We start from the raw sequence: 63,027 nt of genomic DNA, 5'->3' as shown, positions 1-63,027 counted from the left end.
TAGTGATTAGGTGCGAAGCTAGTAGACTGGAGATCATTTTTATGGACGCTTCAAACTAATAATATTATAGTGCATTTCCTTCCTGGCTTGGTAGCCCCTAAAGGTAGGTGACGTTGCACCGAATTGGGTTAACAAACAACTTGTGCCTTTTACTTCCTACCTTTATTATTTTCGTTGTTGTTTGTTATTTGTGTTGTCACGATGTCTTGACATCTCACTTGTCCTGACATCGTGTATAACATCTTTACTGCGTGCTGGAATTACAAAGTGGGTAACTTGTCCATGGCTGATGCATCGAGTAATCCATAAATGGTTGTTGAATTCCTGCAACTGGGATGCATGTGTGTCCTCCAACACAAGATATGTTGTTTGCCTGCATAGTACTGCCATAAGGCAGAACATGCGGTATGCCATTGTGTGCTACAACTCCAGTTCTCTTTCTCACCATATATATTTGTCCATCTTAAACCTTAGCCTGATTGTATGTATCATTCACCATTGTGTGCACCATAGGGTAAGCCATGACAAAAATACTAGGCTAAGAATAAGGAGTAGAAGGTATATGTCGTACATGAATAAGCTAAACTTGTTGAAGTCCTAGGGATGTAATTATTGACTATATTTGATTAACAATCTGTGCCTGATTCTGGTTTCCATGTACTTATGGAGTGTTGGTGACTTGATGTCACCGAAATTGGCTCTAACAACCTCCAAATACTTGGCTTGTTGAAACCTATTATGGACCGTGTGGGTTTCACAATGCCATCAAGTTGTTTGGATACTTGATACATGATGTCATGCATCCCCGTATCAATTTGTTTTCTAATACTACTAGAATGCTGGAAGGAGCCATGGGAGTTGGCATTACCAACGTTTGTGATGACTCACCCGGTTGAGATTTTCCTAACTATTGAGAGTTTATAGTAGAACTATTGCCTACTTGACAAACGGCGTGGCCTACAATGCTAAACCTATGTTTGGCTAATTTTATGGGTTGTGCGTGATAACTCCCTTGCTAATGGGATTGTGGCGCCCCACATTCGACTTCAGTCTCGTCCTTCACGGCATGGTTCATTGACAAAGTCCTTAGTGCGCAACTCCATGGAGATCGTGTCTCTTCCATTATTCCTCAAAGTGGTTAATGGTGCTATAAACAAGGAACATGAGTTTCTCGTGTCATTATCCAGCCCCGCTATATTTTGAATTAGTCTTGTAGCTATTACGACCCAAAGATCGAGTTACGTTAGTGGCCTTTATAAATAACAAACTTTTCACACTCGACTGCTTTAACATCGCCCAACTTTTGATCGGATTGGAGGCTTCCTTACCTAATAATCTAATTGCCTATCTGCCGAGGTTGGCCAACATGATGATTATTTTTAGGTGCAAACAAAATTATATCTAAGTTAGTTGGAAAAATAAAGGCATTATAACCCTTGCTCAAGGTTGAAGGACTCAAGAAATGATACGAGGTTCCAACCAATAGATATCTTTAACTTTTTTTTTTAACCAAAACAAAGTTAACTATTATCATTAATCAACTAATGTTCAATACAAGAAAGATAAGAATAAAAAAATACGGTGACTAACCCAAGAACAGATCGCCCTAGCTAAAGTATGAGTAACCATGTTCGCCTGTCTTCTAACAAACTTCACCTCGAAGTTGGAATGTAAAAATAGATATCTTTTAACTAGAACAAAGAATACTTAGATAACCCATCAGTTCTAGGAAAACAAATCAAGATCTACATCGCCGCTAAAGATGAGTCGGTCGTTTTCTTATTAGCATATGAGTCCTGGGATGGAGCTAAAATAGTAGTATATTACCTTAGTTGGATCTTGAAAGATGTTGGAACCAAATATACACATATTGATAAATTATGTTTATCTTTCTTGTATGCTTGTAATAATATTTCATACCTAGAGAGCTTTTGGTCTTGTGTAAGATTAACATAGTTAGGTATTTACTAAATAAACCTATACTACCAGGCCAACTAGTAGAATGGAACATGAAACTTAATTTCCTTGAATTAGAATATATTTCCCTTATAGAAATCAAGGGTAAATCTTAGGAGAATTTTCTAACGCAACATCCTTGTGTAAAAGTTCAGGATTCAAGTGTCAACTAGATCCTAAATTCTCTAATAAACAAGTTGAATAAAATGTGAAACATAAGAAAACCAATTAATCACGCATGTGAGTTTGATCAGTGTTATGCTCTTGATTGAAATTATTTTTCTTTCCTTTAAGTTCTTATTCATAGACCACGACATATAGTTAAAAAAAGGTTAGAAAATTGGGGTTTTGGTAAGGTGTCATGTCAACAAATATGAAGTTTAGATTACATGAAGTCCATCAATTTTCTTCCACCTTAAGGAGTGCCACAATTGCTGAATCTAAAAAATCCAATGATAATATTAATTTGAGTGAAGATAAGATTTCAAGAATGTATAAAATAATAAGAGGAAAAAAAATCTATAGATTAATGTTTGTGGGATAAACTATGAACAACAACTTCTAATCTTTTTGTAGATAGGTCAATTCAGTCACATCCTAATTTTTCCTACCGTTTTTTCCTACCTTAGATGACATACTTATTTGGTGTTGAATATAATATAAAAAAAAATCTTTTATAAGTATAAAAACGTTTTTCATACTTATGGTTTGAGTATAACTAAAATTTATATGACTTTAGTTTTATAGTTATATAACTATAAAACTTATATAAAATACATGTTGCTTAATCAAAAGCATGGTCTTCAACTTTATTCAGTGCTATTATGACTTTTTTTTGTCTTTGAGTGACATCTATGGGAAAAACTTAGAGACATTTTTTATCGGGGGTTAAGAAATTAAAAGGGTGAGACTAATAAATAATTAGATAACCAAAGGTTTTAAAGGGCAATTTAAATGGAGAAAAAAAGGACAGTGGCCAATCAATACAAAATAAATTTTATATTAGAAAGAATAATATTTAAAAGAAACTATATTAGTGCATACATTTAATTTATATTATAGTTAAATTAAAAGAAACTATTTGATTTAACCCGTTAAGAATATCATAGTAAACAAAAAATTGCACCAAGTGTCATTCTTTCTATCTATTAAAATTGATTGTACATCTTAATAAATGAGGGAATAAGATCCCACCAAGTATAAAAACCAGAAGTAATACTAGAAGATGCAAGTTTATCTGGACAACAATTGCCCTTTTAAAAATATGAGAAACTTAAAACATTATATATTGATTTAACATAAGACAATATTTTCATCTTGTTTTGTGATTCCAAATAACAAGTTTGACGTTGGAGAAAACATTACCCACAAGCTTAGAGTCACATTCTAACTAGAGATTTTTGCAACCATTTGAGTAGGTGTTACCTTAGTTTCACCTATGGCTTTGAACAAGTTAACCGAATGTCACTCTGGTTTGTTTGCGTGGGGAGCAAGTAATATTGTTTTTGGAGTCAGGACAAGGAATTCGTCTCTTGTCATACTACAATCACTTCTTTGGTCACTCACATGGATACAAGTGGTTACCTCCATGATTGCAGAAGTAATAACCATTCTGCTGATGGTACTCCCGCTCAGGTTGCTTGTAATGGAATCTTCAGGAACATGGAAGCTGAGTGTTTGGGATGTTTTGCTTAGAATTGGGAATTGGAACATCTTAATTTGCTTAATTTTCAGGTGTTATGAAAGCAATTGAGATAGCACAAAACAAAGGTTGGTCAAATTTGTGGTTGGAAACTGATTCTAGCATGTTCTGCTTGCCTTCAAGTCTTCATCTTTGGTTCCTTTTAACCTAAGGAACAGATGGGACAAATGTTTGGATATCGCAAAACATATGAACTTCATTGTCTCTTACATCTGTAAGAAGGGAATTGTTGTGTTCATAAATTAGTAAATATTGGTTTATCTATTAACTCTTTTACTTGGACAAATGACATTCCACCTCAAGTTAGAGTATATTTTGTTATAAATAGGCTAGACTTACCTTGTTTTAGATTTATAAATACTTGAAAGGTTTTGGCTTAAGTCCCCTTTCATTTTTGTTTTGTTTTGTTTAATATATAGGTGATGGTCCTTGCATCATCAGTTTATTACAAAAAACAATACCTATAAAAAAATGTATTATAACCTTGTAATCTAGAAATGTGATTTAGAAGTTTAATTTTTTTTATGATTTTTTTTCCTGAATGTTTAGGACGTTAAAATATAGATTTTCACAGAAATATAGATTAAGGGACGAATTAATTATGAGTTTGTAAAGCGTCAAAAACTCAAAAAACAAAACAACAGAAATCTTGACCTAAAAATCGAATTTTAAATTGATTGTTTGCAGAGACATCTATAAAAAAATATATAGAAAGGATATGCGAAGTTTCATAGTATTTCAAAGACTCCTCAATATATTTGGATTTTTCAACTAATATGCGCAAATTTGTAATTTTGTTTAGAGTAAGCATATACTCACATATCAAATTTGTTCACTAATTTTGTAGGCATGATTAATCTTCGAAATTGAAACTTTAGAGTTTTTAAACGACAAACGGATTAATAATGAATTGTTTAACAAATTCATAATTATGAAGAACAAAAATTCATAATTAATCTTTCTTTTGTCGGGAAATTCTAATTTTTCTTTAGAAGGCCATATTTAATGTCCTTGACATGTCTATAGAAAATCATGAAAAAATTCAACGTCTATAATACTTTTCTGGACTTCGCGTATATTATAGAGTCAAAAATATGAAGAATCTCAAATTATAATGTTAGAATATGTGTTTTTAGTTATACAATGTCATTTTTCAAACTATGTTTATTGCAAGGTCAATTTGAACAATCGACTCTATTTACAAATGAGAACAACAATGAAAATATTACAAAATCACAACTATTAAGTGATCACGCTAGCTATCGCTCGCTTTAGACCACTTTTAGTCAATCCAACTATTTAATGGACCTTAACTATGTTGTTGAATGAAACACGTCTCACCTCGTTATTTGGGACTTATGTTTAAGGTGTGAGACCCCTGTAAATTTTACTTAACAAGAAGAGTGTTAGAAAGATAACGTCCATAACACTTCTCTCAAAACAAAGAACTACTTGTCCCAGACATTTTGTCCGAAAATCAGCCAGAGCCAACGGTGAATATTCAGTCGTGGTCTTACGGTGCAGGTAGGTTGGAAAACGGGAGTACTTTCAATATTTATCTTTTCTTTTTGGTCTCCTCTTCTGAACATTCTCCTCTAACGTCTTTAATATATGACCATCTCCATTTGGATAAATAAAACACATAATAAACTAAAATATTTAGGCATTTTTTTTCACATTGGAAGAGACATAGAGATAAGTAACAACATGTAATTCCAACAGAAGAAAAGTATTCTAATCTATATTGGAAAATTACGTATAATGTAAACAACGTTTAGAAGTCCAACAAGTAAATTAACAACAATGCGACCAAGAAACTTTCAAGGTGATGTGTAAAGAAACGAAGGAAGAAGCATACGGTTATACAACTTGTTCGTTTAGTCATTGACGGCTATTTTGTTTCCAAAGGGGTATGTATGTATAGTATAATAGTCTAATTTATCATACAACTTGAACCGTTTAGTCATACGGTTATACAACATGAAATAAAGTCAGCATGTTTTCTTTTTCCCCCCTTAACTGGTAGATCATATCACGTGGAGGATTTTCACACGGGACTAACTTTGCTATGTCCAAAAAAATAACTTTGCTAGAACCGGTCATATTAATTTATTTATTTGGGTGATATTACCAAAACAGTTTTACATATTCCTTAAAAAAAAAAATAGTTTTGCATACATTAAAATAAAATAAAAATTGGTAGAAACATTAAAATAAATAAGGCTTTGTCATAAATCTTAGCTCAACTAATAAAAATATCAAAATTATTAAATTGGACGTCATGAACGGTATTTGAACCCTAACACCTTAACTTTTATTTATAATGACTTTGTAAAATAATCTCACCTAACTAATCTGCTTTCATCAAAGGTAAGCAATGATGGTGTGTTGGTAGTCAACGAAATCATAGACCTTCACTTAGAATCTCAACAACTATAACGAACATTAAAGGAGCCAAATGGTCACCTTGTTTGAGACCTCTCTAAAAATTTATCTCTTCCATTAGACTCCCATTTACTAAAACAGATAAACTTTTAGAGAAGTCACTCGCCCGAATCAATCTCCATTAATGGTTGCTGAAACCAAACTTACTAATCTTATAATCAAGAAAGCTCTAGCTGACCGAGTCAAAGATCTTCTTAAAATCCACTTTAAAAATTAGACGGGTAATTTTTTTTTTTTGAAGAAGCCAAAATGGAATTTATTAAAATCACAGTGAATCCTAACCAGCACAAGGAGTAGTAGGCTAGGAATCGTAAAGTAACAACATACAAAGAAAAAATAGGGAAAACCCATGCACTTGTGATTGGTGTTGTAGGCCATGTGTTTGGTGGTGATGTAGGTGACTCGTTAGGAGGTGGGAGGTTATGGTGGTGGTGTTGTGGTGGTGGGAGGAGGTGATGGTGGTGATTTTGTGATGGTGGAAGGAGTTGATGGTGGTTGTGATATTGTTTTGGTGGATCAGTGGTGAGTAGAAACAGGTTTCAGGTCGTGTGATGGTGGATCCGGGTGTGGTGGCGGTCTTGTGGTGTGTTGTGGCGGTGATGCAGCAGGGAGTCAGAGCATTGGAATCGTTTTCTCTGGTTTGTTTTATGTTGTTGTGTGGAGGGTTGTCTTTGATTTCGGTGTTAGCTTTGTCTTTGGTATTTCCTTTTATTGTTTTCGAAGTTAGCTCTTTGTTAGGTGGTGTTTCCGTGGGTTTTTTACATTTTGTCTTTAATGCACGAGTGCATGGGTTTTCCCTAATTTTTCTTTGTATGTTGTTACTTTACGATTCCTAGCCTAGCACTCCTTGTGCTGGTTAGGATTCACTGTGATTTTAATAAATTCCATTTTGGCTTCTTCAAAAAAAAAACCGTTTAATTTTTAAAGTGAATTTTAAGAAGGTCATTGACTCGGTCAGCTAGAGCTTTCTTGATTATAAGATTAGTAAGTTTGGTTTCAACAACCGTTAACGGAGATTGATTCGGGCGAGTGACTTCTCTAAAAGTTTATCTGTTTTAGTAAATGGGAGTCTAATGGAAGAGATAAATTTTTAGAGGTCTCAAACAAGGTGACCATTTGGCTCCTTTCATGTTCGTTCTAGTTGTTGAGATTCTAAGTGGGTCTCTAAGGAAGAAGGAGAACCGGAATTAATTCTTGGGTTTAAAATTGATAATTTGGGGATTGTGATCTCTTACCTTTAATATGTTGATGCTACCTTGTTTTTTTTATCAAGCGAAAAAATGCATATGCTACCTTGATTATATGTAATGCCGTTGTGGAAAACCTTTGGACCATAAAGACTATTCTTAGAGAGTTTGAACTAGCATATGGTCTTAATGTGAACTTTTCCAAGATAGTTTGATTGGTGTGAATGTAATTAATTCCTTCCATGAGCTTGATGAGCAGTTAATTTAGTGTAAAGCGAGTTCTCTACATTTTATGTATCTTGGCCTTCTCGTTTGGGAAAATACTAATAGAAGTAGGACTTGGAAGCCCCGGTTTATCTTTTCTCTACAAGGTTGGCTTCTTCGAGACACTGGTTTGCTAGTCTAGGAGCTAGGGTGATCATCCTTAACTCTGTTCTCATCTTGATCCTTATCTTTTACATGTTTTTCTTGAAAATGCCTGTTATGGTTTGGAAGATGATTGTTGCCCACCAGAGGAATTTTTTGTGGAGTGGTTCTAGATGTGGTAAAAAATATTTGTCTGTTAGCTGGATTATGTTCATAAACCTAAGGCCGTGGGTGGTCTTGAATAAAGGGATCTTAGGGTGATTAATATGGCTCTTCTTAATAAATGGTGTTGTCATATTATGTCAGGAGGACTGGGAAGTGGCAGTACATCCTCTTTGCCCAATATGGTTCTATAAAACCTTTGTTGGTGTTAGGGAGTCGAGGTGAAGGCTTTCAGAATGCTTTATGGTGGGAAGTTATCTCGTTGCTTGGAACCTCAGTTGAGTCAGATTCTAATTGGTTTGTAGATGAGAGTTGAAAGGTTGTTCAAAATGGGCAGGGTACTTTTTTTTGGTAAGATACTTGAGTTGGTTTGATCTGTCTTAAGACCAAGTACCCTCGTTTGTTCTCTATTTTGGAGCAAAAGGACAGTTATGTGGGGAGCATGGGTTTAAGGCTGGGTTCTTAGTGGGCTTCCAATCTTAAGTAGAGGAGAAATCTTTTTGTGTGAGAAGATTTGCTTGTTGAGATTCTAGATCTATACATCATATGTCATCATCTCTCTGGCTCTTGATTCTTGGTCTTGGAAAACTAACCTCTTTGGTTGTTTCTAGGTAGAATTTGATTACCGTCTTCTTTCATTGGGATGGCTAGAGAGGACCAACATACCTGATAGAATCTCTATTCTTTCTAAGGTTTAGTAGTCTTGGGCCCCCTTTAAGTTGATTACCTTATATCGACAACTTCTCTATGATAGGATGCCTACTTGTGAGAATCTCTTTAGAAGAAGGGTGATCCTTGACCAAAATGCATCCTACTATGACCCTCCATGTTTTGTATTGTATCTTTAGGTGGCTTAATTGGGCTTTCCGTTGCAACCGACTGATTTGACGTGTTTGGTGGGTATTTTCTTTGGGGTTAAGTTATAGCATCAATATAGGATCGGTATAACTTTAGTTTGGAATCAGTTGTTTGAACCATCTATAAAGACTTTTCTCAGAAAAAACTACATATTTTGAGCAATTAGTGGATAAGTGAATTTCTCATCCTTAAATTGGTTCATTGGTAAAAACTTTAGTAGTTCTTGTACCTTTTATGAGTGGTAAGTGGCTCTTTGTCTTCTGTTCAAGCCAATAGTTTTGCAGGTGGGAGGCGTTTCTTGATCGACTTATCTCTGTTAGTAGGGCAGTGTTCACCCTACTTTCTTTTGCATGTTATATTGTGAGGTTCTTCTAAGCTTTGGTGTTTTTGGAGGTGGAGGTTTGATTTGGGCTCAATAGGTCACGACTGATGTATTTATGTGATTGTTATTTTATCTAATGCTTATATTTGATGGCTGATTGTATTTGGGTGTTTCGCCTTTAGCTTAGATTGGGCTTGTATTTTCTTTTTTGTGGTTTTCTTTTTTCTAAGTACAATTTGTACTTTGTCCTAAGGGTGTTCAAAACCGAACCAACCCAATAGAAAAACCGCAAATCGAACCAACCCAAACCGAAATTGCAAAAAATCGCATTTTGTTTGGATGTAAACGGCTCATTTTCTTGCTCAACCGCATGGTTTGGTTTGGTTTGCAGTTTACATTTTGCCAACCGAATCAAACCAAACCACAACATAAGAAAAATGTTAATTAAACATATTTCACCTAGACCAATACTAATATTATTGAAACCCATTTCTCTTGTTAAATTCCTTTGCTTTTTATTTAAAAAAACGTATTTACGTGTTACTTGAAATTTTAGAGAATAATAAAATCTTAGTCTTTTACATTTCTTACAAAATAAGATTACATTTTGTCCATGTTGTTAACTTGGTCTATGTTGTTGGAAACATTGTAAAGTGAAAATGAAATTGTAAGATTTGATGAAATTTAAAACATTGCTGAAAATTTGTTGTGTTTTTGATTTTTAACTTGATTTTAATGTTGGAAACAAAAATTTGTGTCCTCTCGAAAAAACCGCACCAACTGATCCAACCCAAATCACATTGGTTTGGTTCGGATTTTATTTTTAAGGTCAACCGAACCAAACCAAACCGCATGTTTTTTTATCTTGCGGTTCGGATAACTTTTAGCCTCAAAACTGAACCAAACTGCACCGTGAGGCGTGAACACCCATATTTTGTCCTACTGTTTTGTTATTTTCCTCATGACTTAGGCTCGAGACTTATCTCTTTGTATCTCTTTTCCTTTCTTTGTTTTTTTATATATATTCACCTTTTCCTTTAAAAAATATTAATATATTCCTTGACTTAAAAAAAAGTCAAGTTTTTACATTGAACTTACTCTTCATAGACAAATATTCATTACATATGCCGTGACTATTTGTGCCGTGACTATTTGTCAATATATTATAGTCATCCGATCATTAGTTTTTTTTTTGGTAGTGGCCGGATTCAAACCCCAGACCGCATATTTTATGCATTGTCCCAATCAATTGAGTTAAACTCACGAGGACGATCATTAGTTTTTTTTAACTACATGATATCTAGTTTATTTTTATTTTTTATAAATGATGGTTGATGATTAATTGACAATGTACAAAATTTGACACTAACTGTAATCAAAGTTATTTTCAATAAATAATGTACTATATTACACATCCTCTTAAAAATATCTTAAAAATAAAAATAAAAATAAAAAAGCTAATATTATACATATTACAATGATGAAATATGGTTAGATTAATGTGAAAATTAATTTTACTCTAATATATGACAATATAAAAAGAGAATACATTTGTTTCAAAAATAAAATAAAAAGAGAATACATCATTTGGAACTGAACCTTTTCTTTTATTTTTTGGGGTTAAATATGTTTTTGGTCCCTATAAATATGTCAACTTTTTGTTTTAGTCCCTCTAAAAAATTTCTTCAACTTTTAGTCCCTATAAAATTTTCAATCACTACTTTTAGTCCTTATTTTTAAGTTAATTTTTGTATATTTTAATGAAATTTTGCAGAAATGTGTAGAAAATTTTTTTTTGAGGGAAAATGTGTAGAAAATTTTGAAAATGTTTCCCAAAAAAATTAATTTTTTTAACAAAATAGTATAAATTAAATATGAATTTTTAACCGTATAAAATTATATTAAATTCATGTTTTGTTAAAAAATTCTAATTTTTTTTGGAGAGATTCTTATAATATTATGAATTTTTCTGCAAAATTTTATTCAAAAATATGAATTTATATATGAGTTTACTTAAAAGGAAGGACCAAAAGTGAAGATTGAAAATTTTTTAGGGACTAAAAGTTGGAAGAAAAAATTTAGAGGGAATAAAACAAAAATTTGAAATATTTATAGGGATAAAAAACATATTTAACCCTCATTTATACTCTTCAATTAAATTATTCTATCGTATTTGTATAATCTTATTTAAATTAACAAATTAATTAAATTTCAGTAAAGAAAACAATCCGTAATAGTAAGAGAAACAACAATCCACAATGATGTGAATGATATTGAACTCGTTATTTTCTATCGTTCTTTTTTACCATATTCTTTCTTTTAATTGTATCCGTTATTTAATTATTTTTACCATCTTTATTAATAAAAACGGAAATAACTTCCCTCCCTAAAAAAAAAATCTTTGACGCAAGTGGAAATATAATAATTAAATTTGTATAAGTTAACTTTGTAATTTTTTTTGGTAGAAAAGAGTTAACTTTGTAATTAGCGAAAAATATTTTTTGAGGGAATTAGCGAAAAGTATAAAACTGTCATTTTTCTTATGAAAAAAAAAATAGAATTAGTCTTTTTCACACGACGTAGAAAGAGTCACTGAAACCATGTACGGAATGCCCATTTTTTATGTTGACTAAAGCAAAATTAAGAAATGTCATTAAAGATCAAATTAGAAACACATGTCGAAACATCCTCACAATTTTGAAGAACATAAAGATTTAATTTTTTTTATTGTATCACATTTACATATGAGCTAAAGGAAAGAACGGATAAAATTAAAACTCATATAGCCATAAAAAAGAAAATAACGAGTTCAAAATATTGTATGGTAAAAAGATTATTTTTACAATCATGCCATTCTTTCTTTTTGCATGGTTACAATGAAAAAAACTCATATAGCCATACTAGTCATCCCAACTAGTGTGTCCGCAACTATATGAGGTTTTTTCATTGCATCACATCTACATCAAACTATAATCTAAACAAAATTAATATTATTTTAAAGATTTAATTTATATATAATGACAGTATAATTTTTTACGCATGTATCCAATCAAATAACTCTATAATATAATAAATCCTCTTAGAACAAATATCTCTACGAGTAGGGTTGGGAATAGGCCAGGCCATCCTACAGGGGCCTACGGCCTGGCCTATTTAAGCCTGGTATGGCCTGTTTATGAAAAAGGCTAGGCTTAAGCTTTTGAAAAAGCGTATTTAAGTAAATAGGCCAGACTTAGGCCACCAAAAAGAGCCTACAAAGCTTGATAGACAGGCCTATTTATGCATATTATTATAATTTATTTTTTTATATTAAAATATAATTTATATTAAACATAAAAATCAAGAAAAAAACTCAAATAATGGACTTTTTAAATAGGTTTTATAGTGAAATAGGTTTTTAAGGCCTTATAGTGATAGAGAAGCCTTACAATGAAATAGGCTTTAAGATCAATTAAGCCTATTTAAAAGTAGAAAAAATTGAATATTTAATGATTTTAATATGAAATAGGCCTGTAAATAGGCTTCCAAACCAGGTCAGGCCAAAAAAATAGGCCTATGAAAGGTCATAGGCCAGACTCAAGCTTGCGAAAAAATTCGTAGGCCAGACTCAGACCTATCAAAGTCTGGCCTCACCTATTCCCAACCCTATCTACGAGTATGACATTGCATAAACCTCCAAGGGAAAGCTTTTTTTTCCTTTCTTTTGAGGGACTTTTTCCTTTTATTTATTACTCCGAAAGCGCGTATGAAAGTTCCTAGAAATAGTGGATGTTGAAAATACATGGAAATGAGGAATTCACACATTTTAAACAAGTATATAAGTCATTCCATCCCTACCCTACTATATAGAATATATGTTATATTTGATTTGATACATATCTTCTAAAATTCAGATCATATATGGTTCAGTTAATATCGTGTTGGTGATTGCTCACGTTGTCTGAAATTACAACAAATTCATCAAATAAAACAACCATGAAATATTCCATGTCTTTCCTACTCAAATATCAATTATTATCAATCATATGCACTATCATAGCCTTAACCAAAGTTAATTCCTTTGATTTCAATTTCCCAACCTTCCAACAAAGTGATATATCAACCAACTTGCTACTAAGCAAATTCGCAAATATATACAAAGATGCTATCCAAGTAACCCCAGATAATCGTGGTGAAATAGAAAATTATTCTGGACGTGCTTTTTACATAAAGCCATACACACTTTGGAACAAAAAGAAAATTGCTTCTTTCAACACAACTTTTGTTCTCAACATAAGTCCTCAAACATCGCCCGGAGGAGAAGGTATAGCGTTTATATTAGCATCTGATACAACTCTCCCTGAAAACAGTGCAGGAGAATGGCTAGGTATTGTAAATGCTTCTACCAATGGAACTTCTCGTGCCGGAATTCTTGCTGTAGAGTTCGATACACGACAAAGTTCAACAAAAGACGGTCCTCACAACCATGTTGGAATCAACATAAATAGCATCTCTTCTATAGTACAAGCGCCGTTGGATAACACTAAGGTTAATCTTTCATCTGGTATACATGTAACTGTGAGAATTCAATACTTCAATGATATAATATCTGTGTTTGCTCAAATGGGTGACTATTCACTAGATTCTATGGAGACTATTTTGGTATCTCCACCTCTTAATCTCTCTTCTTATCTTCAACAAGAGGTTTACGTTGGTTTCTCGGCTTCAACAAGCAATTACACAGAGTTAAACTGTGTAACAAGATGGGAATTCAATGGTGTTGATATTGGTAGTAAAAGAAATCACTTGTGGATTATTTGGATTATAATTCCATTGGTGATACTTATAGGTGGATTAGTCTTTTTATTCCTTTATTATCAAAGGAAAAGAAGCACTGAGGTTCAAGAAGATGCATATCCAAGGATAGAGGATCAAATTCAACACTCATCTATGGCTCCAAAGAAATATCAGTTAAAGGAATTGGTAAAAGCAACAAATGGATTCAGCCATCAGAACAAACTCGGTCAAGGCGGATTTGGAACTGTCTACAAGGGAATCCTTGGAAACAATAAAGAGATAGCTGTGAAGAGAGTCTCGAAGGATTCTCGACAAGGAAAGCAAGAGTTTATAGCAGAAGTTACAACAATTGGAAGCCTTCACCACAAAAACTTGGTGAAACTCATTGGTTGGTGCTATGAGAAAAAAGAGCTTCTTATTGTTTACGAGTTCATGCCTAATGGAAGCTTAGATAAGTACCTGTTTAACCAATCGAGTGAACTCGAATTACATTATTCGAAAGTACTTGATTGGAAAACTAGGAATGGTGTGATCCGTGATGTGGCTCAAGCATTGGATTATCTTCATGACGGTTGTGAAAAAAAGGTACTTCATAGAGACATTAAAGCAAGCAACATAATGTTGGATTTTGATTACGTTGCGAAACTGGGTGATTTTGGATTGGTGCGTACAATTCAAAAGAGAAATGAAACTCATCATTCAACAAAGGAAATTGCGGGAACACCGGGTTATATGGCACCAGAAACTTTTTTAACCGGAAGAGCAACGGTCGAAACAGATGTGTATGCATTTGGTGTACTTGTTTTAGAAGTTATGTGTGGAAAAAGACCCGGAAATGTGTATGCACAAGATGACTATAAAAATAGTATTGTGTATTGGGTTTGGGAGCTTTATGGAAATGGAAAAATTGTTAGTGTTGTGGATAAAAGGATAAGTGGTAAAGGGGATGATGAAGATGAGAGGGTAAAATTTGAGGAAGAAGTTGAAATTGTGCTTATTCTAGGGTTGGCTTGTTGTCATCCAAATCCAAATAAAAGGCCATCAATGAAAACTGTTTTGATGGTTCTTAATGGAGAAGCTTCTCCTCCAATGGTTCCTATTGAAAGACCGGCTTTTGTTTGGCCTGCCATGCCTTCATCTTTCAAAGATGGTGAAGATAGTTCTCTTATCAATGGAACTCTCACACCATTCACCGAACTTAGCGGAAGATAGAAAATTTGAAATCACTTGTATTCACCAAAAATGGGAATTAAGACAGTCATAGATCTACTTGTATGTCCGTGTCGTGTCGGTATCTGAGACCAATATGTATTGTATAGTAGACAAGTTTTCGATCTTAAATGTAGGGTTTTATATAGTTTAATTATATTATTCAGCTTGTTTTGCTCAAAATTAATGTTTTTTAGTCTATGACATTAATTTTCTTTGTCAATGTGTACGTTATGTACTATATAGCTGGAGAAGTGGAGATGATGTACATATGCAAACTACTTTTTTAATGTGTAAATTTTGCATATATAGAATGTCATGTTGATTGTATGTCTACTATGTATTTTATTTTGGATAGTTTTGTGTATAATCTCTTTTATTATGGCACAATTGCTTCAACATGGCTCAAATTAATCTGCCGGAATAGGAATATGACTTGTTCAAATCTTTGAAATGAACAGGTAAAAGGGTTGAATGAGAAACTAGAAGAAATCGATTATATAATTATTATTTCATTCTAAGGATAACATTTAAAATATATCTAACCTCTCAAAAAAATTAAATATAATTAAGAAATTAATTAATTATTTGTACCAACGTGATGCAAATTTCACGACCTTATATATTTTTTTTTTGCTTTCGCACCGGTTTTCGACCCACTTAAGGTAGACGACTAATCTGGCTCGTGCGTAGAGGCATGCGCATTGACCAAGCGTTGTTTGTAACAGCCCAATTTTTCGTTAGATTTATTTTATTATTTATTTATGTGTGTTATATGTGCTCATATGTGATTGTTTGCCTCTGTGTATTTTTGGTCGGGTATTGTAGAATTCAGTGTTAGGAGGTATTTTAGTCATTTTGGACTCAGGGGTATTTTGGTCATTTTGAGAGTAAGGGTAATTTTGTAATTTTGTTGAGGATTATTTTTAGTGCTTAGTGAGATTAATGTTATTTTACTAAGTTACTAGGGAGAGTGTAGTAATTATTTATTTACCAGTAAGTGACCGTTAATATTACATTTTTACCGTTAAGTGAAAAGTAACATTCTGGGTTAGAATAGTAATGGGTTAGGCCCATTAAGACATTGTGAGTTGAGCCCAACTAGATAGAACCTATATAAACTCTAGTTGGTAGAGAGAATAGGGTTTTACCAACATTTTTCACAATTGAGAAGAGATAGAGATAGAGAGAAGATAAGGGTTTGAAGAGGAGATCTAGAGAGGGCTAGAGGAGGCTAGAGATTTAACCTTTGGGAGCTAAAGTGAAGCCTTAGAGTTGATTTTGAAGAATTAAGGTAAGGGGGTTAGTCTTTAATCATAATCTAGTAGTCTAACTTCTACCCTAATTCTTTGCATAATTGTGATTAAGTGCTTAATTTGATTTTGGTTGTAGAATTTCGTGCTTAATTTCGTTGACATGATTATGTACATGAATTGAATGATAATTGTGTTGTTGTTGTTGCATTTGTATGTTAAAAATGGGTATATATGAACATGATGGGTTTTGGGTGAAATTGATGATGAATAATGTTGTGGTTGTTGAATTGTTGATGAAATCATGTTCAAATGTTGTTGTTGTTTTAACATGTGTTGTTGATGAATTGATGCATTGGGTATCATGATTTGATGAATTGGTGATGAGAATTGTTGTTGTTGTTGTTGAAAGTTGTAAAAGTTTGGTGCGTTGATGAATTTTGATGATTTGATGTTATAATCTCAAACCTTGTGTATGATTGAGTGTTATATAGTGTATATGACCTGTAAACACGTTTTGGGTGGAGTTTTGAGGTTTGGGGAGATCAAAATGGGGATTTGGGGTGAAAATGGGTTGGAACCCGTAACTGAGTTTTGAACTTCTGGTGTAGGACGCTTAAGCGTGCTTAGGATGCTTAAGCTACCCACCAGCGTGCCAATAGCGAGCCAAAAGCGTGCTAAGTCCAGAAGCTATTGGAAGTTGGACGCTTAAGCGTGCAAACGACGCTTAAGCGTGCAGCTCCCAGTTCAGCCATTTTTATTTCTTCGTTTCGTCCAGTTGGGGACCAATCCGGGTTTTCTAAAATGTTTCTTTTGACTTGTTTAACCTCTATTTATACAATTAAACCTACTGGAATTTTATTTGAATCAAATTGGACTTGGATTTGTGAAATTCTCTTAACTTTTGAAAAATGGTCCAAGAACGCCGATTTTTCGGAAACTCGTTTTTCTTCGGAAATTGAAGTAGGATTAAGGTTGTATAATGTTCATATGATTTCTAAAAATGGTTGTGATTGGTTTCATCAAGTCTTGACATGTTTTGCTTTGAAAATGGGATTCTTTTGTAAAAATGACAAAGTGAGACGAACTTTGTGATTTTCATGATTTCGTCGTTTTTAGCCGGTGAAACGCCAAGGTATCCTCTACTGCACTCATATGTGGCCTAGAGGTATGCTTAGTTGAGACATTCGAACTTGTTTACTTGGTTTTGGCTCAATTGCTTAAATATTTCTAATGTTGTGATTTTGAGAGACGAACTTGTTGAAAATGGTTCTTTTAAACCGATTACCTTATAAATCTTTCATGAATGGTTTTATATGATTAATTGAAGATATGTGGATGATGGTTGAAGGTTGAATATGATATTTATCATGAAATGATGTGTTGTGCCATTTTACTAAATTATGAAGTATATGGAATGTGGAGGTATATTGTGAATTGATGTAGATGTATGTTTATGATAATGTGATGATGACCCTTAGTTGAATTATGATTTGATTGATTGTGTGGACGTGAATACTTGATAATGCAATTCTTGTTGAGTTGATTAATGTAAAAGGAGATGGACTTTTACATTGTTGTTGGTGATATAATTGTTGGAGTTTTTGCATTATTGGGTCTTTACTTGTATGTCTATGCATCATAATCATATTGGGTCATATGTTGAAATGTAAAGGAGATGGACTTTACATAGGTGAATTGTAAGAGGAGATGGACTCTTACATATTATGTTTTTGTTGCATCATGGGTGACGACCTTGAGGAGATTTGGTACCACATGCGTATATGTGTCGAGTCTAGGCGCATTGCATATTGAAATGATGTCTTGATGTGGCATGTGAATGATAATTGTTGATGATAAGTGTGTTTGATGAATACATACTTGTGATATTTGGAATTGATTGGGTGATGAATTATGTCATGATTAAATATGTGACTTGTTGAATTTGTGCATTGGTGAAATTTGGTGAATGTTGTGATTGTGTAGATTGGTGTATATGTACATTGGTGAATTTTGTTGATGGTTGTGAATAATTGGACTATGCTCTAATTTCATGTTTTACTTGTTTGTGTTTATACACTTGGTGAATCAATTTGATGATAATTATTTTAATAATAATGATGAAGTGAGAATTGTATATATATATATATATATATATATATATATGATGTGGTGATTTCTTTGTTGATGATGATTGCTTGCTTATAACTTTGAAATGATGAATTGTACTTGTTGAGTTAAGTATGCTAAATGAGGAACGAGGTGAGTAATCCTTTCATTGGTTGGCGTTGATAAATGATGAGCTTATGTCGAATACTTGATTAGAGATTGAATATGCATGCTATGTTATGTTAGTAATGTGATAGCTTGAGGTGTATGGTATGGGGGATAATAATCATGTGATGCTAGTATTATAGGAGGGATGGTTATGTATATATGTTATCCATGAATCCTTGAATGCTTATGTCTGTTTTTGTTGATTATGATTAATGTAAAGCTTACCTTACCCCCAGTGGTTTTTGCCGCCTACCTGTCTGTATGAATGGGTAGACGTTGTGCAGGAGTAGTTGCTTATTGGTGAGTGCTTGATAGCGGGAGCTTTCTCCGTTATCGTCTGGAGTCGTAGTTTTAGGCTCTGATTAGGTCGTAGAGTCTTTTATGTCTTGTTGATTTCTGTTTTATCTTGTTGATGTTGTCCACGTGTCGGACTTGAAGGATTTTTAGTTGCGGTTGTATTTGACCATGGCATGTATATGTTGGAGTTATTTGATTGGTATCCGCTGCGACTGTTGAGATATTTTATATATATATATATATATATACACACACACACACATATACATGTATGTTTGGATTTTGGATTTTGTGTTAGACGTAGCGTCTATTTCTTGAATATTTGTTATATTCGCGTGTTTTATCGCTTTAATAGAAATAGGGTGTTACATTGTTCCCCCTGGGAATCGAACCCGGTATTCCCCGAGTACGTCCTTGGAAAGAGCTCCTTGCCACTGGAGCCCAAGCAACTTGGTTGTTGACCTTATATTCTATTTAAACAATTCTTGCAAGCACTAGCACTGACATTTGGATTGAGTTTATGTCAATTTTACAAAATTACAATAAATTAGCAAAAAGTTGGTTTGTAACCTAAAGAATATCTCTCACTTCCAAACAGTACTGAATTTAGTAAAAAGTTGAGTTTAAGAAATCAAATTTATCTTTAATTGATTTTGTTTTAAACACACAAGCAATATCTTTTTCAATGTAAACAATTAAGTCATTTGCAACAAAGACGTAATTAACAAAACTCTAATAGTAGTTGATGAAGAAACTAAATAAGATGACATAAACTTGTCAATCATGTGATAATCTTATGATTTTCATGTTTCTACTAATTTTTGACAAATAAATTTATTTGGAGTAACTAAATATATATCATTGAGGTAGCACAATATAAAACACACATACAAATTAAAACAAAGAGTAGTGCTAATATCACTCTCTTTTGAACACTATCTCTAACACTTCATTGAAAGCGGTTAAAATGAATGTTGACGGTGCTTATAACTTTGTTGATGGTTCAACCTCGTGTGGAAGTCATTTGCGGGATCAAAATAAAAAATTTGTCATAGATTTTTATAACAAGGTGACATCTAGTAGCTCTCTTTTTATTGAGATATGGGCTCTTCAAAGTGGGATTGTGCATGCTCGAGATAATTGCTTACTAATGTGATCTTTGAAACTGATTCCCATATGCTTTTTAGTATGGTCTAGATATGCTATACCAATTTTACTCCACTTCTTTGATCTTCTTCTCAGAAATTATGTCTCTGTTGAATCAAATGGACCAGACTAGCTCTATATGTTACTCCTATAAGATCTTGAATTCAATTAGTTAGAACCCTAGTTAGTTGTTAGATGTATAGTTAACATGATAGTTAAGTGAGCCAGTTTTCTTAAGGGTTAAGTAACCTTAGTTTGTTACAAAGATTTTGTTACAAGTCTCCATGTATATATATATATATATATGCTCTTTGATACTTTGTAAATAATAACAAGTGATTCATTACTCTCATTTTTAGAATCTATTTCAATTTTCATTCTTTTTCAATTCTCTCCCAAACCCTAATATTGACACACAAGCTTACACGCTTTCTTATGCTTTGGAGAATTTGTGAAGGATGGCAACTCACAACAATGGAAACTTCCCTGCGCACCTACCAGTCTTTGATGACAAGAATTATGATCAATGGGTTGTGAAGATGAAGGTGATCTTTAGGTATCAAGATGTGCTTGAAGTCGTTAACGATGGTGTACAAGCATTAGCAAGAAATGCAACTGATGTTCAGCAAGCTGCAAATAAAGATGCAAAGAAGGAAGATGGGGAAGTTATGTTCCTTTTTCATCAGTGTGTGAGTAGTGATGGCAAATCATCTTACGTTATTCTTAGCATATTTTTCAGTCATTTTCATTTGGTTTTAGCAGCAAAAAGGAGGAGTATTAGAACGATTGCCTATGATTTCGGGACTTTTGTAATGTTTTCTATATTTGAGTTTGTAATCCTAGTTTTCCCAAAACATACCAAGTTTAGGGGTTTTTGAAGTAATTCACGAAGAAATCATGCAAATTGGCAAATCATGAACATCCGAAGATTTGTGAAGACTTTGGGAAGACCAAGAATGAAGATTCATGAGGCCTCAAGAGACTGTACGGTGGGAGGAATTCTATTCTCAAGTTCCGATGCAAGTTATTTGAAGACGAAGACCTAAAACGACGGAAAATCAGAGAAACTGGGCCCAAGAAGGCACACCATGCGCCTAGAGCTTTGCTCATGCACCCCGAGCATCTGAAATGCGAGGGGTGCATATGTAATTTTATGCTTTTTTGTGGGTAAAGCCCGCGTTTTTAGCCCAAACCCAGTTAACTGTATACCTACGCATCTCAATCTTTCTCGTAGGAATATGTTGTCTGCGGATGTCTCGTTGAACTGTGTGCATTGTGGTTCGGAGGGGGGATCGGTAAACCACCAGTTTCTTCATTGTGGTGTGGTTTTGAGGATTTGGGCGGAGCTTTTCAAGTGTTGGAAGGGTATTTGGTGACGCCTCCGAATATGTTTTCAAAGTTCAGGCGGTGCTCTGACCAATTGCACTACAATCCCAGGGAAAAAGTTGTATAGCATACATATTCTTACTATTTCATTCAAACCCTATGTTTTTCTATTTTAGATTCGAACCCATGTACTGTAACTGAAAGAGGCAGACTTATATATTGATATTTTTATGGGTCTGCACTTTAGCGAGATCGACATGGATTATTCACAATTCGTTCCTTATTGCTAACTTGATTGAAAAATCAATGAATCAAGGAAACAAAAAAGACTCTTTTTTTACTTTAATCCTTTCCTAAGACTTTATATTTTAAAATCCCGATAGGAATTTTTCAAAATCCGAATTTGTGGAAAAAATATGTAATATGGAAAAAAGAAATAGCACTCGAGATTTTATTCTTCTGTATGGGAGCCCATTGGTGATTTTCAGAGAACACCAAATGGGTTATATCATTTCATTGTCGATCAGCAAATTTTTGGGCCGAGCTGGATTTGAACCAGCATAGACATATTGCTAACGAATTTACAGTCCGTCCCCATTAACCGTTCGGGCATCGACCCGAGAAGAATCAATTTTAGTCTTTATTGATAATCCCTGATCAATTTCCTTTTGTAGTACCTACCCCCAAGGGAAGCCGAATCCTCGTTGCCTCCTTGAAAGAGAGATGTCCTAAACCACTAGACGATGGGGGCATACTTGCCCGACCTCCATTCTACTATGTTCATACATAGTATGAACAGTTTTTTGAAATTGCCAATATAATGGAATGATATGATTCGATCAGAACGATCTTTCAGAATTCCTTAAAATATCATTTCGATTTCGAAATTGTTCATTCCAATCACCAATCTATAAAACTATAAAAAAATAATGCGAAAGAAAACAAAAGAAAGAGAGAATCCTTTGAGGGAATGATTGATTTTCTGGAACAGGCGCGGCATTAACACCTCATTTCTTTCGCTTTCATTCAGTGTTAAGAAGATTGAATTAGGGGATACATGTATCAATGAAATGAATTTTGTGTTATGATGAAGATGATTTCAATTCGAATTGGTTTTGAAAAAAACCATTCCATTGATATTTATCAAATCCAATATCAAAAAATCTTTTTTTTTAACTATACTCACTAGGTAAATCCAATTTATTGTTCGTTAAAAAGTTGCTATGTAAAAAAAATAGATCTATTCTATATATATAATTTGAGTATATGCAGTAACAAATAGATGTACTAAACTCATATCCATATTGGATGGTTCCTTATTCGGGAATTGGCTCAAATGGAGCCCCTTTAACTCAGTGGTAGAGTAACGCCATGGTAAGGCGTGAGTCATCGGTTCAAATCTGATAAGGGGCTTTTTTGTCAAAAAATGACAACAATAGTATTCCAATTTGAAGGAAGAATAGAGATATTCTTGATATTTGTAAGAAGTTTCTCTTTGTAAAAAAAACTAAGGAATAGTTGAATTTCATTAAAAAGTCGAGTTTTTATTCTATTAAATTATTGTTATCATTCGAATGAATTCGAATAGAGTAAACTCATTCTAGTTAGAAAGTGACAGAGTATTCTTTTCTATATATATATTTAGACTGTGATATTTCCTTTAATTATAAGATATTCCTATCCTATTATCTATTATTCCAATCTAAAAATGGGGAAGATTCTAAAAAAAAGTAAGTGGGCCTAACCTATTGAATCATAACTATATCCACTGTTCTGATATTCAAATTGGATAGAAATGAAATTCGAACAGTGGATGTTTTTTGTTTTTAATATCTCTTTAGTTCGGACTTCGCAAGAATCTGTCAATATTTCGGATTTAATCTTATTGTTCCTAGGAATAAATTGATACTCCTCTTCTCCACGCAGAAGGGTTTATTCTATTCTAAGTTCCAACATATAAGTCATTTTACTTTAAAAATATCTTTATTTCCGAATACAAGAAAAGATCAAATTACATTTCTATTATTTCTTTAAGATATGAGATATCTATAAATAAATAAAATAGAAAAATCCATCAAATCATGACTTCGCGAGTATCAAATATTTAATTTTCATATCTATGCATACTCGACTTTTAAAGCAATTAATGGACGAAACTTTCACTTAGAATTATTATTTTTAATAAAACTCCATATAATATTAAAAAATCTGATAGATAGATAAAATAGATAGATAAAAAAATATTCGAATTTCTTACCTAGATCTGCAAAAAAAAGGTATACTTTGTAGTTTTTTTAATCTGAATGAAAGAAAAATATAACTAAAGAGAACAATAAAAGAAATTAAAGTAAAATAGAAAGTAAAAATATGATTCTATAGTAGTTTCCTAGACATACAAATTAGAAGAATATATAAAACTTTTTTTTTGTTTCACAAACAAGATTCATGAATAATATTATTTAATATTATTTGATAAAAGAAGAGTAGTATGTCTGCGGATCTGCTGGTAACAAAAGTGATAAAAGCGATCATTTCATTTGTTTCTGGAATAGTTCTTTAAAAAGAATTATTTATCAGATTTACAAGTCATAAGACAATTCCCGCGTCATGACTTCATGACTTAGGGAATTTTTTAGACTAGAAAGGAATAACCCAATTAAGTTAATGGATTTGACCTAGATTAAATATCAATTGACAAAAAAAGTATTTTTCTATTCGAAACCCAGTAGAAAAGAAGGGACAGTCTTCGAGAAATCATATCATATATAAAATGAAAAATTCCTTGAAGGTTCCATCCCTGAAAATGCTAGGGGGTGTTCGGAAATGGTTGAAGTAGGAGGATCATTATGACTATAGCTCTTGGTAAATTTACCAAAGATGAAAATGATTTATTTGATATTATGGATGACTGGTTACGGAGGGACCGTTTTGTTTTTGTGGGTTGGTCCGACCTATTGCTCTTTCTTTGCGCCTATTTTGCCGTGGGGGGTTGGTTCACATGTACCTCCTTTGTAACTTCATGGTATACTCATGGATTGGCAAGTTCCTATTTGGAAGGTTGTAACTTCTTAACTGCGGTAGTCTCTACTCCTGCTAATAGTTTAGCACACTCTTTGTTGTTACTATGGGGTCCTGAAGCACAGGGAGATTTTACCTGTTGGTGTCAATTGGGTGGTCTGTGGACTTTTGTTGCTCTCCACGGTGCTTTCGGATTAATAGGTTTTATGTTACTTCAATTTGAACTTGCTCGATCTGTTCAATTGCGCCCTTATAATGCAATCGCATTCTCCGATCCAATTGCTATTTTTGTTTCTATATTCCTGATTTATTCACTAGGTCAGTCTAGTTGGTTCTTTGCGCCTAGTTTTGGTGTAGCAGCTATATTTCGATTCATTCTATTTTTCCAAGGGTTTCATAATTGGACATTAAATCCATTTCATATGATAGGAGTTGCTGGTGTATTAGGCGCTGCCCAACTATGCGCTATTCATGGTGTTACCGTAGAAAATACGTTATTTGAAGATGGTGATGGCGCAAATACATTCCATGCTTTTAACCCAACTCAAGCGGAAGAAACTTATTCAATGGTCACCGCTAACCGCTTTTGGTCCCAAATCTTTGGGGTTACTTTTTCCAATAAACGTTGGTTACATTTCTTTATGTTATTTGTACCAGTAACTAGTTGCATTTCTTCTAATTATAATGATAATATAGATACTTATTATGGAATTGATCAATAACATTGCCAAAGCTCATGGAGGTGTATCCGTATTTGGCGGAGTAGGTGAGCGTACTCGTGAGGGAAATGATCTTTATATGGAAATGAAAGAATCTGGAGTAATTAATGAAAAAAATATTGTGGAATCAAAAGTAACTCTAGTCTACGGGCAAATGAATGAACCGCCCGGAGCTCGTATGAGAGTTGGTTTAACTTCCCTAACTATGGCAGAATATTTCCGAGATGTCAATGAACATGACATCCTTCTATTTATCGACAATATCTTCCATTTTGTCCAAGCCGGATCCGAAGTATCTGCCATATTGGACCGAATGCCTTCCGTTGTGGGTTATCAACCCACCCTGGGTACTGAAATGGGTACTTTACAAGAACGAATTACTTCTACCAAAGAAGGGTCTATAACTTCTATTCAAGCAGTTTATGTACCTGCAGACGATTTGACCAATCCTGCTCCTGCCACGACATTTGCACATTTGGATGCTACTACTGTACTATCAAGAGGATTAGCTTCCAAAGGTATCTATCCAGCAGTCTAAAGAAGGTTAGAGAAGGTTTGAGGTTAATTTGGCATACAACTTTGTGGGTCATTTGAAAAGTTAGAAATAATTGTATTTTTAATAGTACGGTTATTAGGTGGGATGAGATTGTGGAGGAAACAAGAGTGTTGTCTTGGCGGTGGTGTCTAATTCATAAAAATTTCGGCGTCCCTTTTCTATGAATGGTGTTGGGACCCAAAGGAATGTTTAAGGAGATAATTGGGGGTGAGGTTTTTTTAGGCGTACTGGAATTCTGTTGCGACTGCAATCTTTTTTTCTGGTTTTTTTTTACAGTTAATGCAGCAGTTCCGCTGTTAAAACAACTGCAGTAGGCCTGGCTTTTTGGTTTTTGCGGTGCTGGTTGGCTGGTGTTTGCGGAACTGTGTATTAATTTGGCTGGGTTAGTTGTTACAGCAGCAGTTGTCTGCTTATTTTTGCTATTTTTTGGACTGCGCGTTCTTAGGTGTGTCTTACACTTAGTTCAGCTTAATAAAATTTAGCAGATTCAAAAAAAAATAAAAAATCTTTCTAAGACAATATCATCAACATTTGACTATAATTAAACTATGCACAACAATATGAAAGATCATAACTAAAAAATTTTTACACCGTCAATGTATATGAATTAAATCATATACCTAAATCAACTAAGTGGTAAACATAAGAAAAATTAAATCTTTGATGAGGCGTAACATTCAATTTTTTTTTTTGAAAGGAGGCATGACATTCAATTGTTAGCAGAATTCCTGCACAACTTTTAAAGAACCTAAATCAAAGGGGCTTAAAGCTTCATAGAGAGGATTAACAACACTCGGTGTCATATAACCACTTCCAACAATGAAAACTTTGTTTTTAAGCTCAAATTTAAAGCTTTAGGGAATTTCTTAATGTCAAATGTATTTTGACAATAATTTTTTTTTTTTTGGTGTTAGATGAAGTGGTAATCCACTTAAATTAAACTCACATACAATCGTGAGGTCCCGGGTTCGAACCCGGGTCACGACGTCCGGCCTTGCAATTTTATAAATATGAAAACTAACATCTTAAAAAAATAGACTTATTTTTTTTATAATGCTATCATTGTTTATTATTTCAGCTTGATTAAATAAACCTGATCATTTTTTATTTGGTTAAATAATCTTTGAGCAAGATTTCAATTGATAACTCACAGGCATAGTTTTGAAAACCGGATCGGACCGGCCGGTTGGACCGGTCCGACTGGGAACCGGTGGGGTGTCCGGTTCAGTTCACATGACAGATCGGTCATGCAATTAAACCGGCACGAACCGCAGCGACTCGGTTAAAACCGCCGAAACTCGATGAACCGGTGGTTTAGGAAAACCGGAACAGTTTGAAGCAAGAACAGATTTCAGTTTAATTATTTTCGAAAAAGTGGCGCTGTTGGGAGTAGAACTAGTGACCTGCCTCTTGAAGCTAAATCTCCCACACCCACTGAAGCACCATCTATTCTTGTGTTTAAGTTGCTTTTAATACGTATATAATGACAGATTTATGGATAAAGAGCATTGTTTGTGCCATCTTTTCCAAAAGCAAATTCCTTTTAATTTTTATTTTTCTTCTAATACAAATACCTCACAGTTTTTTTTGTTTAATTTTTTTTGTTCAAAAATACCTCAGTATAACTTTATGTAATCTTTTTTCATATATAATCTTTGTAAAAAAACATAAGCATATATAATTATAAAACTCAAATATTTTATTCAATGCTCATAATAATTAGTCTATGAAATTATATTTGTTGGATATTTATTTTTATTTTATATGTGTCACTATTTTAGTTTTTAGATTGACCGAGTCACCGTTTCAATCCAATTTAATATGATAAAATACCTATGCAAATTTAATCTAAACACCGAGTTATTTAACCGAGTCATCCGATTTGATCCGATTCAGCCATGCGGTTCAACCAGTGACCCAGTGGTTCGACCATCGACCCAGTGACCCAATGCCTCTACCGAGTCGATGACCGAGCCGAGTTTTAAAACTATGCTCACAGAGGAAGGAAATTGCTTTTCTCCTTTTCAAAACCGCTCATTCCTTTAAAAATGTCTAGAGTGAGTTAACTCATGCTGATTGCTGGACATTTTTCAGCGTGAGTTAACTCACGTTGACATGAATGAGCAAAAACAAAAGGGAGAAGAGCAATTTCCACAGGAATTCTGCTCTTTACCCGAATGGTTTTGCTCACTCCCAAAATAAAAGTCCAAAATGCCCCTATGCAACTTAACATGCGCTAGTGTATTTTGAACTTATGTTAAGTCACGTTACGCAACTTAACATGCGCTAGTGTATTTTGAACTAGCGCATGTTAACATGCGCTAGTGTATTTTGAACGATATAACTAGCGCATGTTAAGTTGCGTAGGGGCATTTTGGACTTTTACTTTGGGAGTGAACAAAACTATTTGGGTAAAGAGTAGAATTCTTTCCACAGAAAAAGGGAGAAATTTTGCTCTTCACCCTGCACATTTTGCTCGCGCCCTGCAGCCGTTCCAATTCTACCATTGCGCAAGTTAACTAACGCAAGGGTAAATGTATGCGTTAGTTAACATACGTCACGCAAGTTAAGTATGAAGGTGAGAAAAAACACAAGAAAGGGGGTTGAATTGTGTTTTGAAAAATTCTTCGTTTCTCCTAAAACTGAACACACTGATCAGAAGCTAAGTGAAACAGCTTCTGAAGTGATAATCAGAATCTGAACGCAGCGGAATAAAACAGAGAGAGAAGAAGAAGAACGACACAAAGCAATTATATTGGTGCCTTCCACAATCCGGAAGTAGTCCAGTCCCCCTTGCACTTCCAAGGAGATTTCACTAAGAGTAATATCTGATTACAATTGCTCAAGCACACCTGCAAGAGACTTCCTTTGCTCAAGCACACTTTGCAAGAGTCTACCTATGCTCAAGAACACAATCAAGAGACTTCCCTGCTCAAGCACAACTGCAAGAGTCTTCTAACTAAACAAAATTACACAGAAAATTGTTTAAGGTTGAACACTTGATATACAATCAGAGGTGCTCACAATACAAATCAGATACAGACTCAATAACTTAAGAATTTCTAAGATGAAACTTTGAGACAAGGAAATTCTAAGTGAATGCAGAACAATTTCAGCAGAGGTTTGGCACTTGTAAAAATGTTGTGAGTCTTTCGTTCAGCATTCTTGCATTACCAAAACTCTAAGTCTTCACTCCTTTATATAGAGGTGTGAAAGAGACGTTGTGAAATTGCCAGCACATCAAAGAGTCGTTGTTGAAGCTTGATCTTTCAAAATGTCAAACAAAAAAAACTACACAAGTCATAAAAGCTACACAAGTCGTGCTGGTCCATCCCGTGGACTCCTACTCTTCCTCCGCGGAGCCGGCACCTGCTCCAGCATGCTCCACGCAGACTGTATGCCCTGCATGATGCGGAGAACCTCTGGATTACCAAACACATATGGATGCCCAATTGCACTGTCCACTCTAGCTCTGATGTTGCTGATGATCTGGTATGGGTCTGGAGGATGTCTGGCCCACTGCTGCTCAACTAGAACCTCCTCGTAAGGAGGGACAGGACGAGGAGGGGCATTAACTGCGTAGTCAGGAATGGCCGTAGGGGGTTCACAATAGGATGTGATACTCTAACGAACCATTTCATGTACCCCCTAGTATGAAACCACGACTCGTTATCTGGAACCGAAAGACCCCTCTGCTGATGGCTGAGGACATGTAGAGCAAACTCCGTGAAGGCCTAGGCCACGTCATCCGCTGCAAGAAGCTCAATGTCTGTAGGAGGCCTGGGAATTCTCTGGACATGCCCGTACTGCCGAAGAACCCGCTATGGCAAGTGACGGACCATCCTGTCGCTGCCGGCCATGATCCATCCGGAGTACCAGCATATATCCTGAAAGGGCGTGATGTGTCGTCGTCTCTCATACGGCCTCCAGGTGAAATGAGAAAGGTTCATCGAATCGATGGCAACTCGGTAGTGTCCCGGATCAGAAAAGCCCCTGGGAGGTTTCCATTTACTCACAAGCGTGGAAACAGTAGGGTCGTAGGCATCACCATCAATCCTCGGAATGATGTTCGAGAAATGCACCAAAGTCCATCCTTGCAAACACAAAGAAACAAATATTTATACCAAAATAAAGAATTATACAAACAACTAAACATTTACGATCCAATAAGTAAAAAAGAAGAAAAACAAATATTACCACAAGTAATGTCATGTAACCACCAAAGGAGGCAACAGATGAGTCGGAGGTAAGAGATAGCTGGTCATATAGGAAAACAAGTCTCATCCCACCCCATGACCAGCTGTCCAACTCGTCCATATCTTGCAGCGCAAGCAGCCAAAGAATATTAATGTTTTTGCTGTTCTTGGCGGAAAAAATGGTTCAGCCAAGCAAGAGCAACAGAAACGCCTTAACGCGGGCCACCCTAACTTGAGCTCGCTCGTTTTGCTCCTCAACTGTGTCAATCTCAAGAAGCTGATTACACCTATTCAAGAGCTCCTCGTATCGCCTCTTCAGTACACCAAAACTGATGTGAGAACCACCCTGTTTTGTCAGCTCCTTAGCAACACCCTCCTCTGTAAACAGTAGGTCTGTTTGCATCATCTCTAGCCCCTCCTCACGGGTTAACTTTCTATCAGGAAGGAGTCTCCCAGTGATAGGGATGCCTAGGAGACACGCCACATCATCTAGTGTAATGGTCATCTCTCCAACTGGTAGATGGAAGCTGCTGGTCTCCTCATGCCATCTCTCTGTCATCGCACAAACGAACCCGTGAGATATGTTCTCGTACACACTAGTCAGGAGGGGAGTCAGACCAGACATATTCACTTCATCCCAAAACCACTCATTTTGTTCCCCCGGCATAGGCAATGCCAAATTTTTAAAGCTCAGCTTCTTCCCCGTGCGAGATACCTTTCACCCTATGTTTTCTTCGAAACTGAAATACAAAAACAAAACACAACAAACAACACCGTTAAATAAATAATAAGTAAAACAAACATTAAATATATGCTAACGTAAATGTTAATTCTAACAATAAATAAGTAAAATAATAATTAGAATAAGTTGTATAAATAGTAAAAGAAGTAAAATAAACACTGAGTAAGAATAGCATAGACATTTAACAACAACATTAATTATTTTAATTGAATTTCAAAACAAAAAAGAAGTAAAATAAACATTAAATTATACTTACATCGGCATCAACCCATATCCTGCATGCCACATGTCCACCAAAGTGAGGTAAAAGGGTGAGATCAGAAGGCCCCCCTGCATAGCCGTCCGGACAGGCCTCGTACACCACCCTCAACACCCCCTGAAAACGAGCCCCGCCATCATGCTGCTCAGGCTGCTCAGGCTCATCATTCTGCTGAGGCTCCTCAATAACAGGCGGCTCCTCAACAGCAGGCTCCTCAATAACAAACTGATACTGATGAGGCTGAGGCGCCTAAAAGTGATAGGCATGATCCTGCGGCTGCTGATAGACCTCATAATGTTGTTGATACTGCGTCGGGTCCACCGTTTGGGATGGACCCGTCTGCGACGTTAACCCCCATGCAGCATCAAGTCTACCAAGTCTCGTTCCTCCACCTCTCCCTCGACCAGCCATAGGAAGGCGTAATGCCTCTTTCTCCCTCCGTGCACTACCAGTAGGGGCCATCCTCCCTGCCCTAAGTCTGTCACTCATATCCTGAGACGGCTCGGGCGGTCTCTGAGACGTATTCCTCTGAGGCATATCTGCACAACATTTAACAAAACACAAATTCAATATACATTTTCACACGCACATTGTGTCATTTCCAACAATTCAACAACAACACTAAAATTCCAACAATGTCATTTCAATCCGTAAACTACCACATTGCAGTCAAACATGTTATAATCAAAATTAACAAACTATATGCTAACTAATTTGATAAGTCACAATCCAAAAAAAACAAAATAATTACCATTGAGACATTTTACCAAACACATGGTGTGCAATTTTCAAACAACTACCTTAATCTAATAATTTGTAGACCCTAAACTACCACATTCTACTCTAAACAACTTCTAAACAACAATTCCTAAGTTAATTCGTCACTAACAATCATCAAAACTAACATGCAAGCAAAATTTATAAAAACCTAAAAATGTCATATTTCTTCAAAAAAACTAAAATTTCTTCAAGTTAAATGCAATTAAGTAGGGTAATCATCACTTACTTGATAATGTGGGAGAAATTGGCTTTGAATGGCGCAAGAATGATGAAAATCGGATATGGGGGAAAAATTTCGAAGTTGGGAAGTTGGAGAAATGAGGGAAATGTGTTTCTGTTTTGCTGATATATGACTTAAGTAACGCTGCGCAAGTTAACTCACGCAACGCCACTTAAGTCACGCATAAAATACAACTTGCGCAAGTTAAGATGCGCAACATGACTTAACTTGCACAGGGGTAAAAATGGAAACGCTGCAGGGTGCGAGTGACTTGTGCTGGGTGAAGAGCAAAATTCAAAAGAGAGGCTTGCAAACAACACTAGGCCCAAAATATCATTGGGCTTTGAGATATCAAGTAAGGGTAGAATTGAGAATACGCATACACCATTCCAAACCCTAATCTCACTCCTTTAAATAGTTTTGTTCTCTCAACACCTCTCGTATATTCACCGTTCACAGTTCATTTTATTTATCTTCCCTGTTTCTGCTACTTTATTTATTAATTTGTTTTGTGCTTATTTTCCTGTTTAATTTGTTCTTCTTTTTAATTCTTTTATTTCAATTGAAAACCATATGATGAATTTGGATTTTCAATACTCACGACGGTCGTCTGAGATTCCCTTGATGCATTAATCCTATATTTCTGATGGTTTTTCTCTCTATTTTATTGCATCGCCTTCTAGATCTTGAATCTTATTATTTTCCTTGAGATTTTTTTCTCCTATACTTTACGAGATTTTTTTCTCCTATACTTTACTTTTGAATTCATTTCACTGTTCAAAATATTCCTTGACATTTTGAAATGTAGATCTGTTAGTTTGCCATTAAAATAGCATAATTCAATGATATCCACTAGACTACGTTTTTGGCTTCGGAATTGATATTAACCGGTTCCCTACATTTGAAACAAACCATCTTCCCTCCATTTTGACTGGACCAGCACCAGCTACTTCTTTCCTTACTCTTAGAATCGTGGTAATGGTTAATGGAGAAAGAAGAATGGTGTGGTCTAGTCAAGATAGGGGAGAAGTGAGACTTGTTTTAACTGCGGGAAGGCTCAACATGGTGCACATGAGTGTCCGGTTTGTTATTTATTTGTTGTGGATAAAAACGTTTTATTTATGTGTTGTCGTAACTTGTGCACATGTTATGAAACATAAAAGAAGAAATATATCTTTATGTATTATTAGACTTAAAAAATTCTATACTTGTTCTTAAAAAAAAAATTACTACCTCCGTCCCTTATTATAGGACCCTTTTAGAAAAAAATATTGTCTCTTTTTATAAGACCCCTTTGATATTTTCAAGTGCATTAATTATTTCTTTACAAAATTACCCCTATTTACTCTACATATTTTTTTGAAAAACAATAAATTCTTTTTTCCTTTGATAAAAGAACAGCAATAAGTTTACTTGGGAAAACAAAAGAGTAGTAACTCTCATTCATGCACCATTCTTTGAAGCTGCCTTTATAATGATATTCATGGTGTAATTCAATGTTAGAATCATCTCTTGATGGTGAAGTGTCTTCAATATTAGCAGACAAGTTGAGGCCGGACAACTGATTTATGCTATCATCGTGATCACAAGGATTAAAAGGGATGTTTAAATCTATGTTAAGAAGTGGTTCCATGGCTTCCTATAATTTTTTATGAAGAATATGTTTAGTTTTCTATACGTATATATACTCTTGTTTCATGCTCCTTATTCTTAAAAAAATGGCGTTAGAAATTTGCAAATAATTCCTAAAATTTTTAAGTTTGGAGCCTTCAAAATTAAAATTTTGGGAAAAAAAGAGTGATTCCAAATTTTTGTGGAAAAAAAATAAAGTTTTTTCTATATTCACGTTGCAATATTTGTGCCATGGTTATTCTATTCACGTTCCAATTTTTGTGCCATGGTTTTAATTTGGTGCATTATTCAAGTAGTAGTGGGTAATTAATATAGGTAAATAATGAATTATGATTTCAATTATTAGAAGGACAAACATGGAAAAAAATATCATTTGTCAACAAATTTAACACAATAATCAACTTTCTTAAAACCCGTGTTTTTTCTAAAAGGGTCCTATAATAAGGGACGGAGGTAGTATATACTTGTTAATTGAACAACTTTTAATAGTTTAAATTAATTTCTTCTTTAATAAAAGTTTCTTAATTAGATTGTTGTCTTTGTGGATTAGACTTAACAAATATTACAATTACGTAAATAATGGATTTAGAGTCTACTAACACCTGGTCAGAGCCTTAAAGACTAAAGGTAGTTTAGCTTTAGACTATCAAAGCAAGCTACTTCTGCACACTGTATACCTTTTATTAAACTTAACAAATGATACATTTTAATTGGATCTCAAATTCATAATGCTAATATTTGTGTATTGGTTCACTTGGCAACAAAGCTTATGCAGACAACAAATAAACAATCAAGCAGAAATTTAGCCAATGCAGCTTTCACTTTAGGTAGGCATAGAGACAATGTGTTATCATAACTTAATCAATATCTAAAGGCTTTTATATGTGTTTAGTCCGTGCAAATAGGGGTCATTTAAAAATTGGTCCTTGTATTCTTTAATCCTGGCATTTTGCCCTGCTAAAATTTAATCACTTAAAATTTCGTCTCTCTCCCCACTTAATCGCTGCTACATCACTAATTACAGAGGTATTTTTGTAATTTCAGGATTGTAAGGATTAAGAAATACATGAATCATTTTTTAAATGACCTCTATTTGCAGGGACTAAACACATATAAAGCCATATCTAAAATAATGGCAAGAAATATTTAAACTCAGTAAGTTATAGTAAAAACATCGAATTAATGCACTTAAAATAACAGTGCTCACAAGTATTCAATCAAATGGCACAATAATATAAGAGAATCAAATCCCTTGAGAAGAAAAGGGTGTTGTTTGTAAGTGTAGTATTGAGCCACCCATTTTCTTCTCACTCCAAATTGTATCAGATTATTATTTCTCGCAATGCTCCACATTCATAACAAATCTTTGACATCAAATTACCATCCTCACCATATACGATTCAAGAAAAATGAAAGAAGTTTGAAGAAAAACAACAAAAAATATTTCAAGGCTCACTTGAAAGGAAGGATTAACTTTTCTCAATTGGGTGACAACGTGAAAGATAATACTCTCCGGTCTTATTTTATAAGAAAATTCTAAAAAAAAAAATTGGTTCTATTTATAAGAAAAAGTCACAACCTTTTAAGATATATTTATTGTTTAAAAGATTTTTCTAGCCCTCATTGAATGTTGTTTATCAGTGTTGGTGGGTATATTAGTTCACAAATTTGTATGAGAATATATTTGTAAAAACATTCAAAAAATTGCAAGAACTAATGACCGTTTTGGTTGTGATGATTTTTGGTTTTTTTTTTTTATAAAAAGGATCGGAGAGAGTAGATGAAATGGCTAGAAAACTCATAGACGAAAAAATCAGTTGAAAGCAAAACATGATATGTAAGGATGTTTGATATGGTGGAATAAAAATTTGAACCCACGATATCCTTTTTCTTCGGAGTGTGAAAGTTTTACGGCTAGACTCTTTGAAAGAAAAAGTTGTTATGAAAAGACCTATGAAGTCCGCATACTCCAAAACGGAGACGTACCCGTATAGGAAACGTATCGGATACCGATACTCCACGGATACGTACTCACGAAGTATCGAAATTAATTATTTTAATTTTTAAAGAATATTTTATCTAATACTTATAAAATACTCCATAGATACACAAGGATACTTACAAGATACTTCACATATACGTATGGTTTATAAAAAAACTTTACATACATATAATAATGAAGGGTAATCAATGTTTATTTTCTTCAGGTATTTTACATACATATAAGTTTTAATATATAAAATTTGTTAATATATCTTAGCCGTATCTGATAAAAATAGCGTATTTATGTACCTGTATCGTATCATACTCGCACCCGCATTTGGGCTTCATAGACTCCGATAAAAATTGGTGTCTCCTAGTTCCATTCAATACCCGTTCTTTTCAAAGAATTGAACAAGCCATTTTCCTATTCCATCATTGAGATAGTTAATTTGGGTCATGTAGAGGCAAATGTTCTATATCTGCAAAAGTTTACAAAAGAAAACATAGTCGTTTGAAAAAATATATCAACCTATAGTACATAACATACATATGTATGTATTGATATATATTAGAAAGACCATTAATTCTAAACAAAAGTGATTTCTTAGTTTTGGTGAACACAATTGATGATTTCTAATTTTCTATCTGCCACTAAGTTGAGTCAATGGAGTGAGAGTTCCACTGATTAGAGAACAATTTTCATTTTGTTTGAGAGATGAAGGCATAGCAGGCCAAACAAAAGCCGGTCTTTCAATCGGAACCATTGGAGGAGAAGCTTCTCCATTAAGAACCATCAGAACAGTTTTCATTGTTGGTCTTTCATGTGGATTTGGATGACAACAAGACAACCCAAGAATAAGCACAATTTCAACCTTTTCAATTCCATCCTCTTCACTAATCCTATCATCAACTGCACTAACTATTTTTCCCTCTCCATAAAGCTCCCAAACCCAATACACAATACTATATTTATAATCATCTTGTGCATACATATTTCTTGGTCTTTTTCCACACACAAGTTCCAAAACAAGTACACCAAATGCATATACATCTGTTTCAACCGTCGCTCTTCTGGTTAAAAATATTTCCGGTGCCATATAGCCTGGTGTTCCTGCAATTTCCTTTGTTGAATGATGAGTTTCATTTCTCATTTGAACTATTCGCGCCAATCCAAAATCACCCAATTTTGCAACGTAATCAAAATCCAGCATTATGTTGCTTGCTTTAATGTCTCTATGAAGTACCCTTTTTTCACAACCATTGTGAAGATAATCCAATGCTTGAGCCACGTCACGAATCACACCATTCCTAGTTTTCCAATCAAGTACTTTCGAATAATGTGATTCGAGTTCACTCGATTGGTTAAATAGGTATTTGTCTAAGCTTCCATTAGGCATGAACTCAAAAACAAGGAGAAGCTCTTTACTTTCATAGCACCAACCAATGAGTTTCACCAAGTTTTTGTGGTGAAGGCTTCCAATTGTTGTAACTTCGGCTATAAATTCTTTCTTTCCTTGACGCGAATTCTTTGAGACTCTCTTCACAGCTATCTCTTTATTGATTTCTCCAAGGATTCCCTTATAAACAGTTCCAAATCCACCTTCACCAAGCTTGTTTTGATGGCTGAATCCACCTGTTGCTTTCATCAATTCCTTTAGTCGATATTTCTTTGGTGCCATTGACGAGTACTGAATTTGATCCTCTATCCTTGGATATGTATCTTCTTGAATCTCCATGCTTCTTTTCACTTTCCGATATACCAAGAAAAATACCAACACGCCTATGATTATCAAAATTGGAATTATAATCCAAATAATCCACAAGAGATTTAGATTAGTCTTATTACTATTTGCAATATCTACCCCGTTGAATTCCCATGCTCTTACACTGTTTGTCTCTGAGGTATTGCTTGTTGAAGCAGAGAAACCGACATAAACCTCTTGTTTAAGATAAGAAGAGAGACTAAGAGGTGGAGATACCAGAAGGGTCTCCATAGAATCATTTGAATTTTTACTCATTGAACCAAAAACAGATATTATATCATCGGAATATTGAATTCTCACAGTTACATCTAAACCAGATGAAAGATTGACCTTAGTGTTTTCCAATGATGCTTGTTTCAAACCAAAGAGGCAAAGATATTGTTTATATTGATTCCAACAAGGTTGTCAGGACCATCTTGCGTGGAACTTTGTCGTGTATTGAACTCCACTGCAAGAATTCCATCTGCTGTTGTGTTATCACTTTCGTCAGGGAGAGCTGTATCTGAAGTTAAGATAAAGGCTATGCCTTCTCCACCAGGGGAAGTTACAGGACTTGTGTTGAAAACAAAAGTGGTGTTGAAGGAAGCTGTTGTTTTGTTTTTGTTCCAAATTGTGAATGGCTTGTTGTATAAAGCACGACCAGAGTAAAAGTGACGAGTTTCATCACCACGAAGATCTGGGGTAATTTGAATGGCATCTTTGTATATGTTTGAGTATTTGCTTAGTAGCAAGTTGGTTGATCTATCACTTTGTTGAAAGGTTGGGAAATTGAAATAAAAACAGCCAACTTTGGTAACGGCTATGATACTGAATATGAGTATTGCTGATTGATATTTGAGTAGCAAAGACAAGTTCACCATGTTTTATTGATAGGGAATTAAAGAGACAATGGCCTGAATTTGGATAATTTCACCATTAAGAGATTTAATTGAAGGGTATAAATCTAGCTTTTAAAAGATATACCATACCATAGTATAACATTTACATATATGTGTATATAGTACTATAAGTCTATGACGTAGATACTTGTTTAAAATGTTTGAATTCCTTGTATTTTTATCTTTCTGTCTATTTCTTGGAAATTTCTTATGTCCTTCCCCAATAATAAAGAATATAAAAGGAAAAAAACTTCCTATTGGAAGATATTATATTTTATTTTGTATTTGACAAAGGAGGATATGTTACGTCACTGAATAATGTTAATTTTTTGACCCGGTGTTAATTTTGATCGAAGTATTTTTTTGACAGTGTTAATTTTGTTTGAAGTATATATACTTTTTTATACTCTTGAGAAAATGTTAACTCTAGAATCTGAACCATTTCTATATACATTTTCAACGACACCTCTCCCTTACTTCTTCATTTTCAACGACACCATTTCTAAAAGCAGGGCATAAGAAGATTTGGAGAAAAAAGGCAGCAAGAAATAACATCTAATGAGGTTGAGCACTTCCTTTGGATGTTGAATGGATCCCAAATGCTATAGATTGGTACAAAGTCACATAACATACTTGAAATCTAGCTTCTATTTATGTTGAAGGGACTTACTTTTGAAATTGGAATCTAGGTCATATGAAAAGTTGTAATTGGCCTATCATTTTGATGCAAGAAGGTAGCCATATGTCATTCTTGAAACACATGTTATCACCATCACCAATACCCTACATTATGCCTTCTAACTTATCATGCCAAACCTTTCCAAACATCCGAGGAATATGATTTGCTAGTTTCACCCTAAGATTCTCAGTTTTAGGAGATTCCAAGTTATCATCATCAAGGGCTTTATTAATCATATGGGTCTCTCTAAAACACCTATCCCATCTTGATTTATTGGGGTTGTGTTGCCAACCCAGATAAACTTGTGAATCACCTGATTTAGCTTCTTACAAATGTCCTTTGGCAAAATAATCAATTGGATCTTATAAGTTAGGACGGACGTGACCATAAAACCAAAGGCGTTTCATCTTACAAAAACAACAATAATAATAACAATACTTAGCAAGCAAGCCTTGACGCCAATCAGGATGTCATTTAAGGGCGCATCGCGGTACATGTTTGTGTAAGTACATGTTTGTGTAAAATAGTTAAAATCCAGTTAAAGTAGAAATCAGTAGCACTTGTTTCCAAAGTTTGTAACATTTTGGTAACGATTAACAGGTAAACAACTCACGCAATTTTCACATCATAAATTTTCAGAGGACCAGAGAAGCACTCAATCACATGTACAAACATTGCATACATTTTCAATCCCGTTATTATTCACCAAGAAGCTTCAGCAAAAAAAACCAAATTTGTAAGAACAAACTCGATCCACACCGGTGAAGAATGCATGCGTACCAAACCCAACCAAAGAGGATTTGTGCTTCACTGAGTGATTGAATAATCAATCTTATTAATATCTTATGCAAGAGGTTGATTTGAATGAAAAAAAACATAAAGAACTCTAGTTGGCAGCAGGTGTATCTTAATTTCAATAAGAAAATCAAATCTTAACTTCAATATTCTTCGAAAATCAATCTACATACCAACAAAGCACAATTCAGAAACCAACAACTCTAACGAACAAACAAATGAAAATAATAAAACAATTTCTCCAGCCGCAAATTTCATTCACCATTAATTAACAATTGTCCACGAAGTCACACCAACACTCCAAACAAACATAAATTCAAACAAAATAACATAAAAAAATAAAAAATAAACATAAAAGTTGGATTGAATCTCATACTCAGGTGATAAAGGCAACATCTACATCCTAATAATATTATAGTCAAGGTGATATCAAACTTTCTACGTAGACTTTTGATTCTATCCGATTCAAGTCTTGAATCTTCAAACTCTTTACGGTATCATTTTTGGAATCGTAAACTACCCACTTCAATCTACCATCCTCTCTTAACATAGACAGCATGTGGTTGTCATCATTGGAAATATATATTATTTTTGTATTAAGAGTGCAACGGTAATCATCAAAGGAAGGAAGCCGAATCAATTTAATCCAAGAGTCTTTATTTCCATATTCCTTCATAAGCCAAACATCAGTAAAAGAGTCATTTCTTTTTCGTGAAAATATGCACAAGCAATCCCTCAGGATATCCAAAGTCGAGATATTAAAATTTCCAGAATCAGGATGCAGTATTTCCTCGTAAGATTCCTTTCCCAAATGTAGAGAAACAATGACACATAAGTCACGACTTGAATTAAAATGTGTCAACCAATTAACTGTGCCACTCACAAATACTCCATGTCGATCACAAAGAAACTTAGAAGGGAAGTCTTTAATCCTTCTCCAAGAGTCGGTGCCCAACGTATGAACTTTAACTTGAGTTTTGCAAGCAACATTGTATTTACGACCATAACAAAAAACAGAAACAACCTTGTAATTATCAATGAAAGGATCATAGCCAAATGCAAATAGATTTGAACCTTCTTCTCTTGGAAGATCTAAAGAAGGTAGTTTCTTTACTTTTCTAATGCAAGGGTTATAGAGAACAGCGAGACGTTGATCAATGACAAAACAAAGGAGACCGTCGCATGAAGCAATGAGGCCATCCCTCCATGATGTAATAATTGGAGAGTAATCGAGCTGTGTGGGGTTAGAGGTGAAAATAGAGTCGAGTTGAAGAGAGTCAAATGGATAAGACATTACAGTTAGCTCTTTTGCCATCATCCATGTGGTTGTGACGAGGTGGTGGTGTTCGGTTGTTGACATCATGCGAAGGTGTTTTTTGATGAATTTAGGATCATTTGAGATTAGAGAATTCCATAACTTGCAGACACAGCGGAATTGTAGGAGGAATTTGACAGGGAGTCGACATAGGATTTCAGCCACAAGGTCAAACGGAAGTGAATCACCGAGTGTTAGGGTTTTGGTGGAAGCGGTTGTTTCCTCCATCGGGGGTTGGAAAGAAACGGCGTGTGAGTCTTCGGTGATTTAGGGGAGGCGCTGGGAAGTTTTGATTATATAAGGGAGGAAGGCAGGCTGGTGATTAGGGTTTATCGGATTCAAAGTTAGGTTTAGGCTGGGACTTTTGGGCTGATGATGATTTTATAAGGGACGAACGCGTGGGAAGGTTATAAAATATTTTGCCCATAAACTCTGAAAATTACAAAATAATAATCAAAAACTTTTTTTCCTTAAAAAGAAAAAAAATCATAAACTGTTTTTTTTTTTGAATAAAAATTTATGATTATTATTTGAACATATATTTTTGTCAATAAACAAACTTAATATTTCATCTTCCCTAAAAAAAACTTAATATTTGATCGCTCTCATTTTAATTGTCACTTGAACATTTTTTATGTATCAAAATAATTGTCACTTTTTGTCAAAAAAAAAAATTTATTGTCACTTTAAAATATCATGCAACATTTATTATTTTTTTCCCTCAATTATACATTTATTTACTGAATTTGACTCCATTTAACTATTCCACAAACTAGATTTTTAGCAAATTATATTAATTTTTCTATTGAAATTAATTCATCTCTTAACTTAATATGCGCATAAAATCTAGGCAGAATTACACTTGTCATCTCTTAACTTAATAATCTCTTAACTTAATTTCAGATAAATTTGTTGTTCTTTATCTTTTTCATCTTTGTCTTTTTGGTCTATTTGAATATGGATTTTCAAGCATCAAATTTTAAATTCTTAAGAAAACATGAGTGAATGGGCATAGATTTGAACACTAAGAGTTCATATTAAAATAAAACCATATATTTGAATCTTGAAAATTCATATATAGATTGATTCAAAGGATGAAAATGATGTGAAAAAAAGAGATAAATGACGAAATCATTAGTTGAAATTAAGTTGAGGAACGACACGGGTAATTTTGAAGAAAAAAATTAAGTGTAAAGAGAATCACAAAATCGTATTTAAATGCATAATAAATTAAATGAACGTGTTAAATGTGTCCCTAAGACCTAACTCAGTCGACGCTTCCTTTTAACTCTTTGTTGTTCATGAGTTTGTTTTGCTTCATGGTTCACATCACAGGTTTTCGTTTGTTCCTAGCTAATTTTTTTCATTAATTAACGTATAGCCCATAAAATGTATGTTTGACCCATATAAAAAAAAAAAAAAATTGTCTGATCCTAACTATTGATTACAAATATCATAACTACTTAATTATTCAGAGCAGGTAATTGTTGTGCAGATAAACTTGCAAATTATAGTCACTAAGTTCAGGGGCCACTGTGATGGGGTTCTTTGCACATTCAAGAAGGTTTTTTTTTTACGGGATCGTTACATTCTATGTATTTATCACTTTCCGTAGTGCTTTTTTTCTTCGTCTTTTCCTTTTTTTTATTTCTTTTCTTTGAGGGTTTTGGTTTGCTCCCTCGTGTTGTTCATATCTCCTTTTTTTAATAAATATATATTATGAGTGGGTGGCATATCATGGTGGTTCATGGGAGATGCCAATCTAGTTTGGGTGCCATATCTCCTTTTTTTTTTTATATATTGTTAGTGAAAGGCATTCATTCTTAAATTTGTTTAATTTGAGTAACCAAAAAAAAATTGTTTAATTTGTCAAACATCCATATTCACAAATTATATAAGTCGTTATTAAAGTTGAAAACAATTAATGTTGTCATATGTTTGGTTTTGATTTTGGAGGGTTAAAAGTGATTCTAGAAGTTGTAGAATTGATTTTATCATGTTTGGATGAATTAAATGAGAATTTATTTTGCTTGTAGAATTCATTCTACTTGAAGCTCGAATTTGTAAGTTTTAACTTCTAAAATTGATTTTAGACTTTGATTTATTGTTAAAATCACTTTTACATAAATACATCAAAGTATAAATCATTTTACATTCAACACAGCTAACAATTAAACAACTCCGCAACTACCAACATAAGGTGAGAGATAAAAAAAAATGTTGTAACTATTTAAAAATAACATGCGAGGGAGCCTTAGAAAAAGAGCTCCATGAACTCCAACGTGCATCATTGAATTCAACATCCACAAACTCTGAAGTCCAGATACTTCAAAATGGATGACGTACCGTATCCCCTGCGTATCCTGCACTAATACCTACCCGATACTTCCCAATACGTATCAAGAGAGTATCCGAAGATTATTTTTTTTTTAAACAATTATCTGATACTTTTCAGATACATGTGATATATACGAGTGATAGACCGTGGAAAACTCATATGGGCGGGCTAGCTGTTTCTATTATATTTGGTTTATATGTAATTGACTATGACTAAGTAATGATGTTTTTTATTTAAGATATATCATATATGTAACTGACTAATTGTCGCTTTCTTTATTATCAATATTACTTACATTTATATTTCTATTGTTGCCGCCTTCTGTTTTGTGTCTTTTTGTTTGTTTGAGAACTATACTATTGTTGATTGTTGTGTGAAGGCAATTTCATTGTTGTGTCTTATCGTTTTTCTATGTCTGTTTGGTCTAGGTTTGGCGCCAATTTTTTTGCTTTTGAGTTTTAGTCCATATTTTGTATTTTGAGTTTTAATATGTAGTTTAAATTTAATTTTTTATTGAAGTATCTCAGCCGTATCGTATCTTGAATTTTATAATTTTCCCGTATCGGCGTATCGATGTCGCAGCGTATCCGTATGATATCATGTATCTGGGCTTCATAGTCCCCAACAATATAGTTGTTTCAGGTCAACATCCTTCAAATATGACCTCATCCACAACAATACTGACAAGCACATTTTTTCTTTTTCTACTTGCTGACAACATTGAAAAACATTGAATTATCATATTACTGCATAGGGTGGAGCTACGATATTAAAAAAGTAAGAAGCTAGCTCTAGCTCTAATCGCCACTACTGGGAAGCTGAGGCTTTACTTTCAGAGCCATATCATAGTCGCTCAAACCGACCAACCGAACCAGACCTAGCTTGGATGATTTATAGCTTGGTCAGTAGAGTTGTATGAGTTTGACGTTGTATTTAAGCCAAGGGAGCAATAGAGGCTCAAGTATTGTAAAATTTCCTTGTGATCAAGACAATGATGAAAGGAAGTGTAACAACTACTAAATGGATACTATTACTCGACGATTTGTCTAACCTTAAAGGGAGTGAAGCTGTAGTAAAAAGAAACACAAACTCCCTCCTCTCCTCTCCTCTAAAATATCCCTTCCAAACATACTCTAGAATGTTCGGATAAAGAGGATGAAGAAGAGGTAAAGGACTAACTACACTAACAGGTTGAGAGACGAGCAAATACCAATAGCATCATGGATAAGGAAGAGATTACGTTGAAGCACTGGGAGCTGTAAGATCTTACCCGTGAGTATCAAATAATGGTGTGAAGAATAACGAATTGTTGATGGGACTATCCAAATTTTCTACCATTTGTTTTTATTGCAAGGATCTGCCCCCATAAGCAGGGCATAAGAAGATTTGTAGGAAAAGGGAGTAAGAAATAACATTTAATGAGGTTGACCACTTCCTTTGGATGTTGAAGGGATCACAAATGCTATAGATGGTACCAAGTCACATAACATACTCTTTTTTTTAGGGAAGTCACATAACATACTTGAAATCTAGCTTCCATTTTATATTGTAGAGACTTTGGAATCTAGGTTATATGAAAAGTTGCAATTGATGAAGCCATTCACTTTGATGCCAGAAGGTAGTCTAGTCATGTGTCATTCTGGAAATGCATGTTATCATCATCACCAATACCCTACATTATACCCTGTAACTTGTCATGCCAAACCTTCCCAAACATCCGAAGAATATGATTTGGTAGTTTCGCCTTTCCAAATATCATGTGTCATTCTATTTGATGGTTGACAGAACTAGTTTAACACCATTTCAATGAAACGGTACACATGATTGAAGAATTTAAAATTTAAAATAAGGTAGATAAATAGGGTGGGAGTAAAGATTTCACTACTCCATTATTATGAATACAAATGAAGAACATGTTTATTACAGCGAACAGAAATCATTGATGAACTAATAATAAATTATTAATGTGAAGCAGTGTACATATTATTTTCAATAGTGTACATTAAAATTACTACAAACTACATTCTAATGAAAGCAAGCTGTGTGTTAAATTAATCAGTAAGGGGACATGATGGTTGAGAGCTGGATATTTGTAGAGGAAGCATACTCATACTTAATTTACTGCCAACTTATCACACAATGATTGATAAGCTGCACTGCAATGCTTGAACTTTTCCTCTGCTATACCCTATCAACATGCATAATAATTATAATAATTAGCAAGCTTTACAACAACTGATAGAGATTCATCAGAAAAATATATAGACCAAGAAAGGAAGAGAAACTAATCAGTGGAGTCAGAACTTGGCAGCACCTTGGAAGAGCCTTGATGCCGATCAGGATGCCATTTAAGGGCGCATGCACGGTACCTGTTTGGGTAAAATAGTTAAAATCCAGTTAAAGTTGAAACCAGTAGCACCGGATTCCAAAGTTTGTAATATTTTGAGGAAAACAACTCACGCAATTTTCACATCTTCCAGTTTCAGAGGACCTGAAGCACTCAATCCAAGGGCTAATCTATCCGAGACTGAATTTGAACGCAAACATTCAGACTCAGACTCGGACTCAGTTGAGGAGTCATATCTATTGTTACTCTGATGTTTCCACTTCCAAGATTTACCATAATTAGAAAAGTTTCCTGACCTCCCCCAATGAGGATTTTCCTCATTTATAAATGACCAATAGAATACTCGACTCCCACCAAAGGTAGAGCGGAAAATGTCTTCAACATCAATATCATCTTCACAAAACTCATGATATTCTGAAAGAGATCAAATTATTGAAATTTCATATGTGAATACAGAATATGCCCTATAGATAGATATCCATAACCTATTTTGCAAAAAATAGTTAACACAATGTAGTTGACTTATGAAAATTATAATGCAACATAAAACAAAATCAGCTCCATGATCACTACTAGTTAAATCCATCCACCCTGTCCCTACTCAAGTAGGTATGCGAAATTCCAGATAATATGCACTTTGTAGATTTCCCACAAAAAATCATCTAACACAAACTCTAACTATGAGAATCAGTACTACAGGCTAAACTTTGCAAGCATGCTTACGTTTGTAATATCTTCCTTGATTGCCATTATTGCGCCTTCTAGAGTTTTTAGGAGAATAATGTTTTTTAAACCACGAGGTGTCTCGGCTTGAAGATGGATCATCCTTGCCAATATCTTCTTTCCAGTCCTAAACCATGCAAGAAAAAGACAAGCATAAGCACCAAGGTAGTTAAATCTAGATTTTATTCAGAGTAAAAAAGGGGAAGTGACATCGTAAAACATGAAATCGTAACATGATTCACAGAATCATAAGATTATACAAAATTCATGAACTCATATATATGCATATATTTCATATACATACATACATACATACATATATATATATATATATATATATATATATATATATATATATATATATATACATATGTATATATATATGTGTATATATCTACATATGTATATATATATGTGTGTGTGTGTGTGTGTGTGTGTGTATGTATGTATATAAAATAGCACAAGAGAAAGAAAGCATTATCACACTACAAATACTTAATTAAACTTAAATTTATAAGCATTAGTAAGTCAATATATAAAGCCATACAAACTCAGAACTCAACTTTTTAAGTAACAACCAAAACAACTAAAGCTAGTAAAAACAAAAGGAAATGAACATCTAGTCCTCAAATTGCAAATCGTAATCACTCAATCAATCTTAATTTGCTCAACTTCTTTCCATAATCCACTAACCAGCGGATCCCTCACCAATAGCAACTTGCAACATTTGAATTTGAAGTCATTTGGTCAGTAATAGAGAGAATAAAACAGAAACTGACTTCGTGGACAAAGAACAATCTCACCAAGATAGAACAAATTCTTTGGTAGGCAACACAAAATTGAAGCAGAGAAAACCTTGTGCACAAAACAACAACCAAGGGCCACAAGAGATTCTTTCATTCAGGTGACTGCGAGACCTGAGAAAAAGCTGTGGTTGTGAGTCTTGTGAGAGATAACTCGAAATTTGCAAACAGGTATATTGTTTGACCCTAAAACCCTGTTTTGTAAAAGGGTTAATTATGACCCGTGCGTGCTGAAACGGCTTGTTTCTACTAACCCTAGTGGAAAATGGGTCGTTTTTAAACCAAATCTTTGCGCCACGAGACAGTGGAATCTGACCCAGAATTGCAGAATCGAATAAAAAATAGCAGATCATATGATTCCACGATTAAACACAACAATCACATCCGATTCTATGTGAACTCGAAATTACTGAGGGCAAGTAAAAACGTAAAGTCGTGTGTTTTGCAATACAAAATGTGATTTTGACTACACCATGATAAGCACTTCAGATGCAACATCTTGAAACAAATAAACCAGGGAATAATGAAGGGGTACTGACTAGATCTATGAACATAAGAGTTCTTAAAGAGATCATCAAAAAGTCTTTTCCCATTAGATGAGGTTAGCTACATGGATCAAAGGCCGTCATTATGTCCTTTCCGATGACAAACTACTTCAATCAAAATCTGATTTAATGGTTTGACTCGGTTGTTTTTCTCAGTCTTCCTTTACCTCTAACTATTAAACTATCATTCATCCAGGCTACCTGCGTAATGGAAGCGTCTATAGACAGATCACCATTGGAGACACTTTATCATCTTTTCCACTATATTGTTTTCATATCTACTATATCTTGTATTGCGTGTCCATTCATTCATTGTAACATTCTTACATATACCCCATTGAGTTAAACTTTTTGCTGATTCTATGGCTCAACATTCTACCGAATATAACATCATGGTCTTCAACAAAATTCAAATGCAGTAATACTGATGACTCCTAAATATCACATGAACCTTTATTGGAGAAAGGGATAAGCAAACAGTATCTAAATTGCCAACATTAGTAAGGCTCAAGGGTTTTATGATAAACACAGTGAACAAAGACTAACTACTTATGTCACAAAGCATTTAGAAGAACAATGCCCAATAAAAGGAGAAATAATGCTACTCCAGATCTCACAGATTCAAGTAGTTACGGTGGCAGAGTTTAAGTCAAGCAGGAACTCTGTTCTCTGTGGAAAAGTAGTCGTTGAGGAAGTATAACTTAGAACAAAATAAAGCACTCACTAAATCTTCATAAAGGGAATTATTTGTTCAAATAACCATTCGTAAGTATTCTCTCAGAAGATAGTAACAACCCAAATGAATAACAGTGTTTTCATGTAAATATATCAACAAAAGAAAAAGTCCAAAAAAAAAAAGAAAAAACTACCAATAATTAATTGTAGGTTTAATTGCATGTTTGATCTCTTATGTTTATTTTAGATTTCAAGTTGGTCCCTTATGCTTATTTTAGGAATCGAGTTGGTCCCTTATGCTTTAAAAGTTTCAACTTGGTCCCTTACAGTTTACAAGTTTCAAGTTAGTCCAAAACATTACTCCCGTCGGAATAAGTTAGCTCCTTCCATCACTTGGCCATTTAGAGATCTGGGTTGAGAATATGGGTGTTGGAGTTTAACTTATTTACACAATCAGTTTTAAACCTTTAAAAAAAATTATTATTATTATGTAGTGGAAGGGACTAACTTATTTCAACGTAAGTAATATTTTGGACCAACTTGAAAGTTTTAAAACATAAGCGACCAACTTAAAACCTAAAATAAACATAAGGGACCAAACATGCAATTAAGCCTTAAATGCAATAATTTACAAAATTTTAAGATCTCAAAAACCTCAAAAATAATTGTCCATGGCCCATGATTGATATCTCCAGCCCCAACACACCCCACAATTCATCTACTCCAGAATTAACCATGTTATGGCACTGAACTGAAAGCTCATATATGGGGAGGAAGACACACTTATCTTAAACAGGAGTTTATTATTTGAACTTGATGGTAACTGCTAAATTTGAAGAATAAACATCATTGCACCATAATTACTTGTGTTTCTCTATCATATATATTCATATCCGATATAAATCTATAATTTAGCAAAAGGATATATAGTTCCTAAATAAAGCCATTTAAGGGATACAGCCCAACCAACAATGGATTGGTCCAAGAGGTAAGGGATTTGGGCACCATAAGCAAGTGATCAGGGGTTTGACCCCTTACTCTTGCGTATGGAGAAAATTATGTTGGGAGGGGAGAGCTAAACAACGATGAAAACTTCTACCTATAACGTGGCAACAAAAAAAGAGACATGGCCCATTACACACCTAAATATGAAACTTTATAATTTTCCATTTTTTTTCTTCTTTTCTCATGATTATTGAATGTTGTCGAATGCTAACCACAAGAAAGAAAGAGGCATAACATGATACAACAAGATATAAAGATATATAGTTTTTTAATGCATTGACTTCAATTGCAAAAGTATGTGACTAAAAGCATCAATCAATAACCTGAAACATAAATTCTGCATAAGCATTGATATCGCGAAGCAACGATTGTTTCGACTGCATCTTTCTAAATCTTCTTGAGTAATGATTGCATCTCTGCAATCAAAACAATTTCATCACAAATCAATTTTTATCCACACCCAGAAAAAAAAAAAAAAAAACTATAAAAATAAATAAGAAAACATAAACACAAACACAAATAAGTAGTCAATGAGCTCAGCCTAAGGACACATCATTCATGAGAACTCGAGTTCGATAACTCTCGCGGAACTCCGTTTTGATTGACTTATTTTTTAGCTTATGCAAATAAATAAGATTTTATGTTAATTCATAAATTCTCATTAACGAAAATTGTATTTTCATAAGATGTTTTTTCTATAAAAAAAACCTTGAAAAACTTATGAACAATACATAAAAGTTATTAATTTGCATAAGCTGTTTTGCCTAAGCTAAAAAATAAGTCAATCCAAACGAGCCTAAATAATCAATTGTCCAAGGATGTTGCTTAATTGAACAATACACATATTAAAATTAAGGCTAAAATAAGAAAAAAATGGGATTTCAAAATCCTTCAATTGGTGAAAAATGAAATGAAATAATGCAATTGAGAAGAGAAAGAAACTAACAGAATCCCAAAAATTGCGTCTTTTGCGTTCCAAAGGAGGAGTTGAATGGAAGAATCTGAATGTGAAAGAGAGACGATTAGGGTTTGAGTGGGTCAATGTGGTTTTGAACGCGGTGTTCATTTTTCTGATTTTCTGAAAATGTGGAATTTGCAAGAGAGAAAGTATGAAGTTGAAGTTAAAGAGTAGGGGAATTACGGCGAAGAATCGAAGCTAAATTCGTGAGATCAAACCCCATTTCACTCACCACCGTAAGAAAGTTCGTGTTTAGGAGCAAGTTTAGGCAAAAAAAAATCTTCATACAAGAAAAAATGAGAATATTTTTTTTTCTAAGTTTAATTACTTTTTGAGTTTTATTTTTGGCTTAATCAATACTTTAGTTTAGAGTGGAGTAATCATATTTGTACTTTTATAATTTTTGTGACTATCTTATTTTATTTTTTCTTTTTATTGATAAAAAACAATAGAGATATAAAAATGAAAGAAGAGGATAAGAATATCATACGAGTATCAAAGATAAAGTTATTTAAAATTTGTTATAATATGGTTGTGTAAATATCATTTATCTTTCGAGTCGTTAATCATCTTAATAATTGAGAATAGAGAATATTTAAGTAGGTGGAACCAAATAAGACAAATTTAGTCGTATTGTATTTTATTTAAATTTGTGATAGAGACCGGACAAACTGCGAGCAAAGTTCATGACAAAACAATGAAGTTCTTTGAAGAAAAAAAAAGAAATTTGTGTTTCTCATTAAACCACAACACAATTTTTTATATTCAAAATATAAGTCGTTTAAAATATAAAAATAACATTTTATCCATCAAAAATTAATACCATCAAAGTTTATCATGTGTTGTTCTGGCTTGTTTTATCTTGTATTGTTCTGTCCAGTATTTATCCTTTCGCAGATCAAACATTCTATTTGTAAGCATTTTATGGGGCTAAAAGAATTTTAATTTTATTTGCTGGCATAAGTCGGTTTAGAACATGAGATTCTCAATTTATTTCCACTTATGGTGATTTTAACCACTTTTTTTTTGTACAAAAGAGGACCAAATGTCATACATTAAAGTAAGAAATTACCCAAATACTTCTAGGTATGGAATCCCCAAAGATGTCATTAAAGAGAAGTCTATGAAGCTTATTACACGGAGTCTCCATTCTAATACAATTTAAAGAGTTTAGAGAAAAGTTAAAGTTAGCCAACCAGTCAGCACAACGGTTGCCCTCCCTCTTAGTAAAACAAAATTGAACTCGTCATTTCAAATCGAAGAGGTTGCGAATGCGCCGCACCAAAGTGGGAATCGATCCACTATACTTGCAGTTATCTGTAACCACGTCAATCAAAACTTTTGAATCACTTTCCACAATGACTTGCGGAATGCATCACACACTCCAATCTTTCGAACATAATATTTTAACCATCTCTTGTTAGAGTTACGAAAAGAGGCCACCACATCCTAAATACTCTCCACTTTCTTTGCAAGACCCATCATTGTTGAGTTTTATCCAACCTTAGGGGGGGAGGGGGGTCTTCCAAACTATGTAGATCGCCTCTTTTCTTTGATGATTGCAATGAGGTTGTTGTGTCGAACACAAATATATCTCGCTAGTAAAATTCTGGATCGTCAAGACAGGTTATTCGGTTGTTGAAAATCCTCTTCAAAAATAGTTTAATTTCTCCAAGTCAACATAAACCAACAAGTGGTCATGAAAAGTTGTCTTCCATCTCGTATTAGTAGCACCAAATCTCTTGTTAATGTTATTGAAGATCATGTTCCTGCAATCAAAAAGTAAAGAAACCAGTTATAAAAATAAATAGAACCAAGCGGATTCATACCTGATTAGCATATACACAATCTTGAAGCACATTAATGGTAGTTTCATTTTCTCTTCCACATCTAGTATGTAGTGGAGATTCCTCAGTCGTTTCTCAAAAATTGGTATGGATGCGCTCATGGCCTGCGAGCCAGATGAAAGTTTTCATCGGTTGAGGTCCTTTCCAATCCCACAAAGACTTCCAATCCCCTTCCTGAGCGTGGATATATCCCAATGCTACAACCTATAAGCACTTTGAATGGTAAAGTGGTGAGTATTAGTGTGTTACCATCCCATCACATCAGGCCCGTCAGCATCATTTGGGGTCGGTAAAGCGAACACCCGGTTCACCATATTAGTAGGCAAATTATCTCGTAGAAAAGTTAAGTCCTAATTTCCTTCAAGTGTCAACGCATCCCATGACACTTAATGACATGACCATCTGAGTGTTTGTAAGTACACCACCCCTCCATGAAGAAGAAGGATGCAACTAATATAAGACTTCCACTCAAAGGCCATTAAACACCCTCAACTAAAAATGTCATGGAAGAATCATTAAGAGGGATTATTCTTAGATAGTCACAAGCACAAATACAAATCTTTTAGGCACACTCACAAAATATAAATTCCACATCATATTCTTTTAATTATTTCAAAAGTAATGATAAAGTTAACTTTATATTTTGCTTTTATGTGAGTGTGTTTAAACTTGTGTTCATAGTCTTGTGACTATGGAAGACTTGCTCCATTAAGAGTTGTGAATTATTTAAATATTATTTATTTAAACAAAATTATCTTATGTATTTTGTCTTTATCCTATATTTCTTGATTTTGTCACCTTCCTACCTTATTCATCTTAGTTGCTCAGATTTTTCCCTTGTTATAAATTTTAACTTACATTGGGTATAGCTTTTTTTTTTTAAAGGAATTCTATACCTTTTTTATTCTTACCTATAGTTTTACATTTTATTTTTTTTGTTTTTTGGTGAAAACCTATAGACTCAAGTGCAGTAAGTTATGTTATTTATCTTTTATGCTATTTGTCATTTATAACTTGATCGTACTTCGTAGTTAGCATTTTATTGATAAGTTTGTATGGACTTGATTTTGTGCACTCAAAGTAATCAAAACTTGATAAACAAATTATGTTACAGTAACATAACATTAATATCATGTTAAAACAAATTATGCTCTCAAAGTAAGTTTGTATATTGACTGTTTTTGATAAGTTATGTTATACATACCTCTTTTGTTCATATTATATTTTATTTGTTTGATTGAAGACTGTCGTCTAGTTAGCAATTGTTTGGAGCAGCCTGGTGCAGCAGGTTCGACCGCGGGTTGCAGAGGCAGATTCTTTCTCGTGGTTACTTGAAACGATGAAGTTTTTTTATTGTGAAAAGCTGCTACAGTCGGCTGTCTAGCTTCTGGACAGTAGAGGTCGCGGACAATAATTTTCTGCCTGCGGTAAACCAGTTATGGATAACACTGGCACCATTTGTGATTTTGGCTGATGTCTGCTTCAAGAAAATATCCCAATAAGAGTTGAATTATGGAGAAGAGGGGGAATCAATGACATTTTATCAACAAAGTCGTGTTTTTTACTTTAGTGAAATTTAAACAGCGGGACATTTATCCGCGATTTGAACTCTGTTAAATCACTAAGTGTGGATTAACTCTTCACAAATTCTCAGATCCTTGTACAAAAAGCATACCGATCCCTAATTTTCGGCAAACTGATCACACAATGATCGATAAGCTTCATTGCAACGCTTGAACTTTTCCTCTGCCATAACCTACAACATGCATAATTATAATTATTATAATAATTAGCGAGCAAAACAACAATTAATTAATAGAAATTCATCTTAAAGAAATAGAATGAGAAATTAGAGGGACTAAATCAGTGGAGTCAGAGCTCGGCCAAACCTTCGAAGAGCCTTGATGATGATCAGGATGCCATTTGTGGGCGCATGTACGGTACCTGATTTGGTAAAATTGTTAAAAAGAAATCAAGTTAGAGTAGAGAGCAGAAGCACTGGATTCCAATGTTCGTAACATTTTGGCAAAGAAGAACTGGAAAAGAACTCACGCAATCTTCACATCTTCAAGTTTCAGAGGACCAGAAGGATTCAATCCAAGGGCTAATCTATCGGAAACTGAATATGCATGTCAACAATCAGATTTAGTTGAGGAGTTGTACTGTGTGTCCATTTATGTCATGGAACACTAACATTTACGATATAGCTAACAAGTAAAATAATGCTTCAAAATAAAATGATAAAGTGCAATTGAGAAGAGAGAGGAACTAACAGTTTTCCAATCATTGGCGGTTTCGAATTTGAATAGAGGAGTGGAATGGAAGAGTCTTAGGATGGAAGAGAGACAATTAGGGTTTGAGTAGGTCATAGTGGTTTTGAAGGCGCGAATCATTTTCTTTTTTCTTCTGAAAATTTGAAATTTATGTGAGCTACAGAGTTTGAAGCTGAAGATAGTAGTAGCAGCTTAGTATAAAAAACGGTGGAAGAATCACGGTGAAAAATGAAACTAATAACCCCACTTACACGCCACTAATCAAGTTGTGCTTGGATAACAAGTTTAATAAAGAAAGGAAAGTCAAATATTAAAATGAAAAAGGGTATTTGGCCTTAAAAAAAAAAACTTGAGTGAAAAGGCCTTAAAAAAACACTTTTTAAGAAGGGGTGGTTTAGTGTCAATTTTGACTCGAAATCACCATAAATGTGCCATTTTTCTTCTTTATTCTCTTATTTTCTTCTTTCATTTACTAAAGAGAAGTGTTTAATGATCAAAATATTTTACCTTAGTAAGTTAAGAAATAAGTGATTTCCACATATTTTACCTTGGGTAACTTGTGCTTGTGGAACAAGTTTAATAAAGAAAGGAAATTAACATATTAAGATGAAAAAATATATATTTTCTAGGTTTAAGTTTAACTCTACAGAAGATTTTTACAAAAGATTTGATTGCTCTATAGTTTATAGTTTCCAAATTATTTGAAATTTTGTAATTTTTTTTTAATTTCCTATTGATTTCCTCATATGGAAATACTCCTCCGTCGCTGAATGTAAGCATCCTTTGCATTTTTCATACTTCCTCCGGTCCTATTTATAAGAAAAATCGAGTTAGAGTAGAAACCATAAGCACTGAGATTTTGGTAAAGAACTGTTAAGGAACTCACGCAATCTTCAAATCTTCAAGTTTTAAAGAACCGGAAGGATTCAATCCAAAGACAAAACATTCTAAACTACAATTCTGATATGTATTATGAAGTGTTTCTGATGTCTATTTCAAAGTTCAATTTTTATTGAATAATTTGGTCACTCAAATTGACATCGATTAGATTTTGATCTCATATTCCCTTAGTTAATCATGTTCTTCAATTTTGTAGTGCCCATGAGATGCTTCTGATATCATTCTGAAGCTGTTAATTATTAGCATTTGGTGTAGTTGAGATTCATGTTTCTTTGGATATTTATAATACCTTGTTCTAAAGAACACTATCATTAAAACATACTTAAAAAGGATTTTGTGATTTTTCTCAAAAGTCTTTTGGTCAGTCTTATGATTTTCCCAAGGTCGAGAAATGTTGAGCGGGGAGAAGGTCAAGCATTTAATGTGTTCATAGTTGAAACCACTCTTCTTCATTTGTTGATTTCTTATGTGTGTCCCACACATAAGTTAAGGTGATGCTCCCAAATTTTCTCATGTACATCCATAATGTATATGCAGGCCTGGTTCTATGAAATAGGAGGCTAGGTTCTATTTTTAAAATAGGCCCCAGTAAAATCAAAACGCAATTCTTTTTGTGTAGTTAAGCTTCATTCAAAATTCAGAATCAGAAGAACTTTTAAACACGAAACAAAACAAAATAAAATTAAGTGAAAGAGAAGTGAAATTTACCTAACGGTGTCGTTTGGAATGTCACTCCTACGTCGTAGGAAAAGGGGAAAACGAATGGTTTATGCAAAAAAGAAATAATTGTTGTGATTCTTTCAATGGGGGTGGGTATTATAAATTTTTTTTAGGCTCATAGTTTTTAGAGGCTCGGTTCGGTAGCGCTTTTTGCACTCACCAAGGTCCGACCCTGTGTATATGCACTGGATATATGTAGTCTCTATCTTATCATAGGTTTTGATTGATGCCTGATATTTTTAGACTTGTAAGTGCCCTTAGATCAAAACCCTTATTTGTTTGTATAGTGCCCTTAGATCAAAACCCTTCTTTGTGATGCATTATCTCTTACATGTGCATATTTTAAATGATCTTTGCCTTTAGAGTTTAGACATCGATCTTTCCTTCCACGAATTATTTCTTGGCCAAATCTAATCTTTTCCGATTTAAACATTACTTCCTTGCCCACTTTAGAGTTTAGACATTGATCTTCCCCTCAACGAATTAATTCTTGGCCAAATCTGATCCTATATATAAGTAAAAGTGGTTTTTTTACTTCCACCAACCATTGAAGACAGTCCAATATACCTTCTAGTACCCAGAACATGTTTAACCGCAATGATGTTTGCTAAATCCTCCTTTGCCGCAAAATTAAAATTGCTTTTTAGCATAAGGGAAAAAATCAATTCTTTTTTTTTTTTTTAATATTGACGAGATGGCAAAGCCACCATAAACTCACACACACAAAGTAGAGGTACCGGAGTTCGAACCCCGGTCATGACGTCCGGCCTAACAATTTCGGCATTTTTGCCAATTGAGCTAGGACTTATAGGAAAAAATCAATTCTAGACGGTACAACTTAAACAATGTTGTAACACATCAATATGGAAAAATGTGTTAGAAAAATATGTTGCTAGCATAATTATAGACTTACAATATTATAAAACCTTTTTTGTTTTGGTACAAAAGAGGGTCAAAGCCCAAAGAGAAAGAAAACTAAGAAATTAAACAGACGTTCTTAGGCATGCAAGCCCCATTAAAAGTATTGGAGGAAAATGTGGTTAATTTTTTTGGCATGAATTGATCTCAATAGACGAGAGAGCTCTCATTCAAAAGATTTAACATTGTTACATCTTTAGAGTTGAATTCGAACTCAACCTCTTTTTAACCTAAAAAAATCCCTTATCATTTTATGTAGGTGTTCTTAAGTGAAAAAAGGTACTGTAACCAAAAAAGTGAAAAAGGTACTTAAATGATTATCTCTTTATTTTAAATATTTAATGTGATTTATGTTTTTCCTTTAATCACTTTAAAAGCTGAAAAAGAAAGAAAAAAAGGTGACTGAAAATGTTGTTAGGTATTAGTAATGCCAGCTATTTCCATCAAAGAACATGACCCACGTGGACAATAAAATATATATTCGATAGTATAGACGGTCAAGATCTATCTAAATCGAATTTGAGGTTAATTTGAGTCGAATTTCATTTGCCACTAACTTTCCTTTTTTAAAACCAACAACAACGCGGGTACCTCACCACACAAGACATGTTCGTTAAATATAGAAAACATAACAACACATAACTAATCATCACATCACTCACACACACGTTGTTTCATTCATTTCGGAGATTCTAAGGTACTCCAAAAAAAAAAAAAAATTAACACAATCACATTCTTCACTTTTTTTCTTCCTTTCTCATTTTCTATCATCATACTTTTTTCGTAAGTTATCATTTTTTGTTAGACTTAGATTAGATCATATTGTAAAAATGTTACATTTTATGTGTGTGTTTGATGATCTTGATTCTTGATTAATTAGTTTTTTGTGTTCTTGTGAAAGAAAATGACACAAATAAATTTTGTAATGAAATGGAATAACAGTTCTAGATCTCATTTTCTACGTTTGGAATTGGAAGAGACATTGAATTTAGTTTTATTTTCATGTTTTTATTTTATGATAATAATATAAGTTTGGTGTTTATGTGCAGTAATCAATAAACAATGGCAGAAGCTGAAGATATTCAACCTCTTGTTTGTGATAATGGAACTGGAATGGTCAAGGTATGGATCCATCCAACCTTGTTGATCTTATTTGATTAGGTAAAGGTTTTTCGAAAAAGGTTCGTGATTGCGACATCGTAGTATTTGTCTGATATCTTTGTGATCACAAGTAACCGCGACAGCGACATCATAGTATTTGTCTCATATCTTTGTGATCACAAGTGACCGCAATTCTGGCTGCATCAGCTGCATTTGACTGCGAGTCTGGAGAACCGCGACATGACTGCTGCCACGATTTAAAACATTATAAAAGAAGTTATTAAGAAAGATCTAGATTTTAATGAGTTAGATAGAAATATGGCTTATGATATAACATCATGGCGTAATTTGATTCATGTAGCTAACCCCACTTGGTGGGATGATCTCTTGTAATCTAGTAGTACATGGCCTTGATATGTGTTATACAATTGATTTGTGATCGCAAGTAATTGCGATCCTTGCGAGTCTGGGGAATTGGAACACGGCTCGTACCACAATTTAACACATTTTGGTTTTGTATGATATTTTGTAATCAAGCACTACTTGGTTTTGATGTGTTTTACATAATTGCAGGCTGGATTTGCCGGAGATGATGCACCAAGGGCGGTGTTCCCTAGTATTGTAGGTCGTCCACGCCACACTGGTGTGATGGTTGGTATGGGACAAAAGGATGCATATGTTGGTGATGAAGCTCAATCAAAAAGGGGTATTTTGACTCTAAAGTACCCAATTGAGCATGGAATTGTTAGTAACTGGGATGATATGGAAAAGATCTGGCATCACACTTTCTACAATGAGCTGCGTGTCGCTCCTGAAGAACATCCTGTTCTTCTAACTGAAGCACCACTTAATCCTAAGGCTAATCGTGAGAAAATGACTCAGATTATGTTTGAGACCTTCAATGCTCCAGCTATGTATGTTGCCATTCAGGCCGTGCTTTCGCTTTATGCTAGTGGTCGTACAACCGGTAAAGATTCCTCTATGTTTGTTTTCCTTTTCAGAATTGTACAGATATATGTGAAAAGTGACGATTTCAAGACCCTGAATCATTGGGGTTGGACTAATTAACTTAACTTCAAAATTAGAGTCAAAATCCAAACAAGACGTTGATAAAAAAAAAATATATCAATATTTGCTGCTGTCATACAATGTATATTTGTTGCTGTCATGCCACTCGTATTTCATTAGAATTTTAAGACGATCTGCAAATAAATATCGATTGTACAATTTGCAGGAATTAATAATGTCATGGTTAATGTTCAATTCTATTATGAGTACAATGTTTCATGAATGATTTGAGGATATGTTTGAAATGATAGAAAGGAATGCAGTGAAGTGAAATAGGATAAAATGACATGTTTGAAAAATGAAGTACTTGGATAGACACAGACACCACATATGACATTGACACACAGACACCGATAATAATTTACGAAATAAATGTAACTGTATGTAATCGCATGAGTAGTGTCATGTAGATGTCAGACACTAACACATGTCAGAGGCATGACACGCCATCGATCTGATGTGTCCGTACTTTTCATTCAATTTCATCTTATATCTTTAGTTTTCTTCCTGCAATATGTGGTTATGGATGACAGTGAAACAGACCTATAATTTGGCACCGTTCTGAAAAATTACCAAAAAATGGAAGGAAAACTTTAAATATCCAAACAATGGTTTTGTAATTTTATTCCATTTCATTTTCTAACATTTGATATCTAAGCGTAGCTTAAAGAACTTGACTCGTATAATATACAATTGTAGAGTTGACATTGAAATGAGTTGACAACATAGTTTATATCTTGTTATAGGTATTGTTCTTGATTCTGGAGATGGTGTCAGCCACACAGTTCCTATCTATGAAGGATATGCCCTTCCACACGCAATCCTGCGTTTGGATCTTGCAGGTCGTGATCTCACAGACGCCCTCATGAAAATCTTAACCGAGCGTGGATACTCTTTCACCACAACAGCCGAGCGCGAAATCGTGAGAGACGTGAAGGAAAAACTATCCTACATTGCTCTTGATTATGAACAAGAGCTAGAAACCTCAAAGACGAGCTCGGCTGTTGAGAAGAGCTATGAGTTGCCTGATGGACAGGTGATCACAATAGGTGCCGAACGTTTCCGTTGTCCTGAAGTACTCTTCCAGCCATCCATGATTGGTATGGAAGCTCCTGGTATACATGAAACAACATACAATTCAATCATGAAGTGTGATGTCGATATTAGAAAAGATCTCTATGGAAACATCGTATTGAGTGGTGGTACGACTATGTTCCCTGGCATTGCTGATAGGATGAGCAAGGAGATCACAGCATTGGCACCAAGTAGCATGAAAATTAAGGTGGTTGCACCACCAGAGAGGAAGTATAGTGTCTGGATTGGAGGCTCCATTTTGGCTTCCCTCAGCACCTTCCAACAGGTATAGTGCATGACTTCAAAGTACATGTGAATTAGAGACCTTTAAAATGAAAGGAAAATAATGCATAAAGGACTAACTAATATAATAGTCAATAAGCTTGTTTGGTTTAGTTTATATGAGCTTATCTATAGGCATAAGCACTTGTGAGAGTGTTTGCGAAAACTTATGAAAACAGCTTATAACATGTCTATAAGCTGTTTTCAACTTATTTCTATTGACTCGCTAAGATAGCTTATGAAAACAGCTTATTGCTTATATGAAAATAATTTGACTTTATTTTATATTTTGATATAGAAATTGTTTATACATAGCACATATAGGATAAGCACTTATGCTATAAGGGCTTAATTAAGTTGTTTATCCGGACATGTGTTTGAAATACCCTTTTTTAATGTGGTTTAAGAGGTGATTTCATTCCTTTTCTTTCCTAATGCAGATGTGGATTGCAAAGGCTGAATATGATGAATCAGGCCCTTCAATTGTTCACAGGAAATGCTTCTAAGGATGCTGATTTTCTTTTTACTAAGAAATACCATAAAAACTGGTTGAGGATCTTTGATTCTTTTTTTTTTTTTTATCATTTTTTATAATGTTAATGTGTTTTCTTCTATTTATATGTTGGGATGAGAGGATGAAAACAAAGTAAGATATTTAATTTTTATTTATTGCCATTTTATTATAGAAGAGCTATGTATTGTGACTGATTTGGTTTGTATTTTGATGAGATAGTGGTATGTATTGGATTAATTATTATTTATTATTTTCTGCAATAATATGAAGGAAGTAGTCATTTTTTTTATGAAGGGGTTAGAAGCTTATGGTAATTAATAACATTAATAGATTTTAAATTTAGTGGCATCTGACACAGAAACTTGGCAACAAAGCAAAGGCACAAAAGAACAGTTTAAGGAAAGTATGATGTCTTTAGACAATCCTTACATTCTTAACATATAGGAGCAGTAACATTCATTTTATTTTCAGGATAATTTTGAAAATCTACCATCTATAAGTTCAAATACTTAAGAATTCAATTCAAATCTATACAATTTGTACCATTTTAAAAGGCATGCTAAAAAAGAGTTTGGAATTGAGACTGCGCCATGCTTTTTTAACAGCGCAAAAAGCACGCGAAGAAATACACACAAGTTTCGTCATTTTAACAATATAAGAGTTAAAACCATGCTAAAAATGATCAAATATTATTCAAGCATACAAGGTATAACAGTAGATTATCACCCTGCAAAATCTAACACCATAAAAAAATCTCTCAAACAAAGAGAAAAACATGGTTTCCCTCATTTATCACCAGCGAAAGTATTTTCAATTAACAAGGTATAGTTAAAAAGTGAAGCAATGAAAAACCTCAAAAGGGTAAGAAGAAAAATGTTCAAAAGAAACAACAATTAGATGCTGCAAAAATGTCTAAAAAAAAGTATTGAATTTTCTTAGCTTCCTTCTAGAAATAAACCTTGAACTCATTCATTGAGTTTCTTGGAAACTTCTAAATTTTGATGGTCCAACTGTGTCAATAAACCCTTTGATGGATAACTCAGGAACATTAACATTCTTCTTTTGCATCTCATGGTCGATGAAGATAACAACCACTGTGATATCATCGTGGAAAAAACGCCGAATTCCCTTTTCAACCTTCTGCAAATCTTTATATCTCATTTCCCTTTTCCTTGCTGCCTCATTCAAAGCAGCCTGAAGAAGTCTTCTTGCACTCCCCTGATGTCAAAGAAATAAACAGCATACATTAAGAAAAACTAGAGCAGTTTTATTAGAATCGCACGCTAAAACATAATTGTAGGATCCTAGGTGGACGAAAAGATGATTAAACGAAACATCAAACATACAGTTCTAGGGTTGTTATGAACGATCTCAGCAGCTTCCTGATTTGTCATGTGTTCCCAAAGGCCATCAGATGCAAATATAACAAATTTATCGTTAGGTTGTAAAACTCTTGAACACATAGATGGTTCTGCTGATAACACCGGTCGGCTGATAGGATCAGGCAAGTGGAACCGCGGGAATGAAGGATCAAATGAGAACTCCGGCCGCTTCAAATATGCATCTCCTATGGATTTTGATACCTGATCCCAGTTGTGGTGTGAAGAAGAAAAACATATGTGACAATGAGAAAACAACAAACCAACACACAATGCATTTCATCATTATTAGTTAAATTCATGGTTATGAAATCAAGATTCAAACTTTGAATCAGAAAACCTACTTTCCGAATTGTGAAGCGAATCTTATTATAAATCTTAAGATATATTACCAAAAAAAAAATATATATATTTTTAAGTAATAAGTGACTTGGCAAAATTACAAACTACTATGTCATCTATTTATACAATAAAATGACAAAAGAAAAGTTGCTAGATATACAATAAAAAAAGTCAAGCTACACTACATTTAAGTAGTGGTTCATTAGAATGAATCGGGATGAATCATAGTGAATCAGGATGAATCATAATAAATTGAAACCTAAGACGAAATTCATGTTCAAAATAGATAGGCACTAGAAATTCGTATCGATTGAATTTAGTTTTGTATCAAATCGAGAGACGACTTGCATGTATCGTAAGAAACATGACAAAATCAAATACAATAAGGAAATGAAAAG

General features: G+C 34.0%; 5 protein-coding genes, 2 long non-coding RNA genes, 1 other non-coding gene and 1 pseudogene across 10 annotated transcripts in view; 3 read left to right on the top strand and 6 right to left on the bottom strand.

Annotated features, from left to right (window-relative positions):
* The first annotated feature begins 12,839 nt into the window (after nucleotides 1-12,839).
* Nucleotides 12,840-15,319, top strand: LOC146955237 (Concanavalin A-like lectin protein kinase family protein). The gene has a single exon (XM_085720781.1). The coding sequence runs from the start codon at nucleotides 12,974-12,976 to the stop codon at nucleotides 14,984-14,986; it is 2,013 nt and encodes a 670-aa protein (XP_085576907.1). The 5' UTR covers nucleotides 12,840-12,973; the 3' UTR covers nucleotides 14,987-15,319.
* A 13,009-nt stretch (nucleotides 15,320-28,328) lies between these two features.
* On the bottom strand, nucleotides 28,329-30,511 carry LOC146955236 (uncharacterized). Its single transcript, XR_015016540.1, has 2 exons — nucleotides 29,773-30,511; nucleotides 28,329-29,668 (listed from the first exon to the last, which is right to left on the bottom strand). It is a non-coding gene; the product is annotated as an uncharacterized LOC146955236 (long non-coding RNA).
* Nucleotides 30,512-32,338: 1,827 nt separating this feature from the next.
* Nucleotides 32,339-32,424, top strand: LOC146955235 (small nucleolar RNA Z161/Z228). Its single transcript, XR_015025313.1, has one exon. It is a non-coding gene; the product is annotated as a small nucleolar RNA Z161/Z228 (small nucleolar RNA).
* A 3,411-nt stretch (nucleotides 32,425-35,835) lies between these two features.
* LOC146955234 (putative L-type lectin-domain containing receptor kinase S.5 pseudogene) lies at nucleotides 35,836-38,078 on the bottom strand (annotated as a pseudogene).
* Nucleotides 38,079-39,910: 1,832 nt separating this feature from the next.
* LOC146955233 (F-box/kelch-repeat protein At3g23880-like) lies at nucleotides 39,911-41,103 on the bottom strand. The gene has a single exon (XM_085708251.1). It carries the CDS (start codon nucleotides 41,043-41,045, stop codon nucleotides 39,921-39,923), a length of 1,125 nt encoding a protein of 374 aa, XP_085564377.1. The 5' UTR covers nucleotides 41,046-41,103; the 3' UTR covers nucleotides 39,911-39,920.
* Nucleotides 41,104-45,019: 3,916 nt separating this feature from the next.
* Nucleotides 45,020-50,574, bottom strand: LOC146955232 (Chaperone DnaJ-domain superfamily protein). Of its 2 annotated transcripts, XM_085720762.1 has the most exons (6): nucleotides 50,200-50,574; nucleotides 49,577-49,669; nucleotides 46,226-46,352; nucleotides 45,616-45,916; nucleotides 45,470-45,524; nucleotides 45,020-45,343 (listed from the first exon to the last, which is right to left on the bottom strand). In XM_085720762.1, exons 1-6 carry the CDS (start codon nucleotides 50,317-50,319, stop codon nucleotides 45,269-45,271), a joined length of 771 nt encoding a protein of 256 aa, XP_085576888.1. In that variant the 5' UTR covers nucleotides 50,320-50,574; the 3' UTR covers nucleotides 45,020-45,268. The 2 variants fall into 2 exon arrangements, with proteins under 2 accessions (XP_085576888.1, XP_085576892.1); XM_085720766.1 differs by lacking the exon at nucleotides 49,577-49,669 and having other exon boundaries at nucleotides 50,200-50,515.
* A 3,091-nt stretch (nucleotides 50,575-53,665) lies between these two features.
* Nucleotides 53,666-54,220, bottom strand: LOC146955231 (uncharacterized). Its single transcript, XR_015016538.1, has 3 exons — nucleotides 54,111-54,220; nucleotides 53,948-54,002; nucleotides 53,666-53,814 (listed from the first exon to the last, which is right to left on the bottom strand). It is a non-coding gene; the product is annotated as an uncharacterized LOC146955231 (long non-coding RNA).
* Nucleotides 54,221-57,463: 3,243 nt separating this feature from the next.
* LOC146955230 (actin) lies at nucleotides 57,464-61,171 on the top strand. Of its 2 annotated transcripts, none has more exons than XM_085720756.1 (5): nucleotides 57,464-57,566; nucleotides 57,919-57,991; nucleotides 58,544-58,937; nucleotides 59,785-60,398; nucleotides 60,835-61,171. In XM_085720756.1, exons 2-5 carry the CDS (start codon nucleotides 57,932-57,934, stop codon nucleotides 60,898-60,900), a joined length of 1,134 nt encoding a protein of 377 aa, XP_085576882.1. In that variant the 5' UTR covers nucleotides 57,464-57,566; nucleotides 57,919-57,931; the 3' UTR covers nucleotides 60,901-61,171. The 2 variants fall into 2 exon arrangements, with proteins under 2 accessions (XP_085576882.1, XP_085576884.1); XM_085720758.1 differs by having other exon boundaries at nucleotides 57,464-57,652.
* Nucleotides 61,172-61,665: 494 nt separating this feature from the next.
* Nucleotides 61,666-63,027, bottom strand: part of LOC146955229 (Protein phosphatase 2C family protein) — a 4,526-nt gene continuing 3,164 nt past the window's right edge. Inside the window, exons 3-4 of the mRNA XM_085720753.1 lie at nucleotides 62,255-62,491; nucleotides 61,666-62,126 (exon numbers count right to left, since the gene is read on the bottom strand). Coding sequence (XP_085576879.1) covers nucleotides 61,878-62,126; nucleotides 62,255-62,491 — 486 coding nt within the window. The 3' untranslated portion in view covers nucleotides 61,666-61,877. The remainder of the gene's footprint in view (nucleotides 62,127-62,254; nucleotides 62,492-63,027) is intronic.

The sequence above is a fragment of the Medicago sativa genome, chromosome 1 (genome assembly GCF_051527215.1).
Source record: "Medicago sativa cultivar Bolivia chromosome 1, Bolivia_mono, whole genome shotgun sequence".
Lineage (NCBI taxonomy): Eukaryota > Viridiplantae > Streptophyta > Magnoliopsida > Fabales > Fabaceae > Medicago > Medicago sativa.
The sequence above is the reverse complement of the archived record's forward strand: the minus strand, read 5'-3'. Positions and strand labels throughout refer to the sequence as shown.

What these genes read in the sequence shown, in the direction of transcription:
- LOC146955230 (XM_085720756.1), top strand. Translation starts at nt 57,932, where the DNA reads ATGGCAGAAGCTGAAGATATTCAACCTCTTGTTTGTGATAATGGAACT. An exon ending in ATGGAACTGGAATGGTCAAG is followed by an intron (nt 57,992 to 58,543) that starts GTATGGATCCAT and finishes ACATAATTGCAG; the next exon opens with GCTGGATTTGCCGGAGATGA. An exon ending in TGCTAGTGGTCGTACAACCG is followed by an intron (nt 58,938 to 59,784) that starts GTAAAGATTCCT and finishes ATCTTGTTATAG; the next exon opens with GTATTGTTCTTGATTCTGGA.
- LOC146955237 (XM_085720781.1), top strand. Translation starts at nt 12,974, where the DNA reads ATGAAATATTCCATGTCTTTCCTACTCAAATATCAATTATTATCAATC.
- LOC146955233 (XM_085708251.1), bottom strand. Translation starts at nt 41,045, where the DNA reads ATGGAGGAAACAACCGCTTCCACCAAAACCCTAACACTCGGTGATTCA.
- LOC146955232 (XM_085720762.1), bottom strand. Translation starts at nt 50,319, where the DNA reads ATGAACACCGCGTTCAAAACCACATTGACCCACTCAAACCCTAATCGT. An exon ending in ATGCAGAATTTATGTTTCAG is followed by an intron (nt 46,353 to 49,576) that starts GTTATTGATTGA and finishes TGCATGGTTTAG; the next exon opens with GACTGGAAAGAAGATATTGG. An exon ending in GGCATCAAGGCTCTTCCAAG is followed by an intron (nt 45,344 to 45,469) that starts GTGCTGCCAAGT and finishes GCATGTTGATAG; the next exon opens with GGTATAGCAGAGGAAAAGTT.